The sequence below is a fragment of the Vitis vinifera genome, chromosome 6 (genome assembly GCF_030704535.1).
Source record: "Vitis vinifera cultivar Pinot Noir 40024 chromosome 6, ASM3070453v1".
NCBI lineage: Eukaryota > Viridiplantae > Streptophyta > Magnoliopsida > Vitales > Vitaceae > Vitis > Vitis vinifera.
In genome coordinates this window covers 16,218,801-16,290,889 of record NC_081810.1, presented here as the reverse complement: position 1 = coordinate 16,290,889, position 72,089 = coordinate 16,218,801, and the positions used below count along the sequence as shown (strand labels likewise).

Below are 72,089 nucleotides of genomic sequence, written 5' to 3'. Positions count from 1 at the left end.
CAAATACAAATGAAATTGAGAAAATAGATTGATTCTTTTTGTAAGTAAATAAATTGAAATCACTAATTCAAAATCATTTTTAATAAAATCCTTTGAAATTTCTTTAAATTTTTTTTTAAATATCTTTTATTTATTTAATTCAATAAATCGTTTTGCATAATTCTCTCATTATTTATTTTGTGTATCTTTGTAATTAGATTTCATCATTGTTTTTGTATATATTGATTTCCATCATGACTTGTACATTGATTATTTTTCTTGGTATCCATAATTAATTAATTAATTGTCACGATTCCCTTAATTTGTTTAGTAGAGGTCGTATGTATACGGGTTTAGAGGGGTGTTACGACTCACCACTGTACCTTTCCAATAAATAATCTGACCCCAGACTTGGACTTAGTTTTTCACAGACCTGTTTTTCCTTCCGGAGTCGTACTTAGGGCTTTCTTTCTTATTTTGATTTTCCCTTAAAAAAATAATAAAACAAAAATAAGTGGCAACTCCGATTCTTTTTCTAAAAATCAAATTTTCACCAAATAAAATAAAAAACGAGTTTCGCCATCGAATGGGAACGCATCGAGCAAAATGTGGGGTCCACATGTATTTTTCATTTTTGGGTTCTAAACTACTATGTTTCATTCTTGTCAATTTGAGAGTTTGCTAGATGTTTGTTTATATGACTAAATCATTTTTTCGATTGTTTTTCAAATCTTTCTTGGTTGGATTTTGCTTATTTCTTAATTTTCTCTTTTCTTTTAGATGCCCATTGACTTGTAGCATGATGTTGAGCTTATTTTGGTTTAGAATCTTTGGTTTTTCTTCTTTTAGGTTATCGTTGGGATTTTGGGTTTCCCTTTATTTTGATGATTTTTAGAGGTGTTTTTGACTTATTTTGAAATTGCAAATTAAGAGCCATATGTGTTTGTTGCTTGGCCAATTTATTTTTCCTAGAAATGCTCTTTAGAGCCCTTATGGCCTTCTTTGCCTTTCTCTTTAAAATCGATTATAGAATCTTTTATTCAAGTTCTCTTTTCACTGAATTTCAAGCTCATTTTGATGTCAAATCTCATGTCCAAAGCTTAGGTTTCAAGCCATAGACCTTACTCTTACCATGAGAGGTTGTTTTAAGGATAAAAGCTGGGGCTAACGGGAGTACCCATTAAGGTGGAGAATCCTTATCTTGCAAAAACTCCGGTAAGGAATTTAAGAAGGGAATTCAACCCTCCTTTGATAAATTAAATTTCAAAATGAAAGTTTGAAATTAAAGCTTGTTATCTTGCAAAAATTTGTCTTGAAACCAGATTTTTAACATCCTCTTGTAAAATATTTTTTTGCAACTTGGCAATCAATTTTTAAAAGAATTTTTTTTTTTATCAAACCACTTTGAAACTTTGAAACACATAAAATTATTTATCAAACTTCTGTTTTTGATAGTTGAATAGTTTATTTGAGCACCCAACCGAATCCCTGTATGATATCTAACTATATATACTTGATTATTATATTCTTGTTTCAATATTTTTCCATAACCTATGTTAGGTGCATCTAATTCTACAATGAGTAATGCATTAAGATGAAGGATGTTAATGCATGATAAATGTTTGACTCTTTGTTTAATTTCTTTGACTAACTAAGTATGAGACTCAATCCATGTAATTGTATTTTTCCTAAGTCTTCTATATAAAGGTTCACAAATGATTCTTAAATATTTGAAATAATTATAAACATAATTTAAACAATTTGAAAATCTTTATAATTGTTTCTCAAATTCTATTGATCCTTAAATCAGTTTTGTCATTCCTTGATAATTGTCATGACCTAAAAATCTAATTTTTGTTTGAAATAGTTTCATTTTTGGTGCAGAAGATGTAATTCCATCTGCTATGAAAAGATTATTAGAGATTATTTTTTTAAAGCAAAAATGTCTCTTTTAAAAGACAATTTATTTATTTATTTAATTCTAAAAGCAAAAATAATCTTTTAAGGAGACAATTTAAAAAAAATTCTGAAAATTTTAAATGATTTCTTAAAGGAAAAAAAAGGTTTTCTCAAAAAAAAAAAAAACTTCATGTTTTCTTATTTTTTTTAATAATATTTAACTAATAATATATTTTAATAATAAAATAATTATAAATATATTTATTGCAAAATTTATGGATATTATGTACTAAATTTAATATATAAAAATAATTATGATCATTGTTGATATATTATTTATAATTATAATATTTATAAAAGTATAAATTATGTTTATCATCTTACGATTAAAAAATATTATTATTTTTATTAAATTAGGTATTGCTTAAAAAATTATTTTGATATTTATCATAAATTTTATCTTTTAATTAATTAAATTAATTATTATTAAAAACATAAATTAATTTCATTTTACACTTTTTTTTTCTCTTTCTACCATAAATAATAATTGTAAGAATTTCTAGAAATTGTCCCAGACGATTTTTCTTTATAATTTTGTTTGAAGAGACAAATTTTTGTTTTAGTGGATGATTTTTGCTTAGATTTGGTTTACGTGACAACTCTTTTTCCCTAATGGGCAAAAACTATTTATTTTATTTATTTTTATTTTTATTTTTTTTAAAGTAAGGAACAATTATAAAAATTACTTTAATGTTTGCCAAGACAGGAGAGGGAGGACAGTGTCAGCTGGAGAGTGAGACACCTAGAAGCAGAACCAAACGACTGGGTTCTGTGATCAAAATAAACCCTAAAAACCCTGAAATCGGATTCAAATCGCAGAAAGAATGAAAAATATACCAGTGATTCTGCTGGGTTGTGGAGGGGTTGGGCGTCACCTCCTCCAACACATTGTCTCTTGCAGATCCCTCCACGCCAAACTGGTACTTGCCTCCGTTTTCTCCATTTCTCTTCTCCCTATCAAATTTTCCCCTGAAATTAACACAGCGGAACATGAAATCAGGTTTATTTTGGGGGCATTTGGATGTTCCCTGGAAATACAATTATTCATTGTTTTTCCCTTTCCCCACCATTCCTCCCCCCCCCCCCCCCCCCCCCCCCCCCCCCCCCCCTGGTTGGTGATAAACTGGAGGAAAAGGAACCTTGGATGGATTTTTCTTTTTTTCTTGAAAACAATCGACCCGAGATGAAATTCTTTAAATTTACATTCATTTGGTTTCCTCTGCAGCAAAATGGAGTTATAGAGAATGATGCATTACGGTTGGAGGTCAAAACATCCCTTATTATTTCACTGTATAGTAAAACGGAGTTGAGGAGGGAATCATAAATGATCATGGAATTGTGTTTTCAGAAATTGTTTCTAAACTCTTCAAGTGATTTGAAATGTGTCTATTCATGTATATGCATGTATGCATGTATGTGATGGATCGAATACAGACTTTATTACGCTTTGGAAATAATTTGTGCATAAGATGGTCTGAACATGTGGGCTCACCTTTTTATGGATGGGTTAGCTTTGAAATCTGCTCTCAACATTTGTGTGTTTATAGTTGAGGGTGGCCAGACTCTCAAATGACCTGTCCATAATACATATGAACCATGTACATGCATGTGTGTGTCCGTTCCTGTCCAATTGGATGGCTTAGATATCATTTTTTGGATTTGCACTTTAGTCTCAATGACTGAGAATAGTATCCATGAATGGCAGGGAGTGCGGTTGCGAGTTGTGGGAGTTAGTGACAGTAAATCCTTGCTTCTTGCATCAGATGTGTTCACAAGGGAGTTAGACGATACCTTTTTGAATGAAGTCTCCCGGGTGAAGTTAGGAGGTTCTTCATTGAAGACGCTTAGTAGTTTCGGTAATTCCATTATTTCTTGCTGCAGTGAAAGGAGTGGATTATCACAGTATATATCTTTCATTTATGCATTGTTCTATTGTAAGAAATTGCTATTTATCTTGCTATCATCTTCAAGTTTGATTTGGTAACTTAGTATACTGCAAATTAAAACAGCATTGTAGGAATTGGCCAATAGAAGTACTGAACAAGCTTATGCTTCTTTGTTGTTGATTTTTTTTTTCTTCTTTTTTTCTTTTTTCTGGATATTTACAGTAAATGAATGCCAAGTATTTGCAAATTCGGAAGCAACAAGAACAGTTATAGATACTGCAACTCGCCTGAGTAAATCAACAGGTTTGTGGCTGTCTAAGCTCCAATATTGCTTGTGCATCACCATGGTATCAAACTTTTTTTGACATTGCCTTATGCTGTATCATAGACATTGGGCCTTCTAATTCTAGTAATTCAAAATTTGGTAGTTACTTCCTTAATGTGGAACCTTATATTGACTATATGTGACTCCTAGCTATGTGTCAGCATCAGATAATTTTAGTATGATTTTGTTTTGTTATTTCTGCCCACAGGGTTGGTTGTTGTTGATTGCTCTGCCAGTTCTGAGACTATGGGAGTGCTAAATCAAGCGGTTGATTTAGGTTGTTGCATTGTCCTGGCAAATAAGAAGCCTCTTACTGCTGCAATGGTAACTAAATCTATTAGCCAATTAGGTGCCCTCACAATCAATATTTAGTCTTTGGGTGAAAGATTTTTGTTTTTTTGAATCCAATGCAAGTAATAAGATCTATGTATTTCTATTCTTTTGTTATCTGTTTCATATCCATGCTTACCATGAGAAGTTGTTGAGAGATTAAATAAAGCATTTGATAGAAATTAAATATAAATGTTTTGTCATGTGAAAGCATCTTTATCCTTGTTTGTCATCCTTCCTTTTTCGTTGTTCATGCTCGATAAATATCCCTACATGTTAACCCTGTAGCATATAAATGTCTAAAACCAACATATTTATTCTTTGGCCTGCAGGATGATTATGACAAACTGGTTGCTCACCCACGTCGCATTCGGTATGAGTCAACTGTAAGTGTGTTTGTTTCTTGATGTAGCTGGGATTGGCTTTAAGTGAAGTATAGGGATTATGCCCTTTTCCAGTTAGGGACTTGTCAATGGGCTAAGCACTACTGGGTGCTTGCAGATCAAGAAGTGGACAAATTGTAAATATCTTTGCAGTTTTGGAGTCTGATTGATCATGTAATTAGTTTTGTGCTTCCTGGCTATTGTGGGGTTAATAGGTTCCTCAGAATGCTTTCAATTTCTTCTTGAAGATGCAACAATCTCTAATGATTCTGTTACATATATTAGTACTTTTGTTAGTTTTATAATTTATTTATTTTGCACAACCTCATCTTAGTAGTTAGTTATAAGCCTTTTTATCTCAAAAATAGTGATTATATAACCTTAAATATATTGTGATAAAAAAGAAATCTATGAAAAACATAATCTCTCAGTGTTCAAATTTATGTTGTTGTGCCTCATTCATGATTTTATGCCTTGTGAAGTGTGGCACCATATTCTTATTTTTTCTCAGTACATATATCTGTAGTGAAATGACTCTTGTACTCTTGTGGCTGACCTTATTTTTTATTATCTTGGTAGGTTGGTGCTGGCCTCCCTGTCATAGCATCTTTGAATCGCATACTTTCATCTGGAGATCCCATACGTTGCATTGTTGCTTGTTTAAGCGGTATTTTAAGGCATTGATTCTATAGAGCATATCTTTGTAAGGTGTGTGCAATATCAGTTCTAATATTTGCTTCACACTCACTCATTTTTGAAATAGGCACTTTGGGATATGTGATGAGTGAGGTCGAAGGTGGAAAGCCATTCAGTCAAGTTGTTAAGGATGCCAAAAGCTTGGGCTATACTGAACCAGGTATTTTGATTATAGCTTTGCAATAAATCAAATTTGATTAGAAATTTATTAAGTGAAAAGATTATGCATGATTGTAAAAATTCTAGCTCTACAAAAGTTGCTTCGTTGCTGTGAAATAATATGGGAGATCGAAGAAGACAAATGACAAAAGAAAGAAATAAATGATAATCCCTGGCAATGAAACCAAGGTTCCTAATAGTCATAACTTTGGTTTCCTAAGCGATCGCACTTTTTTTTTCTTTATTAGAAATGAAGATGAATTTTATTGATATAAGAAAGGGAGAAGGATGGGGGGTCCTTCTCACGAACATACAATACTTGATCAAAGTAGAGTGTACTTCACTATAAAAGAGCACAATACAAAATAATAGAAAACTAAGAACAACTCCTCACAATGGTGGTATCCACCCCCTAAGAATTACAAACTGAGAGCTAACTTGGTTGAATAACATTAAATGGAACTCCCTAAAAAGCGATAGAGCAAGAGGTCTAAAGGGAAGAATAGAAATGAAGTAGGTCCTACATCTCTTCCATTCTAAATCTTTCCTAAAAAATCCTAGCATTTTTCTCTTGTCGCGCAATTCAAGGAGTAGTGAGACAAGCGATTTGCCAAAGAGTCTTGCATCTCAATGAGTTCCCTAATCCTCTAAAAGAGATAACCATCATGTCTTTGATACTCTTGGGCGACGCTTAATCCATATGGGCTAAATTGAATAGCTTATGCCAAAGCCTTAGGGCTACTGGACAAGGTAGAAAAAGATGATCAACTACTTCTCCACTTCCTTTGCATAAAATGCACCAATGTGGACTAAGGGATTTGTAGGGTCTTCTCACCTGTAGCAAATCATTGGTATTTACCTTCTTGTAGACCACTAACCAAGCAATGACCTTGACCTTTGAAGAGGCTTTTGATTTCCAAATGAAATTGGTTGGAAAGGAAGGAATTGAAATTGGGGACTTGGATAAGACCAAAAAGAAAGATTTTACTGAGAATAAGCTAGAGGAAGACTAGAAGACCATGTCCTTGAGTCTGCATTAGTGGGAGACAAACACATCAAGGAGAGTGATGACATGAGTCTTTTAAGAGAATCAATTTCAATATTAGTGAGATTATGACGAAAGTTAAAATTCCAAGAAGGCAAATAGGAATTACCAAGAATGGTCGAGATGGTGAGGCTTTTCACTGAGATAACTCTATAGAGATCTCTAGAAAATGGGAACACAAAGGTTGACTTCCCCACCATAAATCTTCATAGAATCGGATTCTCTCCCCATTCCCCACCACATAGCGAATGTGCGGGGCAAAATCTTAAAAGGATTGTGCAATAGCCTTCTAAGGACATCTATGTTACCATCCAACCATAATGTTGGCATCTCATCCATTAGGATGTGTCCCATAGATACTCGCAATAACTTGATGCCAAAGACCACAACTTTCCTTAGGAAACCTCCAAAGTCACTTCCCTAAGAGTGCACTATTTCTCAAGGAAGTCTTCCCTAACCTTAGACCTCTCATCTCCTTTGGCTTGCACACCACTTCCCAACTAATAAGATGATCTTTCTTGCCATCCCCATCCCTAGACCAAAGAAAGTCCCTTTGCAATTTCTCAATCTTTAAGGCTATTGATATTGGGATCTTAAAAAGAGAGAAAATAATTACGAATATGAGTCAAACATAACTTTGAAAATTTTGAACCTCTCCTGTCCCCCGAGCTTGCAAATCACTTTGAAAATTTTGAACCTCTTGCACGCTCCCACTGGCGCGTGAATCCCCCCCTCCCTCATCCCTGACCTCCTGCCTCTCCTCTTTGAACTAGTCTGAACTTGCTACTACCTCCGAAAACCATGGAGGATTTTCCCACCAGAGACTCACTGTCCAACAAAAATTCCCAGTTGCCACCTGCAACGTTCCCGGTCTAACCTTCCCTAGGGCTCTCACCAAAATACGAGGCCACTGCAACTCAGAGAAGAAGGCGGTTTCCTCATCCACAGCTATGAATCCCCCGCACCTCTCTCCTATACTCTTGAACACTTCTCTACTCCAAAGGTGAAGTGGTAGTCCGACTACTTTCACCCACACTTCCTTTGGGTGGCTCCCATTTCTGCAACACCCCACTTCAGGTCCCCATTTCTGCAAGAAAAATTTTCTCATCTGAAGACATCTACTACCCCTTAAGAGCACCCAGTCCGCTTCCACTTTATCTTCAAATGCGAACATCACTAGGGCTCCACCCAAACTGGAGATTTTTACTTGAGAGACCACCTTTCATACGCCCACTCCTTCAATAAGGACAAAGACGGAACGACCTCAACACTATCACCAAAGCATCCTACCAGGCAACGACTAAGCTGCTCTTCCCTACTGATCAGGTCTTGCTCCCCAACATGCACCCACAAAGCTTCCCCTAATTCCCCTGTCTCCATTCTCACGGCTTCTGGATAAACTCCTTTCCCTTTCTCTTTTCCTTTGACTCTATAATCATCCTTTACAGAGTTGGAGGTACTCAGATCAACTTTTCTCATGGCTTGATTAGTAATTCCAAGGGCTCTTAGCTTCTGAGCCAGCATAAACCACCCTCCTACTAAGCCCTTACCTTCTGGGAATACTAGACAAAACCTCTTTGCCTCCAAGTCCCTTACCGAGCATAGCAGATACCTACCGGCATCATTTGAACGACACTCCAACCTATATTTTCTTCCTCCTTCCCAAACTTTAAGGCGCCTCGAGCTTGAATCTCCTCTGCACCATTCTTCCACCCCTTCCAACAGAGAACTGAAGCTCTTTTCACCAAATTTTATCCAAGAAGAGAAGCCTTTGCTCCTTTCTAGAATAACCCCTCTCAGTTTGCCTCGAATCTCTTCAATGGAGATTTCGAATGTCTTTGATTCCACCGCAAACCAACTCTTACCCCCCTTCGGAACTCCTCTCCCCTCCGAGAAAGCAGCCATTCCTAGCAATCCTCTATATATATATATGTATATCATATTGTTACATATATGTAAACATAAAATTCATGAATTATGAACAGTTGTGTACTGTAGTTTAACCTTAGCAGCTAATATGTGCATGATTAGTTGATTTTATATTTCTAAAATAAAATTTGTATATTTCATTTTTAAAACATAATATTATTATAAACATTAAGTTTACATTCTGTTGAATAGAAATTATGAAAAACCCAAACTTTCCTAACAGGACTTTCACTCAAGGTATGTCCATTATATGACTCAGTTTAGGGGAATTGGGAAGTAAAAACAGCTGACTGGCTTGCCATGCATCTTTTGAAAACCTTCATTCTTTCCAAACATGAATCTATGCTATTTGGCTCTTTAATATATAAACTAGACTAGTATGGTTCATCTTGTTATTTGGGGAACTTCTATACAGCTTGGTTTCTGAATATTAGTTCATAGTGAGATGTTATACTTCCAAGGTTTAGTGTTTTGGTCACTATAATTATTTTTTCTTTGTTATTATAGATCCGCGTGATGACCTAAGTGGGATGGATGTTGCAAGAAAGGTTTGTAAATCTTGTGATTCTATTTGTTCCTAATTTGGTTAATATTTATTAAAAATTTCAAGACTTCTTGGTGGTTTATGATTAAAATGTAACAGTTTGTCATCTGTTGGATAGACCATAAATGGCCTTCAATAAAATATGACATTAATACTGCACAAGCAGGATTCCTGTTTTTGACTTGATATGTCCCACCTTGAGTATTTTCTTCTTGTAACTTTTACCCGATCAAATGATCATTTTATCTAGTTCTGTTAATATTATTTGTATTTATTCCTCCATTTTCATGGAAGTATGCAATAACTAGTCATGATTACCTAGATTGGGGATATTTTGCATATGAGTTTACCTTGTTGGGTGCTGTTTGGTGGTGCCCATGTTTATGATATTTCTTCAATTGTTTGAATGATTATGAAATTGGTTTATAGCTTGAAGCTCACTCTTGGTGTTGTTAAAAGCTTTAACTCATGATTCTCTGGTCACATCACTGAGTCAAATAGATGAGAAGGTTGTATTATAAATCTCCAAGACTTGCCTATTTAAGGAGATGCTTTCAATGATGAAAACATAGATAATGTAGATACTGGAATACAATAAAATAAAAATTTCAAGAAACATACTTGTAACTCATGCTTTATGGATTTTAAAACAGGCGTTGATCCTATCTAGACTTCTTGGAAGGCGGGTTAACTTAGATAGCCTTAAGGTCAGTGTTGATATCTCCTTTTCTCTATTTTATTTTTTAAATAAATATTAGAATACAATCTTGATTAATGGTCAGTTGTATTCTAATTTTTTAACAAGTAAATGAATATATAAACCATCAAGCTTTTAATTCAAGTTTCATTGAACTTTTCTTCATAATCGTTATTTCTGTTCTGTAGATTGAAAGCTTGTACCCTGAAGAAATGGGACCTAACATGATGTCTTTGGAAGACTTTTTGAGCAGTGGGCTCTTGTTGCTTGATAATGATATCCAAGAAAGAGTTCAAAAGGCTGCGTTAGATGGGAAGGTGCTTCGTTATGTCTGTGTTATTGAGGGCTCAAGGTATTCTAGGTGTTCATTTTTTATTGTCATTGAAATTTTGATAGTCAGTAAAATGTTTTCCTTTTATAATTCAATCATCTGTTTTTCTGAATGAGTGAGCTACTATAAACACAATTTTAAAACTCTTAGGTGTCGCATACACTTCATATTTTCTGTTCTGAAAAACAGAAAATAGTAGTAACTTATATAAAATGACTACACTTTTTCAAATAGTAGAGGCTTATTTTAGAAAGACAACCATTTTTAAAAACTGTTCAAAAAAATAAAAGTATTAAAAAATTTTTACTACCTCAAATTTTAAAAATTTTGATTGCAGTTTAAGAACATAAGGTAAGTCCCTACTTTACACTAGAGTTCCTTTATTTTTTAAAGAAATTACTATTATTATTATTATTATCATTTATTTATTTATTTTTTTAAAAAGAGGGAGTGTATTTAAGTGACACCTTATAGCTAATTTATTTTTATTTTTTATTTTCAACCAAAAGCCTATACTTCATTATGCATTAGGTGGAGTCCTAGGTTTCAATTGATGAGGGAATTGAATAATATATGTAAAAAGAACAAAAAGAAGAAGGTTGATACAGGATTATTTTAAATTCAGCACTATAACTACTTTTATCCTGAGGTCAAAGGAAAATAGAAGTCAGGATAACACCAGTTTGTAGACTTCAGACTAAAATTTTAAGCAAAAAAGACTTTCCATACAATCATGAAAATTAATGAAAAATAATAGATCTAATTTATTTAAACTTCTCAATTGGTAACAAACAAGACATTCTAAAAGAGTTGTACTGAAGAACACCTCAAGTGACTAAAATTGGAATTTGCATAAAAGGGACATTTTCTTAAGACTACCCTCAAAATGTTTTGCTTCTTGTGTTGGAAAAATGGCCCAATCAATTCCCATTTCAGTCCTAGCATGATTTGAACAATTCAAAAAGATGATTGTTATCAGAAATGTTGTTGAAATGAAGATGAGCCTTTGGCATTCAAATTTTCCTTGTTTCTATTGCTTCATTTAGTTATTCACTACATATTCTACATCAGAAATGATGTGATTGAAAATTCTCTTATAGAAGTTTGGTTCCGTAACAAAAGTGGTAGATGTTTGTAATAATTGGATGACAATCTACATTGTGACTCATCAGGTGTATTGGGAGAATTGCAGCAGTGTGTCATCTTACTAGATACTCTGCTGAGTGAAAAGATATGCCCTATATTAACTAAAATAAGAGGTCAATTGTATTAATTTCTAAATGAAAAATTAGAGAAGTCTTATATTAACAAAATTAGTAGAAGTCTGTTCTTGATTGTTTTCTGAGTGGGCATGTTTATGTACATGTGGGCACTCACACAGAGGTAGCTAATCTGCAGTCTCTGTGTATCTATTATGTGCTCAAATAGCTAATCATTCTGTTGGAACTTGACTATCAGTATCTTCTTCACTGTATGGAACAAGTAACAATCAAATCGGTGATGAAGCCTTGGACCATTTAATTCTTTGTAGCAATTCATATTTATGAAGGACTCCTGAGCTAAACTGTTGACAAAGGGGCTTTGCTGAGTTTATTTTAAATTTTTAACTAGGTTTAAGTTTTGCTAAGAGAAATTAATGATTTTTTTTTTCTGTAGCACTTTGGAAAGAATATCTTGAAATAATATTCTTTCATAGCATTTTAGCTTCCTTGGCATTTCTTCCTAGCCCTTTCTCAACCCCTCTCCATCCAACATGGTTGTCTTCTTAGGCGTGCTACTGATGAGCCTAGGTTTAAGGGAGGGTAGTTTAATTGAAGTGTTCCCTAATCATAAGATATGGACTAGAGTTGGTTGCTTTCCATACTGATCTGAATGTGGAAAGAAACACGTTTATTGTTTTTATCACGACCTTTTTTTTATTTTCATTTTTTATTTTTGATGGGAAAAATAAGGATTATATATGAAGTGCATAACAAGGGGTTGCATCTGAAGTACACAGGATATGGAGAGGGTGCTGAAAGGTTGAAAGGAATAAAAGCAATACCAACTAGCACCCTCCCAATATTTACAATCCAACTAGCCAGTGATATTTAATGGGATAAATGACCAACTTGCTGTGGTCAATTAGACCAGTGGAGAAGAGTACAAATGATGGTAGCCTTTTAGAGATTGAACTGAACACTATACTCCTTAAAATGATCTTTTGTTGCCAAATTCTCCGAAATATGCACAAAAGAGTTAGCCTCCTTACATTTCATTGCTTCTGCCTCACAAAACTCCCACACGAACCCAATACCAACTATTTCACCAAAGGAGCACCTAAGGGATGCTGAAAAGATAGAACATTGCACGTGGAAAGACAATTTAATGGATTCCCAAGCATGAGATATTGAATAGAGTTTTGGTTGCTTTCCATATCAGCCTAAATATGCAAAGAAAAACATCTTTTCTTTATAATTACAGTTTTTCTTTTTTGTTTATTATTATATTTTCATTTTTGATAAGGCAAAATAAGGATTATATAAGAAGCACCTAACAAAGGGGTCATCCAAAGTACACGGACATATACAAAGGGTGCTAAAAAGATTGAAAGGAAACAAAACCAACACCCACTAACACCTTCCCAATATTTACAACCCAACTAGTCAATAAAATCTAACAAGGGTTGTAGACCCACATTTTTCATGTGTGTTCTTGCTTGATGGCGAGACTCGTTTTTATTGTGGAAAAGCGATTTTGTTAAAAAAAGTTGGAGTCACCTCTACAAGGATAAATAACTCGTTTGAAGTGGGTAATGAGATGGAAAAAGATACAAATGAGGGAAGCTTTTTTAGAATTCATTTGAATATGATACCCCTTAAAATGATCTTTTACTTGCTAGATTGTCCAAAGTAGGCATAAAAGATCCACCCTTCATATTATCCATTGTTTCATCATGACAAAACTTCAATGCATGCCTAATATCAACTCTTTCATCAAAGGAGCACACAAGAGATGTTGAAAAGATAGAACGAATCATAGTCCCCTTGCTTTCATCACAATGCATGAGTAAATGGTTTGTTGATTCTTTATGCATTCTTATACATACAACATTGATCTTCCAAAATTCATCTTCTTTTAAGTTATCTAAGGTTAAGATCCTTCCCTAAGCTTCCTCTAATGCAAAGTATTCTGCTTTCCAAGGAGCCAAGAGCCCTACTCTTCCTTTGAGGTGAAAGCCATTCCCTTCATTTGATTCCAAATCAGAATAAAAGGATTTAACTGAGAATTTCCCGTTCTTGTTAGCCTCCTAGTATGCCCTTTCACACCCCACTAAGCCGCTCCATCTCTTGAAGCTGCCTAGCTAAACCCAAAAATACTATCCAATTCCCATTTTTGGAAATGTCTTGAAAAGTGATGCTTCCAAAGCCCCCCTCCCAAGCATCAGCTGCCCATGCATCCTTAGAGGTTGCAAAAGAGAAGCGAGCGAAAAGAGTCTTTCAAAGGCTAATCTCCATGCCAAGTATCTTGCTGACACTTGATTCTTCTCCCATTACCAATTGCAAATCTGGTTCTAGTTTTAAATGTGCCCAACCCCTACTTATTGCTTTCCATAATTTCTTTTGCTTTTGCTTGTCCAATTAGACAAGGAAAAGCCTTGCAGTCCCGATGGTTTCACCATTGCAGTGTTTCAAGAGTGTTGGGACATGATTAAGAAGGATTCACTTAGGGTGTTCTTGTAGTTCCACAATAATGGGGCATTAATAAACACCAATGCACCAATGCTACCTTCATTGTTCTAGTGCTAAAAAAGAGTCAAACCAATAAAATGTCAAATTTTAGACCCATAAGCTTAGTCACTAGCTTATACGTGATTATTGCTAAGGTTTTATCAAGGCGTTTTCAAAGAGTTCTCCATGAAACCATCTATATTTCTTAGGGTGCCTTTGTTGAGGGGAGACAAATTTTGGATGTTGTTTTGATAGCCAATTTATTGGTGGATGAGAAGAGACGATCAAGTGAGGAAGGGGTAGTATTCAAAATTAATTTTTAAAAAGCCTATGATCATGTGGAGTGGGGTTTTCTAGAGCATGTACTACGAAGAAAAGGGTATAAGATGGTGGTCTTGGATGAAAGGATGCTTATCTTTGGCAAGTTTTTTTGTCCTAGTGAATGGAAATGCTAAAGGCATCTAGAGGTTTAAGAAAAGGGGATCCTCTTTCCTTGTTCTTGTTCACTATTGTAGTTGATGGTTTATGTAGGATGTTGGTGAGAGTGGAGAAGAGAGGTTTAGTTGAGGGTTTCATTGTGGGTAAGAGTAGGATTTGAGTGTCGCATTTGCAATCTGGAGATGATACCATCTTTTTCTATAGAGCTTCTATGGTAGATCTACAAGACCTCAAACTAGTCTTGTTGGTTTTTGGACACATCTCAAGACTTCAAATCAACTCAAAAAAAGGTACTCTTTCTTGCATCAACTTGAGTCAAGAACAAACCTCTAGTTGGCTTTGATGTTAGATTGTAAAATCTTAGATTGGCCTTTAATTTATCTGGTCTTCCTTTAGGGGAAATATGAAAGTAAACGTGTTTTGGGATCAAGTGATTGACAAAATTTCAAGGAGACTAGATAGGTGGAAGAAAACATTATTGTCTTTAGGTGGAAGAATAACTCTAATCCAGTGTTGTTAGTCCCACATTCCTACTTATTTCTTATCCCTTTTCAAGATTCTAGCATCAATGACATCAAAGATTTAGAAATTTTGAAGAGATTTCCTATGGTCAAGGGTTAGGGAGGGTAAAAGAGATCTTCTTATTAGTTGGGACCTTATGTCTAAGCCTAAAAAGGTTGGAAGTTCAGGGTTAGGGAGGGTTTCTTTAAGGATTCAAGCTCTCCTAGGAAAGTGGCTATGGAGATTTTCTAAGGATTTCACCCTTGGCATTAGGTCATTTTGAGCATTTACATCCTAATGGATGAGATGCTAACATCCTAGTTAGATGGTCACATTGGTGCCCTTAGAAAGCCTTGCATAGGTTTTTCAAGATTTTTCTATACACGAGTCTCTTTGTGGTGGGTGAAGGAGTGAGAATTTGTTTTTGAGAAGATTTGTGGTAGGGGGATCAACCTTTATGTTCTCAATTTCCAAGACTTTTTAGAGTAGTCACTGAGAAATACCTTTCCATCTTAGGTATCTTTGGTAGTTCTCCCTTTTCTTGTTGGAACCTTAATTTTTGTCATAACCTTACTAATTTAGAGATTGAGGACCTTGAAAAACTTATTATCTCAATTGTGTGCATTTGTTTTCAATTGTTTTAGATGTGAAAGCTTGGTCTTTATCCTCTTTAGGTTTATTCTTAGTAAAATCCTTCTTTTTGGCCTTGTCAAATCTATCAGACTTATGTTTCTTTTCTCTAATAAAATTTTAGGGAAGTATAAAGTTCCATCTAAAGTCAAGGCCTTTGCTTGGCTAGTGACGTATAAAAAGGTAAATACTAATGATGTGCTATAGTTGAGAAGACCTTACAAAGACCTTAGTTTTAATTTGTGCATTCTATGTTAGAGGAGTGGAGAAATGATTGATTATTATTCTTATTATTTTTTTACATTACCCAATGATTATGAGGCTATGGCACCATCTATTCGGATAGACTAGGTTGAATTAGGTTCCACCTAAGAGCATATGCGACATGATGACCATCTCATATAGGGGTTTCATGAATTCCCTAAGAGGTAAGATCTAGTGGCACATTGCTTGTCTTACACTGATGTGGATTGTGTGGCAGAGAGAAATGCTAGAGTCTTTGAGGAAGTGAAGGGCAGTAGAGACATTTTGGGATCTAATCCATTTCTATTCCTCTTTCTGGGCTTCTTGTACACTTGCTTTCAAAAGATATTCCTCTCAAGGCGTTGGTTAGATGCAAAAGTAGTTCCTAAAAAATAATGAAATGTTCACAAAAGTGTTAAGACTCCCAAAAGGCATATGTCTCTATAGTCGAAGCGTATCTAAGATGTGCTTCTACTGCGCCTTTAATGCATTAGTGCTTGAGGTATAAGGCTAAAATGTGTTTTTGTAGCTATGGTTAGACACAAAAAGAAAAATAAAAGGTTGTCCTTTGACCAAAAGAGCTTGTGGAAAGTGCAATCCAAGGAGAAAACACAAATAACCTTAACTCTAAACTCATTGTTGGTGGATTGTTAGCGGTGGCCCACTCTAGTGTAGGTAGCTTCGACATCTTCCCATTGCTCTGAAGAGATCTCCAAGTATGGTCCTTGGTATATCTTTCTTCTCCTTTTTTGTTCTCTGTTCTTTTCTTCTCTCTAGTTCTAATTCCTTCTCCCCTTTTTTTTTTTGATAAGTAAGCAAAGGTATTGTATTAATAAAAGGCGTTAAAGAAGCAGCCCAAGATGTACAGATAAAAGAAACCTACTCCCTTACAGCTGTACCCAAAAACAGACCAAACAAAGATGTACAAAAAAGCCCTCCTTCAACAGGAACCCACCCAATCAATGAAATCTATTAACATCGTAGGACTATCTTTTATAAATAGTTTGGTCTCTAACCAAAGTGAAAAAACAAAAAAGGCTTTCAGCCTTTGCAGGGACAACATCCCATCATCAAAAGCAATGCTGTTTCTAACCTTCCAAACTGACCAAAACAAGCACAGGGTTTCCACATTGTTATGCGCTTTTTGCCTACCCAAGCACCATCCATCCCACAAGGGTCTCCTTAACTGAGGAAGGAAACACCTAGCACACACCAAGCAAGGTAAAAAATAGATTCCACACCTCCCTCATCTTTTCGCAATGGAGAAGAAGATGGTCAATAGACTCCTCATAATCTTGGCATAAAAAACATTTATTTGCTAAAGCCCAACCCTTCTTCTGAATTTGGTCTAAAGTTAGATCTTTTCCCCAAGAAGCTTCCCAAGCAAAGAAGCTTATTTTTTGCTGCACCCAAGGGTTCCAAATTATCTTCACTGGAAAGCACACTGAAGAATTCAGCTCTAATACTTTGTAAAGGGACTTAACTGAGAAGTTACCATGGTTGGACATTGACAACCTCACCCTATCCTCCTCATCCAACATCACTCTTTCCATGCACAAACGCCCTAACAGGTCTTGCAACTCATCCAGCTCCCAATCATTGAAACGCTTAGTAAACTGAGGATTCCAACTCCCCCCTAAATCCCCACTTGCTGAAATAACCCATAAATCACTCACCCAAGCCTCTTTGGCTGCAGCCAATGCATGTAAGGAAGGGAAAGAGTCGCATAATGGTGAGTTTCTGCATCACTTACCCTTCCAAAAGCTCACCCTTTGGCCATTTCCCACCATAAAAGAAAATCTAGAGCTAACATGATGGCCAAGATTCCTTATTGCTTTCCACAACCCTACTCCATGCCCCTCCCTAACCTCACGGGTAAGCCACCCACCTCGATCCTCCCGATACTTCCCCCTTATAACTTGGTTCCAAAAAGCCTCTCTTTCGTTTGTAAAACGCCACAATCATTTGCTAAGGAGAGACTTGTTGAGCAGAGTAAGGCTCTTAACTCCCAGCCCCTTTTATTTTTATCTAAGCAAACAGATGACCGCTTTACTAAATGAGGTATTTGCTCTAGAACCCCACCTCCCCACAAAAAGTCCTTTTGAATCCTCTCCAATCTCATTCTAACCACTCTTGGTAAATGGAGGATGGACATAAAGTAAATAGGGAGGTTGGACAAAGAGTTCCGAATCAAGGTAATTCTCCCCCCCTTAGAGATATATTGTTGTTTCCACATAGCCAACCTTTTATGGCCCTCAATACCATCCCAAGCTGCCACGAAGTTAAAAGAAGCCTCCAAAGGCATTCCTAAGTAGGTAGACGAAAATCTACCCACCTTGCAACCCATCTCGCCTGCCAAATCATCCACATTCTCTACCCTACCCATCGGGATCAACTCACTTTTATCCAGATTAACCTTCAAGCCAGAGATTGCCTCAAACCACATTAACACCCAACACAGAAACGTCATTTGCTCCTCCCACGTCTCACAAAAAATCAGTGTGTCATCAACAAATAGCAAGTGAGAGACCTCCACCCATTCCCTCCCTCTTCTCCTCACTTGGCAAGTTGATAAAAAACCACCACAAAATACTCTCTTCAAAAGACAGCTGAGGGCCTCCATTGCTATTATAAAAAGGTAAGGCGAGAGCGGGTCTCCTTACCTTAGACCCCTAGAGCTTTGAAAAAAAACCCGAAGGTGTTCCATTAACCAACATAGAAAGACTTCTTGTGGATAAACACCACTTTGTCCATTTTAACCACTTCTCCCCAAACCCCAATTTCTCCATAACCGTAAGCAAGAACGACCACTCCACATGATCATAGGCTTTCTCAATGTCCAGCTTACATAGAATCACCCCTCCATTGCTTTTCAATATTGAGTGTATTACTTCATTCGCAAGCATTGCATCCAAAATTTGCCTACCCTCCACAAAAACGTTTTGGGCCTTGGAAATCACCTTACCTTAACTAACACCCCCTTCATCCTATTGGCGAACCACTTGTACACCCCTCCTACAAAGCTTATTGGTCTAAATACCCTCAAATCCTTTGCCCCCACTTTTTTTGGAATCAACAGTAGAAAGGTGGCATTCAAACTCTACACAAAACGACTTGAATCATGGAAGTCCTTGAACAAATTCATCACCTTTCTTTTCACAAACTCCCACGAAAATTGCCAGAAGGTCATGGAGAACCCATTCAGGCCTAAAGCCTTATCCCCACTAAAGCTCAAAAGAGCCCCAAACACCCCTTCTTTTGAAAATGGCTTCTCCAGCTTTGCCACCTTTGTATCCTCTAGTTTCTCAAAAGACAACCCATTAATACTAGGACACCATTCACCTGAGGTAGAGAACAAAACTTGAAAGGCTCTGCAAACTTCCTCCTTAATTGCACTATCCTTTGTGATCCAAGACCCATTAATTTTGATTCTGGATATCTGATTTCTCCTCCTATGAGCATTGACCATTCTATGAAAGAAACTCGTGTTTCTATCCCCCTCCTTTAACCAAATTTCTCTTGATTTTTGCCTCTAAGACATTTCTTCCAAAAGGACCCACTTTTTATACAATTCTCTAGCAATGTTTCCTAGCCTCCTCCTCTTTCAAAGACAAAGGATGGGAGACCTCCACCTTATCCCAGAAATCCATCCGGTTCAAAGCTAGCTCTTTTTGAAGTTCCACCTTACCAAAAACTTCCTTGTTCCAACATCTTAGGATAGGTTTCAAAGCTTTCAATTTCTCAAAAAGGATGAAGCTAGCAGACCCTCTAAAGTTCAATCCCTCCCACCACGATCTTAGCACAGTCTTAAAACCCTCCTCCTTTAGCCACATGTTTTCAAACCTGAAAGGCAAGGGGCCTTTCCTCAGCCCTCCCCCTTCAAGAAGAATCGGGAAGTGGTCTGAAACCGGCCTAGCAATAACAGATTGAATAACTCCCGGAAAGTGAAGTTCCCAATTTTCAGAAATAAGGAAATGATCAATTCACGATTTGTACCGATTATTAAGACCACCGCTCCAAGTAAACAGATCTCCCTGTAGTGTAAAGACAAACGACCTCCTCTACCACGTTCCGATGAGAATCTAATCATATGGAAATTGCCTACCAAACACCAAGGGTCACTCCACAAACCTCTAACGACCCCCAACTCACTCCAAAAACCTTCCATCTCCACCTTTAGCATGGGACCATAAACACCAGTAAAACTCCAGCAAAAGCCATCCTCACAGTTCTTAAAATGACAAGACAGAAAAACTCCCCTCCTCCAACTCCAAAAGCTGCAAAACCCTATTGTCCCAAAACACCACAACCCCTCTCGTTGCCCTTTTCGAGTTCACAGTTCTAATTCCTTCTCATCTCCTGAATTGGTTTTATATTTTGCCCTTTTCATTTCTTTTTTTAACCTTAAATAATGTTTTATTTCATGCTAGTTAGTTTTTTCCTTATCTCTCTCTTTCTAAAAAGCATCTTGATCTCTTCGAGGCTGACCCTTTTTTTTTTCTCTTTCCCTTTTTCTATGTAGAAAATTAGCAAACAAGATAAAATTAATTTCTTTTTCTATAATTGACTTTGTAACAAATAGTAAAAAATTTTAGATAATTGATTTTTTCAAATAGTAAAAAAAATTAGATAGTTGATTTTATTTTGCTTTATAAATTTTGTTACTTATTAATTTTTTTAAACAGAAAAAACAAGTTAGATGATTGATTTAATATTTAAATTATTTAGAATATGAATTTGTAGAATTTGAACTTCATTATATAATTGAAATTTTATTTTTTTATGTTCTAGAAAAAGGTTATGTAATTAATGTAATATTTATAGCAAAAATTTATATAATTCAATCATTTTTTAAAATTTTTATATATTTTAAATTATAATTTAATATATATTAATTATAAAAATGATGATCTTAAAAAGCTTACGCCCTAATATGCCTTACGCCTTGTCTCAAGGGCATGAAAATGTCTTGCCTTACAATGTCGCCTTTAAAAACTTTGGTGCTAAAAAAGGTTATGTAATTGATTTAATATTTATAGTAAAAATTTATATAATTCAATTATCTTTTAAATTTGTTTATACATTTTAAATTATATTTTAATATTTATTAATTATAACAATGATAGTCTCAAAAGGCTTATGCCTTAATGCTTTGAGGCTTACGTCTTGCCTCAGGGGCATGAAAACGCCTCGCCTTACACTTTCGCCCTTAAAACCATTGGTTTTGCTTGATTAGTCATTGGTGTGTAGAACAAAAGGGGTTGATTAGCAACAAGAGGAGTTTGGTGTTGGCCAATGGAGAGGCTTTTGTATTTCTTTTTAGTTCATACCGGTTGGTTAGGTCTCCTTGTATTGTGGGAGAGTTTAGCCTTTTTTTGATAAGTTTTTGTAACTATGGGGAGGACTCCTCATCCTTCTCATGTACTTTTATTCTCTTTAATACAATACTGTTTATTGATCAGAAAAAGAAAAAAAAAAAAAGGGAAACTTTCTCTCTCAACCATGTCAATTCTAATGAACTTCCAACAATAATTGTAATTTCTTGCTTCAACAAATAAAAATGTATTGACTTCAACTTTGAATTAGGAAATCAAAGATTAAAGTGGAGTTTGACCTGTCCACCTGGAAACTTTATATCCTGACTGTTTGATCATATTGTTGAACATGAAAATTAATATTATATTTCAAAATGCAAAGAACCAAAACCTCTGACTAGCATCTGATTTAATCTTGAAAGTGGATAATTGGTATTATATTTTGGAATGGAATGGAGTCGAACCAAAAGTAGTTTATTATTGTGTTATGATCATGAAAATCCAAGGTGCAATTGCTGCATTTAAATTGGATTTTAATGTGGTTTGAAGCCATGTCGGGCTTGAAAATTAATCTTGACAAAAGTGAGCTTATTCCGGTGGGTTGTGTGAATAATGTGGAGGAGTTGGCTGCAGCTATTGGTTGTAAGGTTGGAAGTCTCCCAACCTCTTATCTGGGCTTGCCTTTAGGTGCGCAGTATAGGTCGCGGGCTGTTTGGGACGGTGTGGAGGAGAGAATGAGGAAAAAATTGGCTAGATGGAAGAGCCAATACATATCCAAAGGAGGCAGGATTACTTTGATCCGGAGTACTCTAGCTAATATGCCCATTTACTTTATGTCCATGCTCTCTATGCCTAGAAAAGTCAGACTGAGGTTAGAGCGGATTCAGAGGGAGTTCTTATGGTGAGGTGGGGCCCTTGAGAGGAAGATCCATCTTGTTAAGTGGGAGCTGGTTTGTCTTGAGAAGGATAATGGGGGGTTGGGGGTCAAGAGTCTTTCTATCCTCAATAAGGCTCTTTTATGTAAATGGAGTTGGAGATTTGCTATGGAAAGAGAGGCTTTTTGGAACCAAGTGATTAGGGGAAAATATGGGGAGGAGCAAGGGGGGAGATGCATGGTGTGGGATTGTGGAAAACTCTTAGGAAAGAATGGGAAGTCGTGAAAAGTAGGCTTGTTTTCGTTGTGGGGAATGGGAAAAGGATAAAATTCTGGAAAGACATTTGGTGTGGGGATGAACCCCTTTGTGTTTCTTTTCCTTCTCTATTTGCATTGGCTGTTTCCAAGGATGCTTGGGTTAAGGATGTTTGGAGGTGCAATGAGGGTGGGGGAAGTTGGAGCCCGTTGATTTCTAGACCGTTTAATGATTGGGAGTTGGAAGAGGTGTGCAGTTTTTTTGTGGCCTTAAATAGGAAGCAAATTCAGCAAGGGGTGGATGATAGGGTGATTTGGAGAGAGACTAATTGTGGGAAGTTTTCGGTTAAGTCTCTCTACAAATCATTAGTATCAGGCCATCCAATCTCCTTCCCATCGTCGGCTATTTGGAAAGTTACGGTGCAGCCTAGAGTGAGTTTTTTTGGGTGGGAAGCAACGTGGGGAAAGGCTCTCACCTTGGATCAGCTTCAAAGGAGAGGTTGGGCTCTAGCGAACAGATGTTACCTTTGTCAAAGACATGAAGAATCAATTGATCACATTCTTCTTCATTGTGAAAAGGTTAGAACTCTTTGGGTGCTGCTCTACTCAATGTTCGGGGTGCAGTGGGTGCTGCCTGCCACGGTTAAGGAGACGCTTTCGGGGTGGAATGGGTCTTTTGTGGGGAAGAAGAGGAAGGGTGTTTGGAAAGCAAGTCCTTTGTGCCTTTTTTGGACGGTTTGGAAGACAAGGAACAAAGTTGCCTTTTGAGGAAGAGGAGTTGTCAATCCAAAGACTCAAGGCTTCTTTTGTTTATTTTCTTTGGTCGGAGACGAAGAGGTCTATAAAAGATGGTCCCTCGACCTTAGTTGATTTTGTCGGGTGGGTGGCTTCCCGTTAAGGGTGTGGATAGGGTGGCTCTTCGTTCCTTGGCAGGCTGCTAGGGAGCGTGGGGTGTTTTTCTTTCTTTTTCTTTTCTCCTTCTTGTACTTTTAGCCACTGCTTCGGTGGTTTTTAATACAATCTCTTCATTTATCTAAAAAAAAATAATAGATTATCAACCAAGCAAACACTCTCTACTCCCCCTCCCCCAGCCATACTTATTTGTGTTGCGTCTAATGTTAATAATTTTGTTAGCTTTTAGTAAAAAAATTAATAATTTTGGCTCAACTTTCTGTTAATTCATTTCATATTGCTGATAACTCACTTTTTGGGTAGGACTGAAGTTGGCTTACGAGAGCTTCCTAAAGATTCTCCTTTGGGAAGACTAAGAGGAAGTAATAATATTGTAAGTCATTGTTTTATTATTTATATTTATTTATCTTCCTTATCTTTTATTTCTTGTTCATTCAGGGTAAATTCTTATTCAGGGTAAATTCCTTAAAACTGTAAGCAAATGCAACTTACAATCGGATGCTTATGCCTGCCAAGGCACTTTGACCCCAGTATCATTATGCTGCCTGATTTATTAAGATCCATGTGATGTCCTTGCTTATAAGTGTTTATGACAAGACATCTAGGAAAAAATAATTTATCTCTATAGGCAACAAAAATTTTAAAATGGTGTAACTTGAGGACTTCATGCATAAGAAGTTTCTGCTGTTTAGTGGAGGTGAATGCTTGGTGATCTTCTAGTGATTGTTTCACTTGCTATATTAGTTCTCACTGTCTGGTCCTTTTGACCCTGGATAGACTCATAATTTACTTGGGAAGATAGGTTCTAGTATGTTACTGTGTTAACTGGCCTAAGAGAAGTACCTGGTTAAATACCTATTCTACTGGAGAGGGAGGAAATTTCTAAAACTAGGCTATTTTAAATTTTAATCTGATTATGAAAGAAAACTTCTTGCAATTTCATCAATATTCCTGAATGGCAAGGTTGGCTGATATTAAAACTTTTGATTGACAAGTTTGCTATGGATTATGTACAAGATGGTGGATTTTCAGAGAAATGATTAACAGATTATTATTATTTCATTTGATATCAGATACTGGCTATGCCTTTCTTCCATGAAGAAAAATCTAGCCTGTTTTCTAACCAATAAATGAGCTGATGTAATGTTAGAGACTTCCTATGAGGGATTTTCTTTCTGTATCTCAGGGTAAGTATATATTTTGGGGTTAACTGGGGATGATGATTTTGTGTGCGCATGTGATCATGCTAATTATTAATGGGGTGGAATTGCATGTTCCTCACGAGCTTTAGGTCAGCACAAGGATCTTTTCTTGTGTCTCACTTTTCCAGATATATCCAAAATAATACAAGAGAAGCCCAAGGCGTTGTATAGTGCCTAAAGTTTCTAGAAGTACATGGTATAAGAATATGGTTGAGACATCATACATGTTGAGCTTGTAGGCATATCCAAGCTCATCAAGTAAACTATTTTGCTTGTAATTCTTATCCATTGCTGGAGTCTAATACTAATTAGGAGGTATTATTTGAGTGTTTCAAATTCCTATTGAATGTATTATAGGACCCCTAATGTGTTTCCTTGTTTTCTTTTGTGAATGTGCATCTTTGGCCAATTTTTTTTTCAACTCTATTTCCTTTCCCTGATTCATTTGGCAGCATATTGCTTTTCCAATTCACTAACATAAATTATAATTTGAAAGTACAGTATTACATATTTAAAGATCTTGTATCCATACAAGACAATTTGGAAATTCATTGAAATCATTTGCACTCCTTTTCCACAATTTTACATTTAAGTTGTTTATGGCTATATTCTGTTTACAGTCATCTGTGTTTAACGTTTATTTATTATTAAACTTCAACTGACCTTATTTTATTTTTACTGCAGCTAGCGATATACAGCCGGTGTTATAATGAACAACCTTTGGTTATTGAAGGTGCTGGAGCAGGAAATGATACTACAGCAGCCGGTGTCCTAGCTGATATCCTTGATATTCAGGATCTGTTTGCTTGACATGAAATCTCTGTTGCTTAAAGTGGAAGAAACTGAAAACCAAAGTTTCAGGTAAGCCATTTCCTAATGTGGCCAAGAAAACACATTGTAGAAAATATTTATTGTCATTTTTCTAATGGGAAACTACTAATTGTAATTAGCTTGAGATGGGCATGTGCATGTATGAAGAGAAGTAGTCTAGTGGTTCAAAATTTGTGATAACACATTGAAGCTGATGGTGTTGGTCTATTTGAACATAATCCTTTTTGTATCCAAGAAGGCATAAACATAAATTTTTGAGTTTGAAGTACATGGATTTGGTGATGTCTGACTATCAGTTTGTGGGTCCACTTGAAGAGGTATAAGGGATGAAAACCGATGAAATGGGAGGATCTAATGTAAACCCTTAATTCTGGTATTGGTTGGTCGAAACTTTTTAACATGGGAAATGATTTGTTGATTAAACAACACTAAATTCATGATTTTCTTTGGATTTAGCTTGGAGCTATTATGGCTGGTTTGTGCCACACACTACATGTGACATACCCTTTTAAGCTAAACCTGAAAAGATTTATTTCAAAATCTAAAATTTAAGCATGAATTCTTCAGAAGAGAGGGGATGGTGTTCTCTAGATGTGAGAGAGGGGTTTCTGCTAGGATTATGGGACACAACTAGGAGAGGGTGGCAAAGTTTTAAAAGTGAAATCTATTTTAAAGTGGGCAATGAAAAGAGAGTAAAATTTTGGAAGGATATATTATTGGTAGGACTGAATCTAGCCTACAAGTGCTTCCTAAAGATTCTCCTTTGGGAAGATTGGGAGGAAGTAATAATCTTGTAAAGTTCTTGTTTAATTCTTTTTATTTATTTATTTTCATGATCTTTTATTTTTTATTCATTCAGGGTACTTTTCTTAAAACTGTAAGCATATCCAACATACAATTGGTCATTTATTTAAGAAAAAATTACACTTGTATTCCTCAAGCTTCTCATAATTATACAAATTATACGAACATTCTGATCAAACAACATGATCACCAACCATTATTAGTTGCTAATGGAAAGCTATTGAGTAGCAGGCCGTGCCACACTACACTTGTGGCATACGCTTTTAAGCTAAGCCTGAATACATTACTTTGGGAATATAAAATTTAACTATGACTTCCTCGAATCCCCTTTAATTGTAAAAATTAAGGAACATAGACTAAGATTAAGGAGGAAAATGGATGCACTTCCAAACCTAGAGGATAGTGTTGGTTTGGGGTGGGTTCAAAATCCTTTGAAAGCTAGTAGGCATTATTCCAGAGGGGGTAAAGGTTTTTCCAACTGCATGGAGGAAGAAGGGAAAAAAATTAGCAGCTTATGGAGTGAAGGAGGGAGGGTGTACATGGTGGAAAGATGTAGAAATGGGGCAGGGAGTTTCATTCAATGCTCAATTAGCTTTATGGAGGAGAAGAGGTTTGTTTTGGTATTCCTTGAAGGTAGAGGTCTCCATGGGGGATGTACCATTCTTGCTAGGAAACTCCATGGTCTTGGAGTGGTCACTTCTTTTTTCGAGGAGTGGAGCTGTGATTAAGGGTCTAGAGAAAAGCAAGATATTGCCTCCATTCAAATAGTCCTTTGCGGAAAAATTGAAAATCACTCCAATTGCTACATGTGAAGCGGTTTGGGACAATAAGAAAGAGAGATTTCGTAGAAGACATGCATTTTGGAAAAGACAATATATCTCGAAAGGAGGGAGGCTAACCTTAACTTGAAGTACTTTGTCTAGCCTACTCATATACCTTATGTCCCTGTTTAGCATGCCTAGGAAGGTCAAATTAAGGATTGAGAAAATTCGGAGAGACTTCCTTTGAGGAGAAGGGGGCTTTAAAAGAGTCATTTGGTAAAATGGTCGATTGTTTGTGGGGAGAAAAGTAAGGGGGCCTAGGAATAAGAAATCTTGCTTCTCTAAATAAGGCTTTGTTAGGAAAGCAGAGTTGGAGATATGCGTAAGAGGGAGAGACTTTTTGGAAAAAGGTCATTCAAGGTAAGTATGGGGAGGAGGAGATGGATTGGTGCTCTTATAAAGTAAGGCAAGGCTACAAGGTTGGTGTTTGGAAAATCATCAGGAAGGGTTGGGATCTAGTTGGCAGTAATGTATTCTTAGAGGTGGGGAGATGGGAGGAGGGTCAAGTTTTGAAAAGATAAGCAGTGTGGGATGAACTCTTAGCTAATGCTTTCCCTTTCCTTTATGCCTTAGTAGTATCAAAGGAGGCATGAGTGGTAGATGTGTGGGATGACATGGGTGAGGGGGGGATATTGGGAGCTAGACATATAAATGATCGGTGACAGATTTATTTATTTTTCAATTACATAAAATTAAAAACTAATATGGAATAGGCTTACTTCTCAGCTGATGCATGCTTCATATTCACTTACATCTTAGTGGTGCTCCGAAGTCGTGGTGAGCCTCTCATCTCTTTGTTTTGGCTCCTGATGAGGCACCTGTTGGGCTCTAGGATTTGCATATATGGCATGTTTCGACTTCTGCTATATATATATATATATATATGTTTCTAAGTATTACGATCATGTGCATGGCTGGGAAATCAATGGGTGACAAAATGGAGAAATATTAAGACGTTGGCAGCCTGGCAGGTATCATTGAAGAAATTTTAAATCGAGTGTTCTATTCAGGAAAAAAGAAACAGTAAAAAATAAAAGGAGAATACACTAGCACATTCTGTCGTCTCAGTATATGGACCACTTTATAATAAAAAAATAAAAATTAATATGCTAAAAAATGGTGTTAATCCATGACTAGAAATAAAATAGGAAACTTCATGCAAACCAATCCAGACATATCAAAAAGCGATGGAACTATATATATATATAGGTCCTTTTTTTTAAAAAAAAAAGAAAAAATGTAGTTCTAGAAATATTGATAGATTTATGACATTTTTAATCATAGGTGTCTTTTGAAGAGACGTCTTCTACAATTTTCAAATTCATGATATATATTTAAAAGAATTGAATTTAAATTAAAGATGTCTCTTGAAGAAGTATCTTCTACAATTCCAAAAAATTGGATTTATATTAAAGGTGTTTCCTGAAAAAATACTTTCTACAATTCCACAAAATCCAATATATATTAAACACCTTTCATAATTTTACAAATTTTAATTTTAGTACAAGTGTCTCTTGAATTTGATTTTATATTAAAGGTATCTTTTTTCACAATTGCACAAGAAAGAAATCGAATATATACTAAAGGTGTCTCTTGAAGAGACACCTTCCACAATTCCATTAAATTGCATGTATATACCTTTCAATTACACAACAAAAAAAGAAATTGAATTTATGCTAAAGATGTCTTTTAAAGAGACACCTTCCACAGTTTGATAAAATTGCATGTATACATCTTTTGACCATACAATGAAAAAAAATGAATTTATATTAAAAGTGTCCATTGAAGAGACACCTTTTACAATTCCATAAAATTGTATTTATATTAAAGGTGTCCCTTGAAGAGACCTTCCACAATTTCCATACAAAATGAAAAAAATAAAATTGAATTTATACTAAATGTGTCTTTTCTAGAGACATGGCTTCTAAAAAAAAAAAAATCTTTTAATTAGTATTACCCTATATAGAACCAAATGTTTAAACTTTATCCTCTATATACATTATAATCAATATTTTGACATTTCAATTCAAAATCAATCAAAATAAGTAAGCCAAATGCTAATTAAATGGACACATTTCCAAAATAGTAACAATACTATTTTGTGTAACTTAAATCCAAAATAGGTAGATTACTATAGAACTTATGTTAATAAAAAGTTAGTCAATCCAAAATATAACAAGTATAAATATACATCATGAGTATTTATCCAAAATAATGATATGCAAAATACTAATAATATCCAAAATACAAGTCATATGTAGTAACATCCTCAATGTGTACTGCACAAAGGAGTCTTCCTCTTCTGTTGTGGACGTCCATGATGTGCATGTTCCCCTATTGACTCTATGGGGCTGACATGTACCCCTCCTCCCATATGTTTGACGACCATGTCTCCTACTATGTCCTCAGCCATGATCATTCTTTTTTCCTCATTGATTATCATTTGCTATATGAATTAACTCTTCATCAACCAATGTAACCTTTATCGGTTGTGGTGATGATGTAACAAGTGGTACTATAGGTGGGGGTAGATGACACCTCCATAGGTTAGTCGATGGTGCATCTCTAAGGACAGATGTATGCCTAGTCCCTTTTCTACGAGCCCTTCCCTTAGTTCATACACCTCCTGATTAAGGTTGGAGTTGTGTAGCTGCAACAACACTAAATGGAGTCTGATCTTACAAAGGTGGAACAATGGATGATATTGGCTGTTGATGAGGTGGTGGACTAATGTTAGTTGATGGTCGTGCTCCAAGTCTACTTGACTCTTCTAGACTCTTCCATTCAATAAGAAGAAAGCCCTGAACCCAGTCTCTACTCTTAACCCTGGTTAAACAAGGGGCAGAGGGAAACAACGTTGTTAAGCGCCAGTGTATTGAGATAGGCAACAGGACCAACGCCAATCCCTCTCTCGATTTCGAGGATGGCGCCGACGACAATGGCGAAGCCCTGGTGCTGGTAGTGATTGTAGTAAAGGAAAGAGTCGGCGTAGAGGACATAGGTTGAGCAACTGACTCTTCATTTTCCCCAAACACCATTTCTCTTCTTACCGACTAGATTAGATCAGATTCAAACCCAAAGTCTATTGGTAATTATAATTTCGGGGTGGGGCAGGGTGGGTAACTACAAACCCATACCCTCCTCGAACCTGATTCAGGTTTCACAAAACTATCCCATACCCGTCCTATACCCGATTAATTTATCCCATACCCGTCCCAATAGGGGCGGGATGAGTGACCCGATTGACCCGTGAAATTGCCATTCCTAGCTGTAAGGATAAATCCTCCACCATGTTTAGCTAACTTGATTGTTCTAGAGATGCTAACATGAAGGTGAAGAATCCAAAGAATAATAGTAAGAACATGGTAAAGTTACGGTTTTCTTTATGCTTTCAAGATTTAATTAATAGGAATAAATCCTTTATATGAGATCATCTTAGATAAATTAATTAGGATTCTTATCAAAATATTAGTGATTCTTGGAAAGACCTTGATCATTGGTTACTATAATTGGATCCTATTGTTAACGAATCTAAGAGCCAAATCTATAAAGATGGATATGGGCTTTGACTGAATAAAATTGAAAATCAAAATTAACCATCACCCATCCTTATGAGTTATATTAGGGAATGATACAATAGACTATTACCAAGTACTAGTGAGTCTTGGTAACTCTTGATTATTAGTTATTCTGGTCTTTTCTATTGTTATCTATCATAAGACAAAGCTATAAGGAGTAGGAAGGATTAAAAATCCAAACCTTTAACCGTTAACTAATTTCATTCACTTGATGGCTTATGAATTTGTTTTAAAAAGGAAAAATTAAGTTCTAGATGCAATATTGTCTTAAGATTCAATCAGGATTTGACATTGGATTGTGAAATTCTTCGGAACATTTTTTTTTGTTTGATTCATTTCATTAAATATTTTAGCAATTTGTTATTCATATTTTATATTTATTAATTTAATTTAACATTTCATTAATTTTAGAAAATAATTAATCTTTCTCATCTAAAAAAAATTGAACACACTAAAGCTGATCCCGAAGGATGAGAACCTAGAATACTACAAAACCATGGTAACTTTATCTCTTGTTTTTCTTGACTAGAGTTATCGAGTATTTAGGCTTTAATATTTTATTTACAATAGAGATTTGAGGTCATTCACCCATAGGTCAAAGTCACTGTTAACTTTGGCATAAACTCAGTATTCTCTCAAAATTGAGGGACAATATAACATAACAACTTATTCAAGTAATGATAACCTGATAGCCTTATGTCATGATTCACCGTAGATCTTGTCTAATGTGTAACCATACATACTAATGTACTCACCATATGAAACCTATCCTAATGGCCAAGACTGGCCATCATTCCAACTAGGTAAAGACCCTCTTAGATTGATCTGCTTACCTTTAACTTAATTGGAAAGTTCTTAATGCAAGATCAACATACCTTTTAGTTTAGTAATTAATCCATGAATGCTCCTAAATTGGCCAACCACTTTCATATTCTAAGTGTATAACTAAAATTCTTGATATCAATGTTACTAAGTAAAGAACACTATTGGGGTGGTTGTTCTCACTACTAACATATTTAGTCTCATCTATGAAAAATCTGTATTCCTTGATACCTTGGCTCCACCCACCATTGGGGTGGTGACAACCAAATCAAGATGGACTTGATTATGGAGGTTAAGGCCTTGATATGATCCTCTCCCATTTAATCTTTTGAGTTGATAAAGAGCTTTATAACCTTAATGAGAAAATTATCTTCTATGAAAAATTTCAAAAATATTAATTTCCTAAATTTGAAACTTTGTCTAGTAGGGGAATGTAATCTTAAAAGAATTAGAACTTTTCATGAGAGTATTTTAGCTAAAAATTAATTTGATAAGATAACTATTCTCATTTTTTTTACATAATTCCAATTTTATAAATATTTTATCTTGAAAATGCTTAACATTTAGGCATTGTCTTGAGATAGAATATGTAGATGCTCACAAGCAAATTGAACAACAGAGAAAATACAAAGATTATGCCATGAAACAACCTCAACATTACTCAGATACTTGTTTATATGGGGTCAGTGCTTCCCTTTCAGTTAGGTACCTGCTGCAATGAAGGCTACTCAAAAGTCAGCCACCTCAGTACGATCAAAATAGCAGCCTGTAGGACCTCCATCTGGTAGAAGAGCCAACTTGACTGAGCCTCTAGCTCCTTCTTCCACGGTCATTGTTCCTGTGTGCCAGTTTATATCTGTATCAACATAGCCTGGATGGACACAGTTTATGCACATTTCGGGGTACTTCTTAGCAAGAACTCTGGTGTAGGCATTAAGTGTAGCCTTTGAAATGCTGTAAGAAGGCAGCATTACTGACCACCCATTCGCCTGGAGTGCGTTTGCTTTCAGATCATGCAAAAATTTTTCCAATATGGCATCCAGTTTATCTTCCATCAGAGATTCCATATCGCCAAGTTCGTTTCGTATCTTCTCACTTGGAATCCTCTGCATGCGAGTAAATGTGTAATGTGATAATTCTGTATTAGCAGTTTCTGGTTTTGTTGAAACCAGCAGGCACAAGTAAAAGAGCTATGATGGGGGTAAGGGAATGAGAGAAAACAGTTAAAGATTGTCCTCACCTTTAGCTCGCCCCTGAGGGAGGAAACATTAATAATCCTGGCTCCCAAAGTGGAAAGCTTCAGCAGTGGAAGGAGAGCTTCAGTGACTCTTTTGCAACCATAGTAATTAGTGTTTAAGCATTCTTCTGCCTTTTCATAGGTTTGTTTAATCACTGCTTGAACTAAGTTGGTCGCCTTTCCAGATAGCTGCAAAGATACAGAAAAGAGATTCTGTGTTTGATATTTTTGGTTTAATTTCATAACAGAAACATTTTTATACATTTTCCTTCAACTTACCCAAGATGCAGGATCTATGTTCAAGGCCTTTAGGCCTTGCTCATCAACTATCACCCCTGAAGCTCCAGCATTATTGACCTGCTCAAGTAAAAATTTGTAGTACTCAGAATCAATTCATTTATTCTGCAGTAGTGATGAAGTAGAAAGTATGAAACCAAGTCCTTACCAAGATGTCAAGCTTTCCAAACTGGTGTCTAATGAAGTCGGCCAGAGACCGAATGCTAGCAGGGTCTACAACATCAAGCTGATGGAAAATCACATTGGAGAAACCCAGTTTATGCAAAGAAGATGTGGCCTGAATCCCCCTTTCCTCATCTCTGGCTGTCAGCACCACCCTCACGCCCTGTGCCGCCAGCTGCCGCACTGTCTCCAGCCCAATGCCCTTGTTTGCACCCGTAACCACTGCACACCTATACACACAAAAAATTCCTCATCTATATTTTTTGAATCCAAAGATTGAAAGGTAATAATACTACAGACTGATTTTCAATTGGTAACATATAAATTTTTTTTGTAGGGACAGGGTTATTTTTTCATTACATAAAATTAAAAACTAACATAGAACAGACTTACTTCTCTACTGCTGCATGCTTCATATTCACTTCCATTTTAGTGATGCTTCGAATTCGTTTTTCAGATCCTCTCTTCTCTTTGTTTTTGGGCCTGAGATGAAGCACCTGTTGAGCTCTGGGACTTGGATCATATATGATAATACATTATGATGTTCAAACGGTAGGTAATATTAATTCAATGTGGCAGACCTGTCGAACCACATGGGTCACAAAGTCGTGAAATATAAGATGTGGAGTAGAGACGTAAGAGTGTTGAAGCGCCTGGCCGGCATCTTTGAAGAAATTTTAAGATAGTATTTTATTATTGTTGTTGTTACCTTTCTGCTATCAAACATTTCTTTTCAGGAAAAAAATGCTAAAAAATGAAGTGGAGAACCAGTAGCAGATTCTGTTGTCTCCATATGTATGGAGCTAGCATCCTATAATTAAAAATAAAAATAACCAGGGGACCCCACAAGTCATTTCACGACTCAAATTATTGCACGTCCAAGTACAATGAATGATGATGCATCACCAAGTTTTGGGTAAGTAATCTTTCACAATCTTGATATGAGTGAAAGTGGAAGGCTCTCATTGTCCTACATGGTTGTCAACCCACCTCGTCCGCAAAAACTCAAGAATAAGCACTCAAGGAAGAAGAATAAGTGAAGGAAAGGAGAGTGGTGGATGAAAAGGGAAAGCGAGAAGGTTTAATGGTATGTTTGGCTATGGAAAATTATAGAAAATAGAGTGGAATAGTATAAGAAAAGAAAAAGATAAAATTGATTTAAAGTTAATAAGTTGTTTTTATATATTATTTTAAGTCAAATGAAAGTTTTTAACTCATTTTAATTATATTTGATTTTTTTTAAAATATTTTTCATAGAATAATCAAATATGAGAAAATTATTTTTATTTCTTTATTTAACGCTTTGCAAGAACCAAACATGATTTAAGGATACAATTATATGGTTCATTGCGAAAAGAAGATGACGAAAAGATCACTTCTTCTATTAAAGAATTCCATTTATTTATTTTTTAAATAAAATATATCTTTGAATAATAACATACATATTTAATAAAGATAAATATTATATCCTATAAGATATGTTATGCAATGCTTATATTTAATTTGTGGAATAAATAAAATATGGAATGACATCGTGCTACCTAGACAAGATAGTCTAACATTTGGTAAAAGAGGATTTTTTTTATTTTTTTTTTAATTTTTATGATTCATCATCCCATAATATTATTTATGAAATAGATTAGTAAATAAATTAGTAGTAAAAGGTATCAATTTCAATATCAATATCGGTACAAATCTCATTAACAGACAATCAAGTTAAATATGTAACATATCCAAATCTTGGTTGAACGTATAGTTTCTTAATGAATACAATCTACCCATGGTAGAAATTGTAAATTCTAATTCCAATTTTATTTTAATTAATAATTAAAAATTAAAAATTAATACTCAAAGTAATTAATATTCTCCCTTTTTTTTTTTTTTTTTTGTATTTATCGAAGGAAATAAAGATAAAAAAGGTAAAAAAAAAGTTATAAAAAATGGAGAATTATGTTTTAGGAGTAGATGAGACCCCAAATTAATAAAAGGTCCATGTAACTCTTCAAATTAAGTTGAAGGATTTGAAATAGTAACGGACAAATATACCCTTTAAGAACACATATAAAATATTTTATAAAATTAAGTTAAATAATTTTTTTTTCAAAAATACTAAATTAAATAAAAGTGGTTTTCAAAAATATTAAATTAAAATTTTTTTTTCAAAAATATTAAATTAAATAATTTTTTTTTCAAAAATATTAAATTAAATAAAACTATTTTAAAAAAATATTAAATTAAATAATTTTTTTAAATAGTTAAATAATTTTTTTTTCAATAATTTTTTTTTCAAAAATATTAAATTAAATAAAACTATTTAAAAAATATATTAAATTAAATAATTTTTTTAAATATTAAATTAAATAAATTTATTTAAAAAAAATATTAAATTAAATAAAAGTATTTTAAAAAAATATTAAATTACATAAAATTATTTTTTAAAAATATTAAATTAAATAAAAAATATTAATTTTTTTTTTCAAAATCAACAAAGGGCATTTTTGGAAATACTAAAGGATAATATCCTTCAACTCAATTTCCATACTTTCATTGAGTCTTGGGCTCAATTTGAAGAGTTATACGGACCTTTTGTTAATTTGGGAGACCCATCTACCCCTAAAACATAATTCTCCCTATAAAAAATTGTATTATATATATATACTAATTCTTTTCTTTTTGGAACTAAAAGTTTAATTTTAAAAATTGGATTAAAGGAATGAATTTATTATTCATACCTTTTGTATATTTCATATTTTAGATTATTATATCTTGTTTAGATTGGATATAAGAAAGAAAGTAAATTACCTATTTTATTCAATGTTCCAACAAAAGATAAAATATATTATCCTATCTCTTATCTTATGATATATCCGATAAATTAAATATGTCTTGGAATAGCTTCCCATTTTTTATTTTATTAAAAATTGAAATTAAAAACAAAGTCACAATTTTTAAAGAGTAATATTGATATTATAAAATTTTTATTAAATAAAAAAAACTACTTGCATAAGATAAAATAGAACTTTTATAAGAATCAATATTTTTTTAACTTTGAATTTAACTTATTTTAAGGTATAACCACCTTAAATAAAATTAGTCAAAAAGACATTAAAACTTTTTTATTATTAGAAATATCCATGGTACACAATGGTGAATGGGATGCCTATTTTAGAGTCAGAGGAGATCCATACAAATTACTTTAAAATTTTTTTTTATTATATAATATACTACTAGAAATATGAATAGAAAAGCTGTTTTTATTATACCTAAATGTTTTTAGTGATTGTATTCATAAAGTTTGTCTTAGAGAACTTAACCAAAGTTGCCTTTGTGAGAGATTACATCATTAGTAGGGTTCTTTTATATCTGTACCACTAATTAAAAATAAATATTCGTCAAAAAAAAAAAAAAAACTATAAAGCAGAATACTTATAAATTCTATTGAAAGATAAATCACAATAATATTATAAATCAAATTTTGAAAAAAAAAAGACTATAAAGAATAATACTTATAAATTTGATTAAAAAACAAGTCACAATAATCTTCAAAATCAAATTTGCAACATCTTTAAAAAAGTTTGACTATCAAATCGACTTTATATTATAAATACCCTTCTTAATTAAACAGTTTTCTATTCTACTTACTTCCCTATAAATATGATGAAGTTGTTTATTTAAAAAAACAACTTTGTTATTGTTACATCATATTGAAATTGTTATTTGAAAAAACAATTTTATAGTAACTTTTTAAAATTTAAAATTATTTCTGTATTTTGTTTGGCTCCTCCTAGACTATCGTAGATTCGGAAATAATTTTTCAATAATCATGTTTTATTGTTTTTTATACTAAAAACCGTAAACAATTTTAAAGATCAAGTTTGATAATCTATTTTTACTTTTATTTATGGTATTTGTTAGAAAAATTAAAACTATAATGGTATAAAAAAATTTACTTCTCTATTTTTGGAAAAAAAAGCAATGTTAACATTTATGAAAATTAAAGTATAGTTAAAAAAACATTTATATTCTTATTTTAAAAGCAGTAGCTAGCCGAGGTTTGTTAAAACTATGTTACAGATTATTAAATTTATCAATAAAGAAAAATAACAAGCCCATTAGATTGATGAAGCATTTCTATAATTACTAGTAGAAAGGTATTTTCAATATAATTGTAAAGCATACTAAAGATGGATTTTTTTTTTTCTTGTGTTATTTCCATTGTCTCTAGTTTTCAAAAAAGAGAAAAAAAAAAAGGAAATTCTTTCCAGGCTTCCAACAAAACACAATCATTTCTTATATAATAATACTTTAAACAAAATAATATTAATAGTGTTAAGAATCATGATATGTATATTGAACCAAAATCCAATAAGATTAAAAAGTCTGTTTGGTAACTATTTTCAAAAATAATTTTGAAAAATAGTTTTTGAAAACAGTTCTTGAAAATTGTTTTTTGATTTTTGTAGAACGAAAGTCTATTTAAAAATCTAAAATGTTTTTAACCTATTTTTAATATTTTTAAATATGTTTTAAAAATAATTTTTATATGTAGAGTTTTATTTTTAATCATTTTACATGTTTGTATAATTATTTCTTAAAGAATTCCCCCATAATTATTTCTTAAAACAGTCCTAATATAACAAATAAAAACAATAGAAAACAACTAAAAACAAAAAAATAGAAAACAATTTTTGGTAGTCAAAAGTATTTCCTATGTTTTTTGTTTCGAATAACAAAAAACCGTTTTAAAAAACAGTTTCCAAGCATACCCTAATTTTTTTTAAAAAAATTGATAGTTCAACAAATAGCACATGCATGGGGATTCAGCAGAGGACTGATAGCAAAAAGTTGTTCAACAAATAGCACATGCATGGGGATTCAGTAGAGGACTAATAACAAAAATAATCTAGCGCACGTCGAGACTCATTTATGAAGTAATTCAAAATCTTAGAAAGTGAAGTAGCTAAGAAACTATGATAATAAAAGGCATCACTACTTACAATTAGAGATTTTGTTGTTGAATGGAGCTGGACGAAAATGGTTTGAGAGAAGATATAGAAGATAGAAAATGCAAGTTTGCAGAGAAAAGTATGGGGGAAGGAAACAGGGAAGATACGTCAATTTAAAGGAAAAAGTTTGATGGTAACATGCATGTAGTTTAATAAAATGGATGAAGAATGAAAGTTGATGGTTGGAATAATTCTGAGATGCGGCGTTAGAAGCGAAGAATCTCGTACTCATGTGGCTCCTTTTCTTTGGATCATCCGCTTTCTTAATGCATGCAGGCTTGGTCTTCACTTTGTTTAAGGTCTCTTTCAATTTCTGTCTCCTAAACAGTTTCCATTACCATATTGCTTTTGTTTTTTTTGTGTTTTTTTTTTTTTTTTTTGAGAGGTTTGCGATACCATAACTATTTTTGTAAACTATTGTTACCACATTGCTATCAAATCCTAATTTTTAAATTTTTTCAAAATTAGTTAAAGTACTTATTGATTCTTAAATATATTTAAATCAATATTAATTATATTTTGGAGTTCTAAACTAAGACATTGTATCGGAATAGGACAATTAATTTATTTTGGTTTTATGGCATTGTAAGTGTTTAAACTTTAAAAAATTTAAAAAATATAATAAATATGGATATAAATTTTATGATTTTTTTTAGTGTGGTTGGTTTTGTTTTTGAACTAGGAAATAATTTCTATAGTTCAATTTCACTAACAATTGAACGAGTTATAAAACAAAAACAATCATCGTATCTAGTGAAAGATTTATTTCTTATCAAAATTAATCGATTCTTATATTGTTGATTTTTTTATTAGTAATAATTTTTAAGAAAATTTTAAGTCTTGGTTGGTAACTATTTTCGAGAATAGCTTTAAAAAATAGTTTATGTGAACAGTTTTTGAAAATTGTTCTTTAATGTTTTGTAAAATAAAAGTCTATTTAAGAACCTGAAATATTTTTAACTCATTTTTAATATTTTTAAATATGTTTTAAAAATAATTTTTATATCTAGTTCTTTATTTTAAATCATTTTATATACTTGAATAATTATTTTTTAAAACAGTTCTCAAAATAATAAATGAAAATAATAGAAAACAATTAAAAGATATTATCTGAAAGTACCTTATTTTTTGTTTTCTATTCTTAACAATTAGTTGTCAAAAAGACCCTTAAATTTTAATTTGTTTGAGAAATAAGATAAAATGCTTAAAAATAGAATCTATATCAATTATATTTACTTTTTTTTTTCTATGAAAACTTTGTTAATTTATTGTAAATTTATTTTTAATTAAATTGCATGAGAATGAGGTAATTTAACTTTTTTTAAAAAAAAAAAAAATAATAATAGTAAATTTAGTTTTATTTTGAATAAGAAATCATGTTTGTAGGTTATATAGCTGATAAAATTTGAGAAGATAAAAAAGAAAAATGACTTTTTCCATAAAATAAACAATAAAAAGAAAGTTAAAAACATCTGTAAATTTGTTTGTAGAATAAGTGATAACTTAAGAGACAAATAATTCCAAAAGGTCAAAATTAAGAAAGCCTCAGCCGCAAGACACAAATCCACTATCTTGAACCAAAATCTTTAAGAATTTACTAACTCCCCAATAATATTTTATCATGTTTTTCATTAATTTCTTCCTCATGTATTTCTAAAAGTTTTTCAGCAAGCATTATTGGGGGAGTTTAGAAGCTAAAATCATCAACAAGAGATGCTTGCAGTAGCATACAAAGGAGGGTTCAATCAAAGTATTCAAGACATGTCACTATATAATAACTAAGCAATAGAACTATATAGAGACACGCAGTATCAGATCTATGAGAATATGTTCTAATATATACAGAGAGTTTCGTACCTCAAGGCTGGTACTGGAGAGAGAGGCCTGGTGAAAGCAGTTGGAGGGTTTGAGGCGAAAGCATACGAGTCTCTCAGGAAAGGGAAATGATTTGGAGTTTGGTAAAGGAAGTCTCATCTGTACCCACTGAATCCGTGATGTTGATTACTTTAAGGGAAAATTCTAGGGTACCTCTAAGCCATTGGATGTCCAATATTACATCTTGCCCATCCATTTTAAATTTAAAATAAAAATTCCATTTAACCGGTTAAAGGAAGAACCGGTTGTGGCCTTCCACCGTCTCTTTTAATTTCTTTCTCAATTCTCAATAATTTTGGGTTTAAATAAAATAAATATTGAGATAAAAATAGAATTGGAAAAAAATAAAAATAAAAATGATATAAAATTTGAAAACATATTTATTAATAAAAAAATCATCATATACCATAATTACATTATTTTATTTTTAACAAATTGTCAAATATTTAAATTCAACATAAAAATGAATATGATAATATTTTAATATGAAATGAGTATTTTCATTAAAATTCAACATTTTGATAATCATATGTAAAACTTAGGTAATTAGATCATCCTAATTTTTTCCGTATTCTCCAAATTTTACATTTTTTGAATTTAAGGTTTTTAGATTTAAATTATAATAAAATAAATTACTAATATTCTTTTGAGTTACTAATGATAGTATTTTCAAAAATAAATTAGTAATTTCAAAAATTTTAAAACTAAAAATCAATATGAAAAATGTGATGAAAGTATCAAACATGTATTTATCACATTTTTCATGCCGTTCTCATATTTTTCGTACCCTAAATTATTTATATTTTTAAAATTTCAGATTTACTTTTTAACTTGAAATGACAATAACATAGTTTAATAATATTATTTTGAGTTATTATTGATAGAATTGTTACAAAAAAAATAAGAATTAAAAAAATTTAAAATTGGAAATGATGTAAATTATTCTAAAAAAATTAGAAAATTAAAACATTAAAAAATTAGAAAGGATACGAACCATTCCTTATAATAAAATTGTTTATTGATACTAATTAAGCTTAGAAATGATGAAAATTATTTTCAAAAAAATAAAAAATAAAAAATTTAAAACATTAAGTAATCGTAAAGGGTACGAAGAATGTGAGCAATCCTCACATTCTTCAGACCCTACCTCATATTCTCTCTACCATGAAAATTTAACAATTTTTTGAATTTTTCGATTTTTTCCACTTAAAAATACAAATAGTATTGTTTATTGATACTAATCAAGCTTAGAAATGATGGAAATTATTTTAAAAAAAAATTAAAAATTAAAACACTAAGTAATTGTAGAAGGTATGAATAATGTGAGGAATGATATAAAGAATGTGAGGAATCCTTACATTCTTAGCACCCTTCGTCACATTCTTTTTACTCTCGAAAATTTTACAAATTTTCAAACTTTGCAAATTTTTTTCCACATGGAAATACAATAATATTATTTATTAATACCAATTAAGCTTAGAAATGATGGAAATTACCCTTAAAATAAATTTTAAAAAATTAAAACATTAAAAATTTGGAGATGGTACGAAGAATGTGAGGAAGGGTACGAAGAATGTAAGAAATCCTCACATTTTTCATACCATTCCTCACATTCTTCGTACCCTTTCTCACATTCTTTCTACCCTCAAAATTTTACAATTTTTTGATTTTTTTTCCACTTAAAAATACAATAATATTGCCTATAGATATTAATTAAGCTTAGAAATGATGGAAATTATCCTAAAAAATTTTAAAAAATAAAATTGGGAAAGTACGAAGAATGTGAGGAAGGGTATGAAGAATATCAGAAATCCTCATATTCTTCATACCCTTCCTTACATTCTTCTTTCCTTTGAAATTTTATAATTTTTCATATTTTTTGAATTTTTTTCCACTTGAAAATATAATAATAGTTTTTGTTGATATTAAGTAAGCTTAGAAATGATAGAAATTATCCTAAAAAAATTTAAAATTTTTAGGGAAAATCATCTAACCATACACCAACTACAAAAAATATGAGATTTTGGAACTTTACTTTTTTTTTTTTTTTTTTAATTTTGGTGTAAAATGGGAAAAAATATTGTCTATTCATGCACTCCAATAGTGCTTTCGAATTTGTTCCATAATTATCTTTAAAAGTAAAGGATAAAGTACACACCAATTTAATACCATTTGTTAACAAGTTGTGGACCCCGCATTTCCGCTCAATGCGTTTCCCACTCGATGGTGAACTCGATTTTAATTTTGAAAATTTGATTTTATATTGATTAAGAAAAATGACTTGGAGTCGCCACTTATTTTTGTTTTATTTTTAAAGGGTAAACAAAATAAGAAAGAAAAACCCTAAGTGTGACTCCTTGTTTTGGAAAAGGTGGTCCGTGAAAAACCGGATCGGGTTCGAGGGGTCAGGTTACTTATCGGGAAGGTACGGTAGAAACCGTAGCACCCCTCTAAGTCCCTAAATGGGTCTCTACTAATAAAATGAAGCAATCATGACAATTAATTAAGAGATCAATGAATACCCGGAACTATCATGCACATATGGGAGTCAGACAAATGCATATAGACTAACTAGATTGGGAATGAGTGCGTACCTGGGCAACGAACCATCATGCGCTATCAAGAGAGAGAGGTTAATACACAATTAAAGAACGATCTCATGCATGGCAATTAAATCAATCAATCAATCAATCAATCATGAAATCTCATATGTGGGGCCCCTACCAAAGCCCATTCTATTTTGCACGAATTAGTCTCACAGATTCCATTATTCTGGAATTATGAAAATAGCATTCATGCTTATATAAAATCAAGAGAAATCGAAGATTATTTGAAACCCGAAGAGAATTAAAACTGTTAGAGAGAAAATTGAATTTTTGAAATTTATTTGAAAATTGGAGTATTGGGAATTAAATTTAAGAGTTGGAATTTTAGGATGTCAAACTTGAAAGAAATTAGAATTTTAGAAATCGGAAATTAAGTTCAGAAATTGGGATTCAAAAAAAATGTTTAAAAATGGAATTTTGAAATAAATAAATGGAATAATAATAATAAGGACGAAAATAATGATTAAATAAATGAATGGGAATGCTGGAATTTTTGAAATTGGAAATTAGATTTAGAAGTCAGAAATTTTAAAGAATTGTTTAAGATAGAATTTTAAGATAAATAAACAAACTATTAGTGATTAATTTAATGTGAATATGGGAATTTTCAGGATTAGGAATTTAATTTGTAAATCTGAAGTTTTAAAGAATTGATTTAAAATGGAGATAAAATACTAATGATTAAATAAATTAATGAGAATATGAGAATTTTCGGGATTAGGAATTTAATTCGGAAATCAGAAGTTTTAAAGAATTTGATTTAAAATGGAGTTTTAAAATAAATAAATAAAATACTAATGATTAAATAAATTAACGGGAATATGGGAATAAATAAATGAATGGGAATGCTGGAATTTTTGAAATTAGAAATTAGATTTAGAAGTCAGAAATTTTAAAGAATTGTTTAAGATAGAATTTTAAGATAAATAAACAAACTATTAGTGATTAATTTAATGTGAATATGAGAATTTTCAGGATTAGGAATTTAATTTGTAAATCTGAAGTTTTAAAGAATTGATTTAAAATGGAGATAAAATACTAATGATTAAATAAATTAATGAGAATATGAGAATTTTCGGGATTAGGAATTTAATTCGGAAAGCAGAAGTTTTGAAGAATTTGATTTAAAATGGAGTTTTAAAATAAATAAATGAATAAAATACTAATGATTAAATAAATTAACGGGAATATGGGAATAAATAAATGAATGAGAATGTTGGAATTTTTGAAATTGGAAATTAGATTTAGAAGTCAGAAATTTTAAAGAATTGTTTAAAATAGAATTTTAAGATAAATAAACAAACTATTAGTGATTAAATTAATGTGAATATAGGAATTTTCAGGATTAGGGATTTACGTAAATCTGAAGTTTTAAAGAATTGATTTAAAATGGAGATAAAATATTAATGATTAAATAAATTAATGAGAATATGAGAATTTTCGAGATTAGGAATTTAATTCGGAAATCAGAAGTTTTGAAGAATTTGATTTAAAATGGAGTTTTAAAATAAATAAATAAATAAAATACTAATGATTAAATAAATTAATGGGAATATGGGAATTTTTGAGATTAGGAATTTAATTCGAAAATAAGAAGTTTTAGAGAATTTGATTTAAAATGGAGTTTTGAAATAAATAATCAAAATAATAATTAAATAGATTAATGTGAATATTGAAATTTTGGAATTAGAAATTAAATTTGAAAGTCGGAAATTTTAAAGAATTGTTTAAAATGGAATTTTAGAATATATACATAAAATAATAATAATTAAATAGATTAAAGTGTGTATGAGAATTTTCGGAAATTGGAATTGAATTTTAAAGATCGGAATTTTGAAGTATTATTTGAAGGTTGAATTTTTATAAATTGGGCTTGGAAATTGGAAGTTAGAAAGTTTATTAAGAAATTAGTGCTTTAAAGAAAATGATTCGTATAAAGTGGAAGCAAGCCAATGGGCCAGCTGGATCTCAAGCTTAGGCTGGGCTCCAAAAATAAGCCCAAATCTGATGCTAGCATGGGCGGGCCCAAGAAAACATCTTCCTCACCAACTCGCCCCGCCTGGCTGCATCACCCTCACCACCCTTCCGCGGCGGTAGCAATGGAGAGAGGAGTTGCGGCGGCGGTACTCGCCTCTCTTTCAACAAATTCGCATCCTCTTCTTCTCTTGAGAAGGTACTTGGGCATCCACTCTGAAGACATCGCGGAGTCGCTCCTTCGCCGTCGGTCCGGCATTCCTGGGATCTTAGCAGATGGATCGGAGAGGAGCTCCACCTGGTTCGCGTCTCCTTCCCGGCGTGAGACTATGACGACGACGCTGGCGCTGGGTGCAACCGAGACGTTTAATGTCTCCTCTTGGGCACAAGTCCTGGCCGCGTGCATAGGCTCCTTCAGGGACGATTAGCAGCATGTCACCCTGTTTTTGACCGGATTTGATGCACTCTACACAGTCGGAAACTTCCTATGGCTTTGAGCCATACTCGAAGTTGCCTTTAGGAATTGGACCATTGGTGAAAGATACAGTAGTGTGGCAGGTGGCGCAAAGTAGTAGGAACAGCACTCGGGATTTCAGCCACATCGTGTTCCTCAGAGAGAGAGAGAGAGAGAGGTAGTAATGCAAGGTCCAGTGAAGATGGTGGCACGAGGGATGAGAGCATGGTTTTTGAGATGGATAGTCCAAAAGCGATATCCAGCGTCCCCAAAAAAAAAAGCAAACTAAACAGAGGAGATGATGAAAAAAACAGAGTACACGTAGCAAAAAGCATAAACAAGAGAAATGAAACAAAGAAAAGACAACTGTTGAGTCTCATTCCATTCCATATACGTTAATGGGATGGGTATGGGTGAAATAACAAAAGGAAACTAGAACATGACCTCTCGGAAAGGAACAAAAACAATAATGGGTCCATGTTTAAAACATTCCCGAATGAGGCAATGCACCAGCAAACTTCAAGCAATAAGAGAAAACCACAAACAACAAGAAAAAAAAACAGGGGTGAAAAGTTCAAAACAGGAAGTGTATATAAAGAGGCAATAGGTTCGGACCCTACCTGAACTGTGAAAATGAGGGTAAAATAGATTTTCCGACCCTTCTCCGTTTGCTCCTCCCTCTCTCAGCTCGCCTCCCCGAGAAAAATCCACCAGAGCCCTCTTTTCCTTCCTGTCTTTTTCCCCTCCCTTTCTCCTCTTGATCCTCTTTCTTTTCTCCTGGTAGCCTCTCCTTTTCTCTCTGCCTTCTGTCCCATCTGGCCGTCATCACCAGCTAGCCCGATCACATCCCATGGCCGCCCAAAGCAGCCCCCTTCTCCTGAGTGGTTAGAAAAAATATATATATATATAAAAAAAAAAAGCCATCTGCTGTCTCTCCTGGGGGGTCTACAAATATGCCCCTCTTCGGTAGAGTTTACGAGTGCAAGGAATATGAACACTGGAGTGAAAAGAAAGTGTGAATAGTGAGTGGAATGAAGTGAACTCTACCGAAGAACCAAGGAGACCCCCATAGGGACACTAGTGAAACGCAAACTCATTCAGGCTAGCAGACGAACACAAAGGCTCTATCCCTAAAAGAAAAACGCATCTCAAAACGCCTCTAAGGTTGCACTAAGGACCTAGGCTCCCTCTAAGACGTCTCCAAAAATGACTCGAAAAACCATATCAAAGATGAGTAATGGTCGAATCACTCTAGAGTACGAGATGAATATACGATAAGCACCGGGTAACGAAGTGAGGAAAGCCGAGGACGAATGCAAAACCCTGAAGGTAAGATGTGCAATGCCAGTGAATATGAATGCCAGGAGATGTGGCTCTAAATGATGAGACTGACTCTAAGCACTAAACTGAGAAAAACAACGGCTCTGGAAGCCAAACCAAAAAGCTAACTCTAAACACTAAACTAGAAAGCCCATAGGTGAAGACCTACGGTGGTGATACAATAAAAAAGAAGGCCCATAGATGCCAATCCATGGTGGCGATAATCTCGAAAGCCCAAGGATGGAAATCTATGGTAGTGAAATAACTGAAATAAAGGCTCATAGATGAAAATCTATAATGGTGAAGAACGGATCAAAGCCCATAGATGAAGATCTATGGTGGTGAAAATCTTGAAAGCTCGAGGATGGAAATCCATGGTGGTGAAATAACTGAAATAAAGGCTCATAGATGAAAATCTATGATGGTGAAAACCTAATCAAAGCTCATAGATGAAGATCTACGGTGGTGAAAATCTCGAAAGCCCAAGGATGAAAATCCATGGTGGTGAAATGACTGAAATAAATGCTCATAGATGAAAATCTATGATGGTGAAAAACTGATCAAAGCCCATAGATGAATATCTATGGTGGTGAAAATCTCGAAAGCCCAAGGATGAAAATCCATGGTGGTGAAATAACTGAAATAAAGGCTCATAGATGAAAATCTATGATGGTGAAATAACTGAAATGCCCATAGATGAAAATCTATGGTGGTGAAAACTGATCAAAGCCCATAGATGTCTGATCTATGGTGGTGATATGATTGAAACAAAGGCTTATAGATGAAAATCTATGATGGTGAAATAACTGAAATGCCCATAGATGAAAATCTATGGTGGTGATAACTAAAACAAAAGGCTCATAGATGAAAATCTATGATGGTGAAATAACTGAAATGCCCGTAGATGAAAATCTATGGTGGTGATAACTAAAACAAAGGCTCATAGATGAAAATCTATGATGGTGAAATAACTGAAAGAAGGGGGATGCCCTAAACAAGACGATAGTAAGGGGATGCCCTAGGCGATAACTCATAAAGATCGACAAATGGGTCTGACAACCATGAAATTAACATGAGACACGGTAAACCCAAAGAGAGGGGGATATGCCCCAGTAGAAAAGCGCTAAAGGAGGTATGCCCCGGTATGATGACTCGCAAAGATCAAGAAATAGATTGAGTAATGAGAGAAGTCTGCAAAACGTCGATGAACTCAAGAATGGGGGTATGCCCCAGTATGACAACTCACAAAGGTCAAGAGATAGAATGAGCAGCAAGAAAGTCTCCAAAAGAGAATCGATGAACTCAAGGACGAGGGTATGCCCCAGTGTAAGATAGTAGTCAACATGGGACACAGAATGTCACTGAACAAGATACTCTGGGGATATGCTCAATGATGATGCAATGAAAATGATATACATAGCCTCAATGAACAAACGCTAAAACGAGTCCAAACATCACTAAAACTATGCCGACAAAGCAAAACTAAAATAATGGATCAAACAAATGTTGACCGAGACCCTAGGTCTGAAATGTAAGCAAATCAAAACACGACATGTCGACTAGCAATATGAGTACATCATCACAAGTGCATCAACAATCTAATGGGCCCTACCATCATGGGAGATGTTGAGCATAATGTCTAAAGGCATGTGAAAACTCAACCAGAAAGCTCGAGACTAGTCCACATCTTCCTCAGATCAAGAGAAAGGGATAAAGTCAGGTAAGATGATGAAATATGTAAGCTCAAAAGATGTAAGGCTCTGATAAGATGGGTGCAGGTATAATGGTGTCCCATGAAGGATGTATGGGTGCGTAACAAAGATAAGTGAATATCCAAATCAAACTAGGTATGCTGAGGAGACTGAGCCCAAGGTGTCAATGACTCCATGATCCATCGAAAGCAGCAATCATAAACAGGAGGTAGAATCTCAATGTCAAAATCAGCAAGGTGGCTATGCCCTAGTATGAATGCATCATCTCGAAATGGATAAGCCCTCAATGCAAGATGAACTCTGGGAAGTATGTGTCTGGCATAAACCGACATCTCACATAATCATCATCGATGAGTGGGCTATGCCCCAGTGTAGACATCTCCAAATCAAACATCAATGAGAGGAGTAAAACCAATATACATCATCTGATCGAAAAGGATCTCTGCTCCTCAAGGTCATCATGGCAATATGAAGAAAGTATTTGATCTCATCTAAAGAAAGAGCATGTCCCAATGTGAACTGGTGTCTCTAAGATCAACCGCCAATGAAAGGGTTATGCCCCAGTACAGGGCAAACCCTGAAATGAATAAACTCCGCTGCATGCTCTCATAAGTGTCCGCCCTAGTCTAATCATCTCAAAAACTTGCCAACAATGATGAGAAGGCTATGCTCTCGTGATCACATCAAAGAAATCACCCAATCATATCTCGTACTCCAATGTGAAATGAATCTAATCGCCTCCAAGGAACAACTATGCTTAAAAACCATCACAGACCGAAAGGGGTATGCCCCTGTGTAATGTACACCAGATGAAATGCGTCAATCATGTCTCATGCTCCAATGTGAAAAAAAGGACATCTGATATCCCCCGAGGAATGGACATGGCTAAAAAAAAAAAAAAACCGTCATCGACTGAGAAGAGTATGCCTCGGCATAATGGTCATCCGATAGAAAAAAAACTCTCTGAGACGGCTATGCCCCAGTGTAGGGTCATACCATAACTCCTGGTCCATCACAAACAGAATGCTCCCGAATCAATCCTAAGTATCGCTCACATAAGAGCTATCAAACACAATGTGTGATGTCATGGCCTCAGGGTGGTCTTAAGACTCAGGACGTAACGTAGGCTAGGGTGATAGGGTGATAGGGTGATAGAAATGAAGGGAAACTAGGCCCAAATACCCAATGATCAAAACCCATGCCCTCATATATGAAATGCAACCTGTATAGTAAGTCCCGTGAGCCACGGACCCGAGAATGTCTAACGTGAATACGATGTCGATAAGGAGACAAATGAAGCAAAACGAACTGATGATGATATGTGTAATGATGACGCGAAGTGAGTATCGAACCCGAGATGGGTTGTTGTAAGGAGAGAATAAGACGTGAAGTGAATGAGGTAAAACACAAGCGACGATAAAAATGACAGCGAAACAATGAATATATGAAGAAAATTGGTGATCGACTCAGATCAAACATGAAGTGAAGTCACATCAATAATGAACGTGATGATGGAAATGACAATGACTCAGAGTCCTTAGGAGAAGGTCACTCATCTCTCTCACAAAATAGATATGACAAAGTAATACAAATAACATGGGATCTCAGAGAGCTCACATACGAACTCCCAATAACGAACATACTCGATGAAAATGACCCCCCAAACATCAATATACATACTCAATGATCGAGAACACTATGCACATACACACATGTGCTAATAATAATAATTTTTTTTTTTATCATCATTTTTTTTTCATGTTTTTTTTTTTTTTTTTTTTTTTTTTTTTTTTACATATATACAAATACACATACCTGAACATGAACAAATGAACCCCAAGGATGATGCCAATAACGGATGGACACCATCTCAAGTGCTAAGGCAACCAAAACTCTCTCTAGCGAGATGACCTTCTCAAACTAAGGATCTCTAAACTAGTGTCCGCGAGATAGATGGTGGAAATGATGTGACTATCCTCCATGTGGTGAACTGAAGAGGCTCACCACTCAGGGTGGAGAGAAATATGAAACAAACAAGTAGTGGATGAGATAAGGAAGAAGAGACGAGAAACACAATCAACGAGATGAGATGAAAATGCAAAGGTGCAGTGATAGGAAAAGATAATGAGGAAAAACGTGCCCCTAGGTCCAAGGCTCATGAAACTCCCAAACAATGCATGCATACATTAAAGGGCCCCTGCCCTGGTGTGAAAATGTGAGCAAGGCGATAAGAAAGAAAGGCTATAATGCGCATGCGAGGCTCAATGGGCTAGCAATGGACTATGATGTCAATAAAGGTAATAAGGTATGAGCTAACCAAAATGAAGGCCACCCATCCTGCGACCACGGTCTCAAACATCATGTTCTCAAGCCCTCAAATGATCAATACTTAAGATCGATGTCCATGTGATATAACCATGTCAACCCTCTAGAATTATGCACCAACTGTACTCCAAATGCTCCATAATAATCTCAAAGATGATCATCTCAAAGCAAAGTAAACGGTGATCCCATCAGGCACGACTACCCATCACGAGCCAACTCTCGTCATACAAGATCAATCTCTATACTCATGGCGAAATAAGTGACAGTCTCATCAAGCAATCAACCAATCCACATATCGTAAACCATCCAAAGATCATAAGCTATCCCTCGCCACGTAGGAACAACCCTGGGCTCAAACTCCTCACACTCTACCTGGTCGAATAAGAGAGGGGATGTGAAAAGCTAGAAAAACTGAGGATGGAAAGGTCATATAATGGTCTCAAAGGTGATGCTGTGCAAAGCTCATAATGGATGGATGTAGGTCAAAACAAAAGCAAGGTGTGGGAAGTGAGCGAGGTACTGCTCTGATCATAAGAAGATGTGTCATAGTCTCGAACTTCCTAGTTCAAATCCCTGATCCTAGGCTAATAGGCTCAATATCCTCCATGGTCAAGCCTCAATACCACAACGTGGAAGTGAAGAGATGCCTCAAGTAAAAAGTATAACACATCATATCACAAAACACAAAGATATGTCCATAAAATAAAATGCATCCAATGAGATAATCCGATGAGTACATCATGCAAAAAGAAAGATAACAAAGACAATACTCAAGAATCGAGTTATAGTCTCTAAAAGTCAAAATTAAAACAAGACTAAACAAACAAAAACAATGACTGGTCCTGTCATCACATCTCTGGCCATAGAGGAAACAAAATCTGAGCGCCACCGTACCAAAGTAAGCCAATCATGAGTCAATCGCCCAAGTCAATAAGATCAAGGACTGCTGGTGAAAGGGCGTCTGCATGCATGGCCTGAGCTGAGGTAGGAATAGGAAACATATCGGACTGAGGATGCCCAAACGTCCCAGAATCAACAATGTCCTGTATGGCATGTCGTAGAGTAGTGTAACGATTAGTGTGATGTCCTACTGACTGATGGTACATACAATATAAATCAAGTCGAAACTGTGGAGGCACTGGATCTGGAAGTGCCCTAGGAGCCAGAGGAGCCAAAAGTCCCATGGCCTGGAACGTCTCAAAAACTCTGCTCAGGGGTGCGCTCAAATCTGAAAAGTGTCTCTGACATCGTCGACGAGGGTGAAGTCACTCCTGAGGAACTGTAATAACTGGAGGGCCCCGAAGCCGGGATGGAGGTTGTGTCGGCGTAGCCAGTGAAATGGATGAGGAATGCTGCTGGAACACTGAATGTGGGCGAGGCCGTGGATGTGAGGCACCCAAGGTAGCAAAAATCGATGGAGTCAAATGTGGCAATGAAGGCATCGCTACTCCTGGAGCTCCTCTCGATGACGATGGATGCTCTGACAAAATAAGCTCAATCCTCTCAACCCTCCTCGTCAAATCCACCATCATCTCATAAAGAGCAGTAAGGGTAATGGGTGTGATCCCGTCCGACATGGTGAACCTCAGCTGAAGAAGTCTAGTCTCAAGGTGCTCTGTATCATAATCATCATACCATCAATCTCTGCTCGGGGACCAGTCACGATACTAAAACCGTCCAAGACTCTAAAACAAACACATACAAGAGACAAAAACAAAGCAACACACGATGCTACCCAAAATAACAACACATAAAATGCATGATAAGAAACAATGATAACAATAAACAGAAGATAGAGACGCATACCCAAGAAAACAACAATACCACTAAGCGAAATGAGAGTACATCATGCAAAATAAGACACTAAGGTCTACTCTCGAAACACAAGGTACGAACAATAATCACTAACTATAAAACAAGACTCAAATAAAGAGCAAAAGAGAACAAAAACTCAAACGACCAACTAACAAGGTAGTCCCAAAAGACACCAACAAGGTATCAAAGTGTCCCATGAATATCAGTGCCCTGGGTGTCCAAAACGTGATGGTATAAGCCCGAAGGAGGAGGGACCGCATGCGTGGAATAAACCGGAAAGGAATCAGTAGTCATATCTGGACCAAGATCAGCGTCTGTGGTCGATATGGGAAGACTAACTGCACCACTGTCAATAAGATCCTGTATGGTATGACGTAGAGAAGCACAATAATCAGTACGGTGGCCTACCATCTGGTGAAATGCACAGAACTCGTGAGCACGAAAACGTGGAGGTAAGGTACTCGGGGGTGGCCTAGGGGCCAATAGTGCTAATAAGCTAGTAGCTATGAGTAGCTCAAAAGCTCTATCCAAAGGCATCCCCAAATCGGAATAAGTCCTCTGACGTCGCCGATGGGGACGAGACTGCTCATGTCGTGGGATACTAGTCTGTGGACGCTGAACCTGAAATGAAGGTCGCACCATGATAGTATGAGAATGCACAGAAAGGTACTGCTGAACTGAATGAGGATGATGATGTTGTAAAGGCGGGAAATCACTCCTAGGTATCTGCAAGGGTCTGGCATAGGCATGATAACCAGGTCGTCCATGTTGAAAGTCCGCAGAACATACGTCTCCATAGCTCTCAGATGATCCACCAACTCCCTTCCCCTCAGTATCTGAGGAAGGAATAATATCTGACCATAATCCTCTAGAGATGCCATCATCCACATCGAATAAAGCCTGAACCAATGATCTGAAATCCTAGAATAGGACTCCTGTCAGATGCTGAGCAAACCTAGGATGCAAACTCCTCAAAAACATGCTCATCTGATCTCTCTCGGTACGTCGCTCAATCATCTCCGCAGCCTTCTCCCTCCAGCGGGAGATAAAAGAAGAAACAGACTCATCTGATCCCTGTCGAAGAAACTCAAGCTCTCTGCGCGTAACGCTCGTATCACCACTGAAGGAATACTGTCTCAGAAACTCTTGTGCTAAGTCATCCCAAGTTCTCCGACGAGATGACTCTAATGAAGCGTACCATCTCCGTGTCATGTCGTTCAATGACAATGGGAACAAAGTGAGCAACTGTGCCTCATCTAGACCAAGGGCCCTCATAACTGTGCTGTAAAGTCTAAGATGAATACGAGGACATCCAACACCCGTATATCTCTCTATATCAGGCATCCTGAAACCGACTAGCAAAGTGGCCACTGGCACATCGTCAGGGTCATCCCATGAAATCGTCTCATCAAGATCTCTCGTTTGTCTAATCCTCCGCTCGAGTCTGTCCATACGAGAAAGAGGATCCTCAATAACGGTAACTGGTGTGACCATGGGTGGAATGACAGCAGCATGATCATATAAAACAGTAGGCAACGTTTGTGTAGCTGGCATCTGAACAGGTAGAACAGGCGGTGTCACTAAATCAGATGGCGTGCCCTCGAGCACTACATGCCTACCCTGCTGAGTATCCATCCTCTAGCTCAAACTGGTCAATGCCTCCTGAATCGAAACCAGAGAAGCGATAAACTAGCCAATCGAAAATGGCTGTGAATCCGTCTATAGCAACTCAAAGATATGAATCAACCTCTATCCCACTCAACCCAGGGCACTGGACCAAGACTGGGACTACAAATAACCCCTACAAAAGAACCTAAATACAACGACTCATGCAACGACACAGGATGCAACGAACAATGACCAATGCATGATACACTACAACCCAATACATGACAGGGTGCGACACACAATCATATGGTGGCAATCAAAATTTAGATAGACAATAGAATCTCTAAAGTCACATGAGAGTCTAGTGTGAGATAACTACAAATATGACTAAAAAATTTCTATTGATGATCCAGAAAATGATCGAGATGTGAAGAAAATAAATGTGGTGTGAAGAACGACACCAACACGAGATCGATACTCAATCTATACCAAAATATCCTTGATTCAACCTTCAACTCGAGCTCCATAAGAGAGAAAATGATAAGGTGATCAAGGCGAATCTCTCGAAAAACGTGTGAATATGAAAATGTGTCTTTCACCTTTCTAGTAATGAAAATATGAGCATCAAGTTGAAAATCGAACCAAGGATCAAACAAAGAATGAGGTACTGAGCTCGTGATAGGTGGACAGTGTAAAAACAAAATGATCATGATCGATGAATATATCCCGAAGCATCAAGTAAATGTCAACAAAGTGAAAGGATGTGCCGAGCCAAGAAATGAGAACGAAAACCCTAGGGAGAAAACATGCTAAAATCATCAAGTGAAAAACACAAACTAAGGCGATAAGACGAAAGGTGATCCAACCGTACTCAGACTCATACCGATCTCCAAGCACTCTCAACTGGAGACTAAAAATAAGGGAATGCCAAATCCGAAGTGTAACCACAGAGGCTCTGAAAGCCCTCAGATGCACCCACGTGTAGGGAGGGAGTCTTAATCGAAGGATCTACGGCTCAACCTATGAGGTGAAGGTGGCTCTAAATGGATATGGGTGGACTTTAAAATATCCCTAGCAGAAGCGATCGTACCCTCCAGCGGTACGCAACCTTCTGCACGCCTCCGAAGAGACGGGGCGCTTCCATGCAAGGTAGTCATCACCTCCACACATGCACTACCTCGCAACCCAGGGGGTTTCCTATGGTGAAACCTCTCAAGCTCTCAACACTCAATAGTCAACTAAAGTGCACAGTGAACGATGTGGGTGCATCCGAAAACCCTAAGACTCTAGAGCAGAAGAGGAAACACACTGGTCGCACAACTATCCATGAAACCTAGCTCGGGGCTATACAGGTCTTCAATGATCGGATTCCAATCGACATCAAAGTGTCGCTCTTCTCCAGAATGCTCCCATACATCGATATAGCCCGTCGCTAGACCCTACTCCTAATCTCTGGCTCGGTCAGGGAGCAAGCACACAGAAGGCCTCACACTTGCAATAGTGAGAGCCGAGATGAAAGGAATGATCGAAATCAAGAGAATAGGAGGTAAGGGGATAAATGTGCTACCCACAGAGATAAGCGGCATGCAATCACACAGAAAAATGGCAGTCATGCAACATACAATCAGTCGGTGCTCAGATATATCACCATGTACATACAAAATAAGCGAGAATATGACAATCAAGACAAATAGTGATATAAACATCATGCTCAAAGACGATCAAGATAATATACAAACAAATGAATCAACATGTCCAACCAAATGATATACAGTGGTGAGTGTATGCATGTGAGGTGACCAGAACAATCATGGCAAAATCAGAATCAATACGCTAAGCAATGCAATAAGATCAATCATCAATAATCCAGCATGTCAAAAACTCAAATGAATACGACCTCTAAGCATGCATCAAGAAATCCCCAATGTACAATCAAGAGATGAGCATCCACTAATCGTCCAATCAAATGCCACGTTTACTTCACTTTAAGTTCGAGCTTGACCCTCTAACTATCCCCAGCAGAGTCGCCATTTTGTGGACCCCGCATTTCCGCTCAATGCGTTTCCCACTCGATGGTGAACTCGATTTTAATTTTGAAAATTTGATTTTATATTGATTAAGAAAAATGACTTGGAGTCGCCACTTATTTTTGTTTTATTTTTAAAGGGTAAACAAAATAAGAAAGAAAAACCCTAAGTGTGACTCCTTGTTTTGGAAAAGGTGGTCCGTGAAAAACCGGATCGGATTCGAGGGGTCAGGTTACTTATCGGGAAGGTACAGTAGAAACCGTAGCACCCCTCTAAGTCCCTAAATGGGTCTCTACTAATAAAATGAAGCAATCATGACAATTAATTAAGAGATCAATGAATACCCGGAACTATCATGCACATATGGGAGTCAGACAAATGCATATAGACTAACTAGATTGGGAATGAGTGCGTACCTGGGCAACGAACCATCATGCGCTATCAAGAGAGAGAGGTTAATACACAATTAAAGAACGATCTCATGCATGACAATTAAATCAATCAATCAGTCAATCAATCATGAAATCTCATATGTGGGGCCCCTACCAAAGCCCATTCTATTTTGCACGAATTAGTCTCACAGATTCCATTATTCTGGAATTATGAAAATAACATTCATGCTTATATAAAATCAAGAAAAATCGAAGATTATTTGAAACCCGAAGAGAATTAAAACTGTTAGAGAGAAAATTGAATTTTTGAAATTTATTTGAAAATTGGAGTATTGGGAATTAAATTTAAGAGTTGGAATTTTAGGATGTCAAACTTGAAAGAAATTAGAATTTTAGAAATCGGAAATTAAGTTCAGAAATTGGGATTCAAAAAAAATGTTTAAAAATGGAATTTTGAAATAAATAAATGGAATAATAATAATAAGGACGAAAATAATGATTAAATAAATGAATGGGAATGCTGGAATTTTTGAAATTGGAAATTAGATTTAGAAGTCAGAAATTTTAAAGAATTGTTTAAGATAGAATTTTAAGATAAATAAACAAACTATTAGTGATTAATTTAATGTGAATATGGGAATTTTCAGGATTAGGAATTTAATTTGTAAATCTGAAGTTTTAAAGAATTGATTTAAAATGGAGATAAAATACTAATGATTAAATAAATTAATGAGAATATGAGAATTTTCGGGATTAGGAATTTAATTCGAAAATCAGAAGTTTTGAAGAATTTGATTTAAAATGGAGTTTTAAAATAAATAAATAAATAAATAAATAAAATACTAATGATTAAATAAATTAACGGGAATATGGGAATAAATAAATGAATGGGATTGCTGGAATTTTTGAAATTAGAAATTAGATTTAGAAGTCAGAAATTTTAAAAAATTGTTTAAGATATAATTTTAAGATAAATAAACAAACTATTAGTGATTAATTTAATGTGAATATGAGAATTTTCAGGATTAGGAATTTAATTTGTAAATCTGAAGTTTTAAAGAATTGATTTAAAATGGAGATAAAATACTAATGATTAAATAAATTAATGAGAATATGAGAATTTTCGGGATTAGGAATTTAATTCGGAAAGCAGAAGTTTTGAAGAATTTGATTTAAAATGGAGTTTTAAAATAAATAAATGAATAAAATACTAATGATTAAATAAATTAACGGGAATATGGGAATAAATAAATGAATGGGAATGTTGGAATTTTTGAAATTGGAAATTAGATTTAGAAGTCAGAAATTTTAAAGAATTGTTTAAAATAGAATTTTAAGATAAATAAACAAACTATTAGTGATTAAATTAATGTGAATATAGGAATTTTCAGGATTAGGGATTTACGTAAATCTGAAGTTTTAAAGAATTGATTTAAAATGGAGATAAAATATTAATGATTAAATAAATTAATGAGAATATGAGAATTTTCGGGATTAGGAATTTAATTCGGAAATCAGAAGTTTTGAAGAATTTGATTTAAAATGGAGTTTTAAAATAAATAAATAAATAAAATACTAATGATTAAATAAATTAATGGGAATATGGGAATTTTTGAGATTAGGAATTTAATTCGAAAATAAGAAGTTTTAGAGAATTTGATTTAAAATGGAGTTTTGAAATAAATAATCAAAATAATAATTAAATAGATTAATGTGAATATTGAAATTTTGGAATTAGAAATTAAATTTGAAAGTCGGAAATTTTAAAGAATTGTTTAAAATGGAATTTTAGAATAAATACATAAAATAATAATAATTAAATAGATTAAAGTGTGTATGAGAATTTTCGGAAATTGGAATTGAATTTTAATGATCGGAATTTTGAAGTATTATTTGAAGGTTGAATTTTTATAAATTGGGCTTGGAAATTGGAAGTTAGAAAGTTTATTAAGAAATTAGTGCTTTAAAGAAAATGATTCGTATAAAGTGGAAGCAAGCCAATGGGCCAGCTGGATCTCAAGCTTAGGCTGGGCTCCAAAAATAGGCCCAAATATGATGCTAGCATGGGCGGGCCCAAGAAAACATCTTCCTCACCAACTCGCCCCGCCTGGCTGCATCACCCTCACCACCCCTCCGCGGCGGCAGCAATGGAGAGAGGAGTTGCGGCGGCGGTACTCGCCTCTCTTTCAACAAATTCGCATCCTCTTCTTCTCTTGAGAAGGTACTTGGGCATCCACCCTGAAGACATCGCGGAGTCGCTCATTCGCCGTCGGTCCGGCATTCCTGGGATCTTAGTAGATGGATCGAAGAGGAGCTCCACCTGGTTCGCGTCTCCTTCCCGGCGTGAGACTATGACGACGACGCTGGCGTTGGGTGCAACCGAGACGTTTAATGTCTCCTCTTGGGCACAAGTCCTGGTCGCGTGCATAGGCTCCTTCAGGGACGATTAGCAGCATGTCACCCTGTTTTTGACCGGATTTGATGCACTCTACACAGTCGGAAACTTCCTATGGCTTTGAGCCATACTCAAAGTTGCCTTTAGGCAATGGACCATTGGTGAAAGATACAGTAGTGTGGCAGGTGGCGCAAAGTAGTAGGAACAACACTCGGGATTTCAGCCACATTGTGTTCCTCAGAGAGAGAGAGAGAGAGAGAGAGAGAGAGAGGTAGTAATGCAAGGTCCAGTGAAGATGGTGGCACGAGGGATGAGAGCATGGTTTTTGAGATGGACAGTCCAAAAGCGATATCCAGCGTCCCCAAAAAAAAAAGCAAACTAAACAGAGGAAATGATGAAAAAAACAGAGTACACGTAGCAAAAAGCATAAACAAGAGAAATGAAACAAAGAAAAGACAACTGTTGAGTCTCATTCCATTCCATATACGTTAATGGGATGGGTATGGGTGAAATAATAAAAGGAAACTAGAACATGACCTCTCGGAAAGGAACAAAAACAATAATGGGTCCATGTTTAAAACATTCCCGAATGAGGCAATGCACCAGCAAACTTCAAGCAATAAGAGAAAACCACAAACAGCAAGAAAAAAAACAGGGGTGAAAAGTTCAAAACAGGAAGTGTATATAAAGAGGCAATAGGTTCGGACCCTACCTGAACTGCGAAAATGAGGGTAAAATAGATTTTCCGACCCTTCTCCGTTTGCTCCTCCCTCTCTCAGCTCGCCTCCCCGAGAAAAATCCACCAGAGCCCTCTTTTCCTTCCTGTCTTTTTCCCCTCCCTTTCTCCTCCTGATCCCCTTTCTTTTCTCTTGACAGCCTCTCATTTTCTCTCTGCCTTTTGTCCCATCTAGCCGCCATCACCAGCTAGCCCGATCACATCCCATGGCCGCCCAAAGCAGCCCCCCTCTCCTGAGTGGTCAGAATATATATATATATATATAAGCCATCTGCTGTCTTTCATAGGGGGTCTACACAAGTATATATGTCATTTATTTTTATTATTTTTTTCACATCAATATATCTCCCTTACCACTTGTCACGTTTCCACATTTTTCCTTTTTTTTTTTCCTCTCCTACCACCATAATCCATTGTCACCTATTATAATAATAATTATTATTTTTCTTTTTTTACTTTATATTCTTTTTAATATGCTTGTGCATTTTCTCATAAAACTTCTCTAATTTTAATTTATTTTTACTCTCTAATTTGTCTATATTTATTGATTTTAAATATTTTTTGACATATTAAACTTAAAATGATAATAGATAATAAATAATTAATATAACAAATTAAATAACAACAAATTATATAATGGACAAAAATGAAAATATTATCCCACAAATAATAATGATTTTAAATATTAATTATAATAATACATTTTATAAATAAAGGTTTAAATTTGAAAATTTCATTTTATTATTTAGAAGTTTATGATATAAGATTTTTTATATTAATACTAAACAAAAGATTTATAAAATGTATTAATATAAAAAAATAAATCTTTTTTTAGTATTAATATAAAAAATCTTATATCATAAACTTCTAAATAATAAAATGGAATTTTTAAATTTTAATTTTAATTTATAAAATATATTATTATAATTAATATTTAAAATCATTATTATTTGTGGGATAATATTTTCATTTTTGCCCATTATATATTTTGTTTTTATTTAATTTTTTATATTAATTATTTATTATATATTATTATTTTAAGTTTAATATGTTAAAAAATAATTAAAATCAATAAATATAGACAAATTAGAGAGTAAAAATAAATTAAAATTAAAGAAGTTTTATGAGAAAATGCACGAGCATATTAAAAAGAATATAAAGGAAAAAAAGAAAAATAATAATAAAAACTATAATAGGTGACAATGGATTATGATGGCAGAAAAGGAAAAAAAAGAAAATAAAAAAGAAAAAAAGAAAAAAGTGGAAACATGACAAGTGGTAAGGGAGATATATTGATATGAGAAAAATAATAAAAATAAATGACACATTTACTTGTTAACAGTAGGTGGTATTAAATTGGTATGTAATTTGTCTTTTACTTTTGAGGGTAATTGTGAAACAAATTTAAAAGCACTATTAGAGTGCATGAATAGACAATATTTTTTCCCATTTTACACCAAAATTAAAAAGAAAAAAGTAAAATTCCAAAATCTCATATTTTTTGTAGTTGGTGTATGGTTAGATGATTTTTCTACATTTTAAAACACTAAGTAATTATAAAAGGTACGAAAAATGTGAGTAAGAGTATAAAAAATGTGAGGAATGGTATGAAAAATGTAAGAAAGGGTACGAAGAATATGAGAAATCTTCAGATTCTTCGTACCATGAAAATTTGACAAATTTTCATATTTTTTGAAATTTTCTTTTACTTGAAAAATATAATAATATTATTTATTGATACTAATTAAGCTTAAAAATGATAGAAAATATCCTAAAAAAAATCCACTATCTTGAACCAAAATCTTTAAGAATTTACTAACTCCCCAATAATATTTTATCATGTTTTTTCATTAATTTGTTCCTCATGTATTTCTAATAGTTTTTAAGCAAGCATTAAAGGGGGAGTTTAGAAGCTAAAATTATCAACAAGAGATGCTTGCAGTAGGATACAAAGGAAGGTTCATTCAAAGTATTCAAGACATGTCACTATATAACTAAGCAATAGAACTATATAGAGACACGCAGTATCATATCCATGAGAATATGTTCTAATATATACAGAGAGTTTCATACCTCAAGGCTGGTACTGGAGAGAGAGGCCTGGTGAAAGCAGTTGGAGGGTTTGAGGTCAAAGCATACGAGTCTCTCAGGAAAGGGAAATGATTTGGAGTTTGGTAAAGCAAGTCTCATCTGTACCCACTGAATCCGTTGACAATCGTAATTACTTTAAGACTATGTTTGGTTCCCAGAAAATTTAAAGGAAAATATAAAGGAAAGAAAATACAAAGGAAAAGTAGAAGGAAATAAAAAATGAAAGAAAATAAAAAAAGAGATTAAAAGTTGATAAATTTTTTTTTTGTTACTTCAAATTCATTTTATTAATTTTAACTCATTAATATAAAGATTAAATAATTTAAAAATATATAAGCTTTTAATTAGTTTTAATTATATTTGATTTTTTTTATATTTTTCATATGACAACCAAACATGAAAAAATCATTTTTCTTTACATTTTTTTTCTTTCTTTAGTATTTTCCAGGACCAAACATAACCTAAGTGAATTTCCTGTATTCAACTCACTGCTTTGTTTATATATGGAGCAAAGACATGAACCACTGCAGTGTGGTTTTGGCATTTGGGCCATCACGTGATTGCTCCAAAGCCCTAGGTTCCTCTACCACGTTACTCCCTTTACACTCTCACAGGTGGTCTTCATTCTTGGACATACATGTAGCGCCAGTCTAACCTAAATGTAGTAGAGCCGTTGATTTAAAGGATAAAAAGAAGTGATCCAATATTTTTTCACGTGCGATTGACAGTTTCGGGTCAAAATTCTAGTCTCGGATGTTTTCAAATCCTCATTTTGATTATTTGTCTATTAATCAAAATCAAGGTTGTTTAAAAGTTCTTAGCTAGAGGCAAAGGTAAATAGATTGAGTTTAAATTAGCCTAGCCTTTTAAACTTCCATATATAGAATTTGAAGAGAAGAAATTTCGACACAGAAATTGTGTTTTTGCTCTTTACACTAAGCATTTCGCCATCATTAAATGTAATATTTTCTAAATCAAATTATCAAAACTAATAAAAATGGTTTATTACCAATCACACAACATGAACAACAACTATTAAGGTGTCATGATTTGACTCACTAACTTTATTGATAAGGATTATAAAACACTTGAGCATATTTTTTTTTCCACTCATTTATTTCATACTTGTGGCTTTTAGTTTTGTATTAGATACTTTGTTTTACTAGAAGAAAATCGCTCAACAACGATGCTTTTTATGCGTCAAGGAATATATTCAATGGTGGTTTTTAGAAACATCATTTATATCCCTATCGTAGTATGTTTTTACATATGATGAGGCTTTGAAAAAACGTAATTGAAGATTTTACATACAATGACGCTTTTATAAAGCACTTTTGAAGATCCATTTTCAAATTCATTGACACTTACAATAGAGTCATTGAAATGCGCAATATATCTTGATATTTTAAATAAGTATTATTATTCACTAGTTTTGGGACATCTTTCATACTTCTAAAAGCATCATTTTTAGTTGTTGTCTAATACTGATGCTTAGCTATTGTTTAATTGAAGATACCTCGACACTTCTTTGAAGTGTCAGTATATATTACTTTTAGTTCTTACACTTGATAAAAGTGACAAGAGTGTCAATTTAAGAATAGTGCTTCTATTTTCATTTTATATTTGCACTTGATATTAAAATAATTGAAACATAAGAAAAAAAATATCAATAAAATGAAATTAATAGTAACTAATTTATTTATTTATTTATTCATATATATATATATAAAGTATGTGTGAACACAATGACAACTATAATAAATAAAGTAACAACTATAATAAATTTATGATGTTTGATAATTTATTTTAAAGAACTCATATTTCATAAATGGGTAATACAAGAATCTCAAATATATTAAAATAAATCATATTCACAACTCAAAAAATCCATTCCTTTAACAGGGTTATCTTTTATTTATTTTTTTTTTTCAAATGTCACTTGGGTGTGCCTTGATCATCTTGAATGAAAGTTGTTTCTTGGTTTTATTTGGAGTATTTTCACTAGATTGTTTTGGATCAAGCCACACAGCAATGTGAATCTCGGAAAGTTGGGAATCCAGTGCTTCAAATGGTGTATAAATCAGAATTAAAATGAAGAAGTTATGATTAATTGAAGCAAGTTCGACTTTGGTAGAATGTCAAGTCGAAATGCATGTTAAAATTTTCAATCCAATAACTTGCTAGGTCAAAATGAATTTCAACCACATGTTGAAATTAGAAAATTTTTAACTTTACACACGTGTTATGAGTTTTGCAACTTCCAATGTCAAAATTAATATCGAAATGAAAATTTTCATGTTGAAATCAATTTCGACAAGAGCCACTCCAATCCATAAGCTATAATCATTCTATTTTTACAAGTTTTGGCACGTTTTCAACCCAAAGTGGGCCTCAAACATTTAAAAATTATTATTTTATTATTTTTTAGTAGTTTTTGGAAATAAGTAGTCAATAGGAATATGTCACGTATTACGTTTTCGACCAAACTATCAAAACTCAACTTTTAAGTTTTTTTGAGAACTGCTTGGTTTTTTGGTAGAGAGAAGAAAACAAAAAGAGGATCTTGGTATGTTTTCTTCTCCGTTATAATCAATTAGTATATTATTTTTTATTTTTTATTTTTAAGAATGGTTCTTTATCTTTCTTTAATGGATTGTGCATGTGATAACACATCAATGAGAGGCCAAAAGACTTTCTTGAGGTGTGAAGTATGAAAATTTAAGGTTAAAGTAAAAGGGAAACAGTGGGTAAAAAACAAGCTAATAATGGAATGAATGAATGATTAGGGCATGATGAATGAAAATAGATATACTCTCCAAGATTGGTTTGAACTAGATAATGATACAATTGCTCATTCCTTGAAACTAAGGATTCTTGGTTCTTGATCCCTAGTTATCTTAGGTTTCACCATTGTTATCTACCATAAGGGAAATTCATACGGTGTGGTAAAAGTTTAAAAATCTTAGACCTAAACCAAGATTTCATCTTCATTCATCTAATAATAATTCAAAATGAAATAAAATATTAAAAGTTGGAGACAAATGCAACCCTAAGTTATGGAATTCAGGTTGATGTCCTTTAGTCCCACATTTTGATGATTATCACAAGATCGAAAAAAATAAATACCCTTATTTCACCTAAAGCCTAAACCCAAAGTTGGATTGTAGAAACCCCTAATCTGGAAATATTTTGAATAAAAAATCAATAAATTCTTGCATTTTAATTTAGACTTATTTAGCAAATCCAATTTATTTTAATCATTTTCACATATTCTAAATATAAAAATTTGATAAAAGCAAATCTTTTAGACCTAGTTTGATAAATCCCATAGGCTAGTCATTGGGGATCATACCTAGAGCACTACAAAAGTCATAGTAACTCTTTCTTTGGTTTTTTTTTTCCCTTTTTTGCTAGAGTTACTATGCAAAAAGTCTAATATTTTGGACAAAAGAGAACATTGATCAATGTTTACCTAACTGCTTTACCATAAAAATGCATCAAATTTTCTATGTATTAGGTAAATATATCCATAACTAGACTAGTCATCCATAAAGGTGATGAAATACTTACTTAAAGCTTGCCTAAGGATTGCTTGAATTTTATCCCTCATAACCAATATGACAAGATTTGCTATAGCATAGACCCACTTTAAGTTTTGACACAATTAAACCATTAGGGAATTGAGTTAAGATATGAATAAATCACAACTTCACTCATCTCTTATTGCTATTAAATTACCTCAACATGATCTAAAATTCTAAAGACATTAGTCATTTGTGCTAAAATCATGAGGATTTCCAAGCTAGAAAATATTATTTTGGAATAATGAAGGGCACAAATCAATTCTCTTAGCTTTTGTTTTGCCTAAAGTCTCCTTTCGTTTACTAATGTGAACTTTTAGCATTTGTGAATCAAAGTAAGGATTGGAAATATATTTTGAGAGTTAGATAGGTGTGACCAACATCATGGTAGAAGATGGAAGTATCAAAGGTAGGATTGAGCAAGAAAATGTATTATATCAGAATGAAAAAAACTAGGTATTAGAATCATTTTGACAAAGGAATGTGTATTGATTTATGACAAAAATTTAGGACATTGCAACAAGGCCTTTTGATAAAGAGGAAGGAATTTAATAGAACTTCGATTCCTTTATAATAGAGAACCAATTTCAATAGTCCATAAAAGAAGTCGATTGCGGCCTTGATATCAATTTTTTATTTATTATTTTATTAAAATCTATTTCAACACTAGACTTTTGGAGATTATTTATTTATTATTTCTTTATTTATTGTTTATTTATTTATTTATTTTTTGAACTCCATTTGATGGTTAATTTATATTTTTTACATATGGCTTGGTTACTTGGAAAGATTCTATGTTAGTCATGCAATTTTCATGCTTAGATGAGGTGGCATTGTAGGATTATGCCACATAGATATTTGTTAATATAAATAAGGGTTGTCAGATGTAGATGAAAATCCTTTGAAAACTTAGCCTTCGAAAAATTTAATTTTTATTTTTTCCTTCACCTTCTATTCCATTTTTTCTCACTTTCTCAATAGTCAAACATGATAATTGAGACTAAATTCTTTATGATTTGTGGCTAAATTTTTTCATATATAATTGATGAATGTTCTAAGGGGAAGGTTAAGGCTAAGAAGGGATCTCTCTATGGTGAGTTGTGTTGGGCTTGAGCCTTTAAAAGTAAGACATGATGTAACAAATTTAGACTTCATTGTCCCTTTGCTATCCCTTTTATGCATTGACATTGATTTGATCATTCAACCCATATTATTTGCATTTTACATGACTTAGGTGCATTAGGAGTTGCATAAAGGATACAAGTCATGGGCTCCTTGTAAGATGATAAGTTGTTCACAATCAATTCATAGATTCGAGAAGCCTAATAGAGACTATAGTGTACTACTTCTTAATTGAAAGGATGACTTGTCTTGGCCGTCAGAATGAGGTTCCCATGGTAAGTGCACTAGTGTGTATGGTTATCGTTGGGATTGAGCACCTAAAAGTAAGACATGATGTAACAAAGTTAGACTTCATTGTCACCAGGTTATATTTTTTATGCATTAACATTGATTTGAGTATTCAACCATATCTCTTACATTGTACATGACTTGGGCACATTAGGACTTATATAAATGATGTAAGTCATGGGCTTCTTATATAGTAGATAGTTGTCCACAGTCAGTTCTTTGATTTGGGCAATACAGTACCCCTTAAGGGTTAAGGTTTTCATCACTTTTGATGTAAGAGTCATCTTCTACCTCTAGATAGAGATAGATAGTAAGAGTCGTCTTCTACCTTTAGATAGAGATAGATAGAAAGAGCTTAGAATTCTTCCTTTCTAAAGCCCACACTTTGAAGTGTCAAGATTGTGATTTGAGTCATCGAGAGGAAGATTTTTGGTGTACAAGAACTCCAGACTCTTTTAAGTTTCATCTTCATCGAGCAAAATTGATTTGGGAATGTCCAAGTCACAAATAAAGTTTTCTAAAGCCTTTTCTCCATATCCTAAAACGTTAAAAATGTTATTTTTGCTTCCGTTGCATAAGGTCTAGAGGCCTAGGGTAATTAGCATGCATTTATTCAATCTATGGCTTGAGAATAGAGAGATCCAAGGTTCTTAGCAATATAAACCAATTTAAGAGTTAGGGCTTTAGTTTTGCCTTTAGTTTTCTTGTGGACCCACATTTTTCACATCCGTCCCCACTCAATTGGCAAGACTCGCTTTTGTTAGGTGAAAATTTTATTTTATAAAAAAATTGGAGCCGTCACTTATTTTTATTATTTTTTAAGAAAAAATAAAATAAGAAACTAAAACCGTAAGAAAAATGACTCCTTAATCTTTTGGAAAAGTGTGTCTTTGAAAAAAATCGAGTCTAGGTCCGGGGATTAGGTTACCTATTGGAAAGGTATCATAAAAGGTAACACCTCTCTAAACCCTAAAAAGGTCTCTATTGGCTAGGTTGAGGGAAGTATGACAATTAATTGAGTGATTGAGGGTACTAAGGAAGCAAAGATCAAGCTTAAGAGTAAACAACATGTTATTCATAACCAAAAACTTATACCACAAGAAATAATCATGTAGGAAGAGGGAATTGAAATACCTGAGCTGCATTCCAAAGCGCTTTCATGAAAATATCAAAGTTAGTTTAACAAATATAGCATACAACATGCATTTCATCTCATTCAAATAATCAAGTAACAAACAAAACATACAAAGCAACAACATATATCCGAATTTTCACACTTAAAGATTGCATGTTTGCATAATTACAAAGATTAAAGGTGTGAGAGATGTACCTAGATAGTATGCATAACTTACAGCGTGCTTACACGTGATGAAATAAGGTTAGAACAATTCATGATAATAAATAACTATGATGAAAAACACTAATATATATATATATAACATTTGTATAGCTAAAAAAAAGGCAAGGTTCCAAAGGAATATCATCTATCACCTAGGACATACATACAAGCTCATTATTAAATTTGAACTAATACTCTAGGTAGCCATAAGTATGAAAGTTAGTAACTAAGACAAAAACATGTAGTAAATGGGCAGAACCGTTGCATTCACTTGAAAAATCCTAAACAAATATCTAGAGACATCATTTCAACATGGGAGGAATCATACGACATCCTCATTATGTCTTTATTACAATACCAAATCCAAGATCAAGTAAAGACAAATCAATTAACTCCAAGTTAAAAGGTAAGTTAAACATTACATAGAAATCCTAGCATGCAATCACAACATAAGCCTTTAAAAAATAAACCATAAAAAAAAATCTAGAAGTGGATTTTAATTACAAAAATTTTCAAAGGACCTCTTCTATATGTCTAGATTATCAACCAAAAGGCCAAACAATTTTGTAAAGCTTCAATTGATTCCAGTTTACAAAAACATCTCTAAAGGTCTAGACCAGGACATAATTAAATAGCATACATAAACTGATTTTTTTAAACTAACATAGAAGTGCCAAAAAATCATGAAAAAAAATTAGACAACGTCTATTTTATAAGAAAAATAAAGACAAGGTCAGAACACACATAGATCAATTTTAAAAGTAATTAAACAACCCATTTGTTCAAAATTAGGGCAGTGTAGTGAGTATAGAAAGAGAAAATTATATCTTTCAATTGGAAAAAACTATTTTCAATATTTTTGGTGTCTAAAGTCAATTTAAAGAAGTCAAAATTGAGAAAAAAAAAATATCAAATTAAATTTATAAGGTCATCTAGTAATTTATTTAAAAAAAAAAAAATTCGAGTGTCTAGAATTGGGTGAAAACAAAATCCCTAAAAGACTCATTTATATCTTTCATTTTAGAATTGCTTTTTAATTCAAACAAAGTTCTAAATTCATATTCAAGATGTCTACAATATCATAAAATCACTGAATTTTTTTTATAAACATTGTGAATAGGTCAAATAAAATTTTATCTTCAGGTATACAATAAATCGAATAAGCTAATCAAAGGAAGGTTTTTGAAAAATGATTTCATGTAGGGGTTCCACCAATTCCCCAATTGATAGACACAAATCTAGTATAGAATTATCCCATTTATTTGAAACCACAAGCTTGGATTCATAGTCCTCTCAAAATCAAAATTTTGTTAGAAACCGAGAAAGATGCAAACCGATCAAGACATGATTGCATGTTATTTAAGAAAATGAGATTTTAATTCTAAGGACTCTAAATGAAATCTTGAAATGCATTTTAATGAGGACCATTTTAAGAAAATGAAAGAAATTATTTACATAGAGTAGAAGCGAGTGTCATGGACTAAAGCAAGCTCCTCCATACGAGTCCGAAGGGAGCTGATCTGAGTTGAGACATCCATCCAAGGCGCATGATCAGGAGCGTGAGGAGCCTGAGATGGTAGCTCTGTGTGAGGAAACTCAGGAAATGATGGCTGAGATGATGGTCCTACTGTGTAAGATGACTCAGTCATCATAGGCTCTAAGAAAATGGCCTCAACATGAATACCCTCTGACTGAGGTGGAGACGAAATGTCAAGCTCGGGCCCTCTCTACTCAAAATCCCTCTGAGGGTCTAATCCATCCTCCATCTCTCTTATCTCGGCCTCCTTCTCTGCTCCGAGATGCATCTGTCCCTGACCCCAGGCCTGTCGCTTAGCTCTCCTAAACCTAGGAGCCATTGGGTGCCTTCTCAAACTTCATTCGCCCCAAGGACTGCTCATCGTACATGTCATAGCTAGTGGGGGCCTCGAAATCCGTCTCTCTACTCAAGTCGACCCCGACATCCTTGAATACTCGGGTAAGGAAGCAGTCATAGGGGAGTACTCGTGTCGTGCTCTCAACGCAGGATATCATATGCATCATCATCAGATATCCCACGTGAATCTGTCTCTCGGTGAGGATCGAGTCCACAATAAATGCCTCAAGATAGGAGACCTTGTCTCGATGTTCTTCTCGTGGCAATAAGATGGAGCAAATCATGTGATGAAGGCCTTGACTGGGCACGATCAGGCTGTGTGCCGATGGTTTGCCCATCCCTTAGGCATCTACGAGTCCACACAACCTCTGAACAGCCTCTCTAGGCTCGAATCCCGGCACAGTGGGCCACGCCTTGGCCTCATACACTCGGAGTCCAACTAAAGGGATGTCAAGAATGCGGCAGATACTCTTTAGGCTCAATCTGATCTCAACTCCTCTAACTATGTACAATATCGGTCCTCCAAGCCCATAGGTCGCTAGTGAATAAAAAGCTCGCACCAGAGTCGAGAGGATCGGCTCGGAAATTGTCACAATTGGCAGCCATCCTATTCGACCGAAGAGTCCCTCAAACTCGAAGTACTGAAGTTGGGAGAAATTGACACTTCTCCTTGGGACGACTTTCCTTTGGGCGAACTTTTGCTTATAGCGCTGATAGTCTTCGACGAAACTAAAGAGGGTCATGTCATACCTTGCCTTTCAGCGAGCCTTCGTCTGTTCAGGCTAAGATGGCTCAGTAGGGCGCTTGCCCAAAGCCCTGGAGGTGCTTGTCTCTCGCCTGGGAGCCATCTAACGAACGGAAAGAAGAAAGAGAAGTCCAAAAGGAGAATGAAATCAAACAAGAAAGAGCAAACACCAACCCGAAGCCCTAGGCGCATGGAGATGAAGCTGAACCAAGCTTGAGGTGCGCGGTACAAAGAGAAATCACCCCCAAAAACTGAAACCCTGGGTTTCAAATCAAAACCCTAACCTCAAGGCGTCCCAAAATCAAATCCATAGCCTGCAATTGGTCCGAAATCTTGTCAAAACTGACTTTTGAAAGCAAGGAAGTGAAAAGTCTTCAAGGTATGGAGGAGAACAGGTGAAAAATGAAGCTGGAGGGGGGTTTAAATTCCCAGCCCCGACGAACCGGTTGACCGATTCCTCAACCGGTCGACCGCTTGGTCAACGGTCAACGGTCCAATTTTTGCATTTTCTTATCTCGTGATCCCCCCCCCCCCTGCCCTTTTCAGTCGAAATCCCCAATTTTTTATGTCCAATGCCAAGGGAATTTTGATTTTTGGTCAAAATTTGACTTTTTTCCTAAGATTATTTCTATATGATGCATATGATATGAATTTCATGCAATCATAAGGTATATTCAATCAAGAATTCATCAAGAAATCATTGGATCATAAAGAAATCACCCTTAGTTGTCTTCTAATTTCAACAAATTGCTCTTCACTTAGGGATTTTGTAAAAATATCAGCAAGTTGATCTTTTGTTCTTACAAATTCAAGTGTAATGTCACCCTTTTGTGCATGGTCTCTAAGAAAATGGTGTTTTATCTCTATATGCTTAGTGGGATTTTTTGAGATGTTTATGGCACTAGTGTTATCACATTTAATAGGAACATGCTAAAAAATCAAATTGAAATCACTAAGTGTTTGTTTCATTCGAAGGATTTGTGCACAACATAAACCGGCTGCTATGTATTCGGCTTCCGCCGTAGACAAAGCTACCGAATTTTGCTTTGTACTATGCCATGAAACAAGTGAGTGTCCTAGGAAATGACAAGTGCCACTAGTGTTTTTCCTCTCAACTTTACAACCGGCAAAGTCGGCATCCGAGTATCCAATTAATTCAAAGTTATCACCCTTAGGATACCATAAGCCTATGTCCATTGTCCCTTTTAAATATCTAAGAATTCGTTTAACAACACTTAAATGAGATTCTTTAGGACAAGATTGAAATCTAGCATACAAACATACACTATACATGATGTCGGGTCTACTAGCGTTCAAATATAGCAAAGAACCTATCATGCCTCTATACATAGTTGAGTTGACGGACTTACCTTTCTCATCCATGTCAAGCTTGATGGATGAACTCATTGGAGTCTTCATTGTTTTGGCTTCCTCCATATTGAACCTTTTGAGGAGATCTCTTATATACTTTGCTTAATTGATGAAGGTTCTTTCCTTTAGTTGCTTGATTTGAAGTCCAAGGAAGAAGTTAAGTTCTCCCATCATGCTCATTTCGAACTCACTATGCATGCATTTAGAAAATTCTTCACAAAGAGAGACATTAGTAGCTCCAAAAATGATATCATCAACGTATATTTGCACTAAGAGTATGTCATTTTCTTTGGTTTTTATGAAAAGAGTTGTGTCAATTTTTCCCATTTTAAAACCCTTTTTCAAAAGAAATTTACTCAATCTTTCATACCATGCTCTAGGTGCTTGTTTCAAACCATAACGTGCCTTTTCAAGTTTAAAAACATGATTAGGAAAGTTAAAACTTTGAAAACTAGGTGGTTGTTCAACATATACCTCTTCATTTACAAAGCCATTTAAGAAAGCACTTTTCACATCCATTTGATATAAAACAAAGTCTT

At 34.4% G+C, this 72,089-nt stretch overlaps 2 protein-coding genes across 5 annotated transcripts; one reads left to right on the top strand and one right to left on the bottom strand.

The window, feature by feature from the left end:
• Nucleotides 1–2,627: 2,627 nt before the first annotated feature.
• LOC100244396 (uncharacterized) lies at nucleotides 2,628–25,456 on the top strand. 2 transcript variants are annotated; one of them, XM_002274644.5, is made up of 12 exons: nucleotides 2,628–2,858; nucleotides 3,644–3,794; nucleotides 4,047–4,127; nucleotides 4,358–4,473; nucleotides 4,812–4,865; nucleotides 5,442–5,529; nucleotides 5,626–5,718; nucleotides 9,199–9,239; nucleotides 9,889–9,942; nucleotides 10,121–10,284; nucleotides 23,445–23,514; nucleotides 25,028–25,456. In XM_002274644.5, the coding sequence occupies exons 1-12, from the start codon at nucleotides 2,763–2,765 to the stop codon at nucleotides 25,151–25,153; spliced, it is 1,134 nt and encodes a 377-aa protein (XP_002274680.1). In that variant the 5' UTR covers nucleotides 2,628–2,762; the 3' UTR covers nucleotides 25,154–25,456. The 2 variants fall into 2 exon arrangements, with proteins under 2 accessions (XP_002274680.1, XP_010651610.1); XM_010653308.3 differs by lacking the exon at nucleotides 23,445–23,514.
• A 6,305-nt stretch (nucleotides 25,457–31,761) lies between these two features.
• LOC100266720 ((+)-neomenthol dehydrogenase) lies at nucleotides 31,762–61,338 on the bottom strand. 3 transcript variants are annotated; one of them, XM_059737569.1, is made up of 6 exons: nucleotides 61,214–61,338; nucleotides 33,289–33,378; nucleotides 32,882–33,125; nucleotides 32,716–32,793; nucleotides 32,440–32,625; nucleotides 31,762–32,305 (listed from the first exon to the last, which is right to left on the bottom strand). In XM_059737569.1, exons 2-6 carry the CDS (start codon nucleotides 33,321–33,323, stop codon nucleotides 31,928–31,930), a joined length of 921 nt encoding a protein of 306 aa, XP_059593552.1. In that variant the 5' UTR covers nucleotides 33,324–33,378; nucleotides 61,214–61,338; the 3' UTR covers nucleotides 31,762–31,927. The 3 variants fall into 3 exon arrangements, with proteins under 3 accessions (XP_059593552.1, XP_002274970.2, XP_010651611.1); XM_002274934.5 differs by lacking the exon at nucleotides 61,214–61,338 and adding an exon at nucleotides 39,759–39,907 and having other exon boundaries at nucleotides 33,289–33,392; XM_010653309.3 differs by lacking the exon at nucleotides 61,214–61,338 and adding an exon at nucleotides 39,759–39,865.
• Nucleotides 61,339–72,089: the final 10,751 nt, after the last annotated feature.

Excerpts from the sequence above, each read along its gene's own strand:
- LOC100244396 (XM_002274644.5), top strand. The coding sequence starts at position 2,763 with ATGAAAAATATACCAGTGATTCTGCTGGGTTGTGGAGGGGTTGGGCGT. Across the intron at positions 5,530-5,625 it reads CATTGTTGCTTGTTTAAGCG|GCACTTTGGGATATGTGATG; the intron begins GTATTTTAAGGC and ends TTTTTGAAATAG. Across the intron at positions 9,240-9,888 it reads GGATGGATGTTGCAAGAAAG|GCGTTGATCCTATCTAGACT; the intron begins GTTTGTAAATCT and ends ATTTTAAAACAG.
- LOC100266720 (XM_002274934.5), bottom strand. The coding sequence starts at position 39,875 with ATGAGACTTCCTTTACCAAACTCCAAATCATTTCCCTTTCCTGAGAGA. Across the intron at positions 33,393-39,758 it reads TCTCCAGTACCAGCCTTGAG|GTGCTTCATCTCAGGCCCAA; the intron begins GTACGAAACTCT and ends AGAGCTCAACAG. Across the intron at positions 32,794-32,881 it reads TTGGAAAGCTTGACATCTTG|GTCAATAATGCTGGAGCTTC; the intron begins GTAAGGACTTGG and ends TTACTTGAGCAG.